Below are 72,089 nucleotides of genomic sequence, written 5' to 3' on the forward strand. Positions count from 1 at the left end.
TATACTTTTTTTATTTTAAAAAAATTGTAATTAAGTGAGCGAGTGAGTCAACCTGTTTACCCACCAACCCGTGATGGGTCGGGTTGGGTTTGAATTTTTCTGACTCGTTAATAAATGAGCTGGATTGGGTTGACTCACTAAGTGATAAACCCATGGTGGACCGGACTGCGTCGAGCCGGGTGACCCGTTTTGACAGCTCTAGGTGAAGGGTTTTTACATGTGAGAATATTTTAATGGTTAGTTTTTGTTTAAAAGAAAATTATTTTGTTTTTGCTGAATTAATTTTCTTTTTTCTTTATTTTAAATTATCAGTTTGGATGAGATTATTTAATTAATTACTACCATATGAAAAGTTTGCTTCTTGGTATATTTAAAAAATAAATTTTAATATTACTTTTTATGAAAATAAATACTGGTTAACTTTTTCTATATTGTCAGGATTATTTTCTTAACTTTCATAACCAATTTCTTATGCTATATTCTAGAGTATTCTTTCTGAAATATATTTTTTTATGAAACATGTATTTATAATCAATTATAGATTACATTTTTCATAAAAGAAAATATAAGAATTAGTTATTTCTATAATTACCTTACAATGGGAGGTGTGAGAAGAAAATATGGAGTTAAGAAAAACAGGTGGCTCATGCAACAGTGTTTGGGCCTCAAACCCGACCCATACAAAGCCCAAGAAGAGAGGCCCATGATGGAATTGACATGGGAGCGAAGATGGTTGTTGCAGGCATCAACAACCAATGAACTCCGGGTGAGAGAGAAGGGTTGAAAGGTAATGGATTCAGAAAACTGGAGACCCTCTCTGCTCTACCTCGCCTTCCTCCTCGCAATTCTTCACCTCACGCAAAACTTCCTATCACACTTCTTCCTTGGCAACGAAACGGTGCGCATCAAGAAGAACCCCAATCTTCCCCTCCGGTTCAGTTCTGACGGTACCTTCAAGATCCTCCAGGTTTATTTATCTCTTTCTCTTTGTGCGTATAAAACAGTGTAAAACCAGTGCGTTTAACTGTTCATCATGTTCTCGCGAAGGTGGCTGATATGCACTTCGGCAGTGGAAGCCTAACCCGTTGCAGGGACGTGCTGCCTTCTGAGTTCGAGTTTTGTTCGGATCTTAACACCACTCGGTTTTTAAAGCGAATCATTCAGGCAGAGAATCCGGATTTTATTGCCTTTACTGGTATTTCTATTATTTTATTTCTTTTTATATCCATGGGTAAAAGGGGGTTTTGAGAGCTTGGCATAAAGGGGAAAAGTGTTATTATGGTGAAATTGCACGTGATCGATTTTGGTGGTTTGTAGCGGTAATTTGGTGAGTGTTATATAGAAAATATCGGTATCCATGTTTGGATTTTGGGAGTTTTTAAAACTAGAAAGGAAATTCTGAGTAAGCAGAGGAGATATACTATTGCATTTGAGACACAATCTACGTGAATTTGGTGATTTTTTTATGGTATAGTAATCCTTAGCCCGATATGGTTATAATGCTAATGATTCTTTAAATACTTATTGGTAATGTAAGAGTAATGTACTTTAATACATACTAACTCACAATCCTTTATTTTTTACGTTATCTTACCATCCTTTATTTTCTATTCTAAGATCTCCCTTAATTAGAAAATCCACAACAGACTTTCTACACCCCGAGCTTTACTCTCAATCTTCTAGAATCTTCAAACTCGAAGTTGATTGTAAGGGAAACATATGTAACTTTATATTGTGTCTTCACATGAACTAGTTTCACATTTTTTTTATAGGTTTTTTTCTTACACTTGACTCTAATTGTTTCATCCTTAACGTCGAGTTTCCAGTGCTTGTCCTCCACTCATTTTCTTCCTGTTGTCAGAATCACTCCGCAACACCTTTGTTTGTCTCGCGAGCCTCTTTGTCTCCTTTTCTGACCTCATTTCACCGTTCCAATTTTCTTTGTTGATGGGACAAGTACTTAGATGCAACTTGAGAGTAACTTCTCTCAACTAGACTAACCATAATATGGTCTCACATATGGAAAACACTAGGGCTACAGTAGAAGTAGTTAAAAGATTTCCAGTGGCAGACTCATTAGAGAAACTCAACAAGAAACCTCATAGATAATGTGTGGTCTTTATTTTGAGAAGAAGCCTACATTCAACTTCTGCTTATGTTCGTGATCAGATTCTAGCCGGTGATCACATCTCTTCTATGGATGGTTTAATTACTAGACTCATCTGTGCACCTAACTGGTCAAAGGTGACAGTTAAACTGAAGTTACTGAAGCTTCTGCAATGGCAGTCCCTTATGAAAGAGGAGGAGGAGGAGGAGGAGGAGGAAGTCAGAACATATGAGGAGGACGTGGTGGTGGGAGTGGACATTCTAAATTCTCATACTGTAAGAGAATGAATAATGTTCCAGAAAATAGTCATTTCTTGCTTGACTTTCCAAACAAAGTTGCTCATGTGTCTAAATTTGGAAAATCAGAATCTAAAATCTTTTTATAATAAGTACCAAGAATTTTTGAGGTACAAGTTTGAGAAATCAATTAGTCAAGGTTAATCCTCTTCAATGCTAAGTGTGTCAACTGCATATATTTCTCAATCTTTGTGGAAGGTCATAATACATGGATTCTTGATTCAGGTGCTTCAAACCATATCTTTGTTAACCTTTCTTCATTTTCCTCCATTTCTTATCCAAGACAGTTTCTTACCCAATTTTTTTAATAAAAGATATATATGATCACCTCTGCCTCTTTTTAATCATCTTGTTATTTTTTACTTTTCTCTCATCCTTTTGTCTTTCAAAGAAACTTTTGCAATGGGGACTTTCTCCAAACGGTAGTCATGCTATTTTTGAATCTTTCTTTCGCACATTTGAAGTGAACCTATCAACTAGTCTATGGTCATCAATTCCGAATCCTTTGAATCTTCAATTGCACAAACAACAAAATTAAATTTTGCTGGTAAAGAGGAAATGATCTTCTCTATAACACAATCATCTTCCAGATTTAGTTCACAACCATCATCTTTTATACACACACGAGGATTCAAGCTCTCCCCACATGCACATCTTCACCTTGTCAGCATCCTCAAGAAAGCTCTTCAAAATCTCCTCAGCTTGTTTGGAAGTGGATGCATTACACAACATCTCAAACATGACTTCGTCTAAGCCTTGATAAAAGTTTGTTTATCCTTTGTTAGATGTTAAGATGTGTGTTAATATAGAGCTATGGCATCAGCTACTTGCGAGCTTGTGTGGCTTAAACAATTACTTAGTGAATTGAAATTTGGAGATGTCACTGACATGACACTTATATGTGATAATCAAGCTTCTCTCCATATTAGCTTTAACCCTGTCTTCCATGAGAGAACCAAGCACATTGAAGTTGATTGTCATTTTATTCGAGAAAAAATCATATCCGGAGATATCAAGACTGAGTTCGTTAACTCAAGCAACCAGTTGGCAAACATATTCAGGCCTTACGAGGACCTAGAATTGATTATCTTTGTAACAAGCTTGGAACATATGATTTATATGTTCCAGCTTGAGGGGGAGTGTTAGATGTTAAGATGTGTGTTTCTGTTAATTGGGCTCAACCCACTCTGTATTAAGGGCATTGGCCCATATCTTACATTATAAATAAACTACCCTATGTGTATGCAAAAGACACAAGGGATATTTCTCCCAATCTTCTCTATTTCTCATATCCTTCTTCACCTTGGACTATGTATCCTTCTTAGTTGGTGACAAAGCATCAAATTTTCAGGTTGGGTATTCTTTCTCCACAACCTCCCAAGCATTTTAAGAACCTAGCAAGCCCTGTATATGACAAAACTAATTATCACAATTCCTATTGGTAAGTTAGGGAATTGAAACAAGTGCAAGACATTGATTGCCATCTCTCACTTAGTATTTCTCTTAATTCCCATAACCCATGCTCTCCTACCACTTTGTTAGAAAATTATAGAGGGGACTTTGAGGAAATAGTGGAGAGTAGTTCATTTGCCTCAAACTACATGGATTGGTACTCTATTCATAATAGAATAACACTTTAACCATTACATGGCTTTTCTTTTAACAATCTAAATGGACACAATGTTAATGACCCTTTAAATGCTTATAGTATGTTTGGAGGAAGCTTCTACATAAACACTTCTACAAGTAAAATATAAAATTAGTTTCTTTATAAACTAAAATTAGCTTAGACATGAATTACAACTCATATTTTGGAAAAGCTGAATTTAATCATATATAAGCTATTCTTAATTTATGAAAAAACTGATTTTATTTTTCTTTCTTAATTTTCTTTCCTGTAAAATGTTTAAGAAGCTTCTCCAAACATGCCCTTAATGGTTACATAAGAATAGTACCCCTAATACATATTAGCTTACAATCCTCATTTTCTTCCCGTTCCTTTATTTTTTTTATAAGGGAAGGGGATGTTCTTGACAAACCTTCCTCGTCAACGTGTTTGTTTGTTCTAAGAATTGTCATACTAGTAGTAAATCGTATTTCTTCACTGATATTCATAAAGATGTATCTGGCAGTATTTAAATACTCTGGTTGAAAATAAATCCTTCCAGCTTTTCTCTGCATGAATGAAACATTACCATATCTTTTCTCTGCGTGGTTGAAATAAATTCATGAACTATTAATTATATATTTAAATAACTTATTTGATTAAACTATAGATTATGTTTCATATTTTGTTTTATTTAGTTTTCCACCAATATTGTGATTTAAACTTTATATATATATATATATAGACACACACACACATATATACATGTTTTCGAATTGTGAAACAAATTTTGATTATGATTTCAATAAAACAGAGGATGTCACCATGAAACTTTTGTTGTCAGTTGCCATATGGTACTGAACAGTTTTTCTTTGTTCTTTTAATTTTTCAATATTTCCCATGGGTTTGTTTCCTTTCATGTTCTACTGCCTAATTAACATGAATTCAGTTCTTGCGATTAGGAGATAATATTTTCGGATCAAGTGCACCTGATGCTGCAGAATCTCTGTTTAGAGCCTTTGGTCCTGTTATGGAATCAGGACTTCCTTGGGCAGCAGTTTTGGGAAACCATGACCAAGAATCAACGATGAATCGTGAAGAGTTAATGTCCTTAATTTCCCTTATGGATTATTCAGTTTCACAAATCAACCCATCAGATGATGATCCAACTAAAGGTGGCTTGATGACTAAAATTGACGGATTTGGGAATTATGACCTAAGAGTGTATGGTGCCCCAGGGTCCATGTTGGCAAACAGCACTGTTTTGAATCTTTTCTTTCTTGACAGTGGAGACAGGGCTGTTTATCAGGGAATTCGAACTTATGGATGGATCAAGGAGTCTCAACTTCACTGGCTTCGTCGTGTTTCTCAAGAATTCCAGGTAACAACAAAATCTGAATATTGTCGCCTGTTGCTAATCAAATTAATTTTGGTTATGATATTGAAGAGACTCAATATTACCTGTCTATACTTCAATTTTGACATGCTGCATATGATTGTCTTCGTTGACTTATTTTCTCAGTTATTTTCTGCATAAAAATAAAATGTTCGTAATCTTTTCCTTTTCGTTCCTTGGCAGTGTTTCATACGTTTTCAGTTTCTCTACAACTATATTTTCTATGGGAAGTGTGAAAGAATTTTGTGGATTCTAGATACATGAGCTTTGTTAAGTAATATTTATTTAAATGTAGAGTAGAAAACTGGCTCAAGGGGAATAGAGCAAAGTGAATTTGGGTAAAGTATATTGATGCACTATTAGTTTTACATAAATCACTAGGTGGAAAAAACTTTCTGTCTTCCTTAGGAAAAGAATAGCGCAGGCATGTCAGATAAGGAGTCAATTTCTGCATTGAACACACAAAGGTCATAATTGCACAAAATCTGACTAAAGTGACTACATTTGTTTCTATGGTTGCACTCTTTTAGGAATAAAATGAACAACAGAGTTTTCAATAGCTAGCCATGTTTAACTAGAAATTGTAATAAATATCAGAAGAAATGAAAATATTAGGCAGGGCTGGCAGCAATGATCTCAATAAGATGAATATTTTTCTCTTCAAATATTCAAATTATTTAAATTACTGACAGTAATGAAAGTAATACATGTAATCGACCTCTTCAAATTAATCAACATGTAAGCTTGGGTTGAATGTTATGAGAAAACAATTTAGTTCTCTTGGCAGAACATTGTTTATTTTTCATGCAATAATGCAATCACGCACTTGTGTTATTCATAGGACACGGCCTTTCTATTCCCTTGAGGGAGGTTTCTCAGATGTAGACCCCATTAACATCTTGCTGGTCACACACTAACAGGGACAAAATGAGGATTCTCTTCATTCTACTGATGGTATTTCCACAATTAAACCCCCCGCACTTGCATTTTTCCACATCCCTATTCCAGAAATTCCGCAACTGTTCAACAAAGAGATTGTAGGCCAATTTCAGGAGGCTGTGGCGTGTTCAAGAGTGAATTCGGGGGTCTTGCAGACCTTTGTCTCCATGGGAGATGTGAAGGCTGTGTTCATAGGCCATGACCACACCAATGACTTTTGTGGAAACTTGGATGGCATATGGTTTTGTTACGGTGGTGGCTTTGGATACCATGGCTATGGGAAAGCAGGGTGGCCCAGAAGAGCCAGGATCATACAGGCTGAACTTGAGAAGGGAAAGAATTCCTGGATGGGCGTGCAGAGAATCTTGACTTGGAAACGCCTTGATGATGAGAAGCTGAGCAAGATTGATGAACAAATCCTATGGCAGGTTAGATGACCATGCTATTATTACTTCGTTGTTCCACGCATACGATGCATATTGTGTCTCATTTTGTTGTTCATGGTATTTTTAGTCGTAAAGCTGTATCTTTATTTCACTTTTTTGTTCATTTGTAATAAAATATTTTAATGTTACATATTACTCTTAAATACCTGGTGATAGATCAGACTATAACATCTCATTTCACTTTAAAATCCTCATCGTCATCTCAAAATGCTTGTACTTGAAAAAAACTGTAATTTTTTTTTATCGGAAGAGAATCCTTTTATTTTAAGAGCAAGTTTCGCATATACGAATTTATTAATATGAGGATGGAATCATATGTGTACCTATTCATATGTACTTGGACTTATAAATTAATTATTATAGACAAACCAGTTAGTAATTACTTATAACCTAATATTTTAACTATTATATAGAATAAATCTACATTAAGGAGACACTTTAATTCACTCAAGAGTTTTTCCCACTATTTTCTTGTTCATCTATTAACTTGTGTATCTGTTATATACTTATCCATCTAAGTCGAGTCCCAAAAACATCTAAATACAGTACATTTTACCATGGGGTTTTAACATCTCACCAGTCTTATCATTTTGAGTTTCATCAGAAACCCATTAATTTTATTTAATAATTTCGAGTTTCATGAAAATCTATTAATTAACATTTATTGTTGCGACACAAATTGTTATTTATAAATGATAACATGTTACTTCACAATTTGAACAAACTGTGTTGTACATCACTAGAGCATAATAAGTAACGCGACACCAAATAATATCTTAATCTCTTCCAAAGATTTTCAAATATTTTTCATCTCCATCAAAACTATTGATTTAAACCAATTATTCACCTACACAATGTTCTCTATTCAAATTTTGGGTTTAAGAAACTTATGTAATTATTTATATTTAAAATATAATTTGAATATCTTATAAATCAATTATTACTAACAATTTAGTATTCTATTACAAGAACATCATAGTACCTAATATGACCATATAATTATCCAAAAAAGAAAGACTATGAACGTTTATACAAAAACATCTTCATAGTAAGAAGACTCACTTTAACTCACATTTTCAATAGTTATAATTATTTTTTCGTTTATTAATCATTTTTTCACTTAGTAATGTAAATGTCAAAGTATTATTTACAGGTGAACCTTCATTTCTTATTTGCTCGTCCCTTATAAGTTCTCATTTCTCATTTCTCATTATTATCTATAGCTCGATTTACAGAATTGTGAGATTTCACCTCAATAATTACTCAATAAAAGATGTTCATTTTTTGGTAAGATTTTTTTCTTATCACGGTCATTACTATAATTTAGATAAATTAAAAATTTAATAATTTGAAATCTTATAACCAAACTTTGTTTATATTTTAAAACTATATATAAAGATATAGAACAGAGTAAAATTAATAAAGCTTACTCAGAATTTGTTCAATCAATGTGATAATAATTCATTAAGATTTATTTATAATTATTATTTTCCAGGAGCATCTAAATTTCAAGTGGTGTCTCATATAGCATTGAAGTTTTTATTAAGCAGACATAGGGTTTTACTCCCTACACCACCCCACTTTACTTCCTGCACCACCACATTTTTTTAAAATGCCAAAACTATCCTTTATATTTTAAAATATCCCACACCCCACCCCTTTTCTTCAACGGATATCAACATCCGTTGAAAAAAAAATTCTTCCACGGACATGCTACATCCGTTAACGGATCTGGCGACATCCGTTGCCTTTTTTTGTTTTTTAGTTTTTAGTTCTTTTATTTTTTTTGTTTTAAATTAATATATAAATATTATTTAATTATTTTAAGATTATTACTTAATTATTTATAAATTAATTTTATTTTATTTAATAAAATAATAATTATTAATTTTAATTTATGTATTATTATTTAAATAATAATTAAAAAATTTATTATAAATATATTAAAACGGATGTGCCACATCCGTTAACGGATGTGGCGACATCCGTTACGTTTTTTGTTTTCTAGTTTAGTTTTTTTATTTTTTTTGTTTTAAATTAATATATAAATATAATTTAATTATTTTAAAATTATTACTTAATTATTTATAAATTAATTTTATTTTATTTAATAAAATAATTATTATTACTTTTAATTTATGTATTATTATTTAAATAATAATTAAAAAATTTGTTATAAATATATTAAAACGGATGTGGCGACATCCGTTTCCTTTTTTTGTTTTTTAATTTTTAGTTTTTTAATTTTTTATATTTTAAATTAATATATAAATATTATTTAATTTTTTAAAAATTATTATTTAATTATTTATAAATTAATTTTATTTTATTTAATAAAATAATAATAATTATTTTAATTTATATATTATTATTTAAATAATAAATTAAAAACTTTTTAAAAATCTATTAAACGGATGTGGCACATCCGTTAACGGATGTGGCCACATCCGTTGAAGTTTTTTTCTTTTAAATAAAAATAATAAACTAAAATATGAAATATGTAAATGGATGTTACGGATGTCAACATCCGTTGAAGGTGAAACGGATGTTGACATCCGTTTTATAGAAGGGCAAATAAGGTATGGGGAGGTGCAGGGAGCGGTTGGTGGTGGTGGAGGGAGCAACTCTCGCAGACATATGATGAGCATGAAAATTGGGCCAAGGCAGGCTTCTGAGATCTGGCCCAAAACCAATCTCACTCGTTCAAAGTTAGAAAATAGATAATTTGAATTTGTTGAGGGAACAACAAACAAGAACAAAAATGGCGGCAACCAGCGATGAAGAAATGGAGTCACTTCTCTCTGCGTTCGATCAGATCTACGAGGTTTTAGTAAAATCTGATATCATTATCGATTTCAGCATCAACGATTAGTCCCGAAACATTTTATTTTTTGTTCGTTTTTCAATTTTGCGTTAATTTGTTCAGGATGCTAAGAGCGGCATTTCGGAGATGCAGTTGTTGCAATCCAACTACAACGCAGAGTTGAAGATGCGTGAATCACTCCAAGTCGCTTCCAATGCCCTCAAAAGCGGTTCGTAACTATAATACACATATTAAAAATTTTCACGTTTAGTAATTTTTGTGCTGAATTTGTTTTGTAGTGTTGCAGAAAAGGACAGGTTGGCAAAACTGTACTCGGAGTCCTTGAAGAATCTAGCGGATCAGGTACTTCGATTACAGAATTTTTTCATGACCTAAGTTGTGATTGCAATTTATATTTGGAATCATTTTCTGAAAACGTTTATTTAAAATCGAGTATGTCGTGACGCTATAGCTTGATTACCGTACAAATTGCCTGATTTTGAAAGAAGAATTGGAGAGAGCGAAAACTGAAGTTTCGCTTAAAGAAGACGTGAGTTGCTTCCCAGTTTTTTGTTTTTTCCTGCTGTGTGATTTGATTGTGAAAGAGAATGTTACCAACGCGGTTGTATGATATGTCATGGTTTTGAGAATTAGATCGGATTTTGTGATTTTGTGTTTGGAGCAGGGATATAGGAAGGATACAGGATTGCTTAAACGAGAATACGAACAACAAATTTCGTGTTTGGAAGCTCAAGTTAAGTGAGTATATATTGAAGATTAATAAAATTTGAGTGGTTAGCCATATTCAAGGATATATTTATCCTTGAAGGATGAAAAATTACATATATGGAATCTATATTTACTTGTTGAAACGTGATTTGATATACTCATGATATAAATAAATCACAATCATTAAATTAAATAAAGTATATGAAGTTTCAATTTTTATTTGTTTTACTTATCCTTGTTCAATAGGTATTAATATTTTAAGATACCCCACCAACACACATAATGAATCAAAACATATAAACACTAATAGTTTTATTTATTTGCCTTGTTCAAATGTAGATGATACCTCATTAACATGTGTTGATAAAATATTGAAACTTAAAATCATTTATATGAATAAAAAAAACTACAAGAACCACATAAGTAATTGATATAGAAATATATAAAAATTGTTTATTCATAAACTAAAGGGTAAAATTGTTTTTCATGAATTATTTTTAAAAAGTAACGAAATTGACTGTGTTATTCTTATGTGCAAATAATAAAAAGTAATGTATGCCAAATAATTTATGCTTTCTTACGTGGAAAAAATCTAATAAATACGATTTTGATTTAGATTTGCAATTATATATTTTATAACCTTTATGTATTTTATATATTTTTGGAAAGAATTATGATATTTTAACAATTTTTTTTAATAATTTTTTGACAATAGACTATGAGTCACTGTTTTATTGGTTCATATATTTAAAATCGACCAATTAAAAGTTACCACTTAAATTATTGTAAAAAAATTGTTAAAAAAAGTTGTTAAAAGGATATTTTTCATTTTTGGAAATCATATATTATGTAGGCTTATCATATCCGTGCATAAATAAGTCAAACTACGTGTTACATCTAATTCATCCAAATAAAATATGAATTACTTGATCTCCATCCAATTATTCTAATTTGCTGACGATATAAATGACTGAAAATTTTGACTTCAAATTGAGAAGTTGCAATTGGGAGTTGTAATAGACGAACGAACATGGTTAATTGTTGAACCCAAATTATTCAGAGATTCACATGATTGATATGGGGATTAATTTAACTGAATAAATCAACATTTGGGGTCCTTCGTTATAATTTTCACTGTTCAGGGACCATATGAACCATCAAGCACTAATTTATTTATTCGAAAAAATGTGTCAATCACTGAACTGAAAGGTTTTTGTTCTGTTGATGTTCATTGGGGTGACCTTATATCAGGGAATCTCTACATGAAAAAGCAACATATGAAGCAACCATTAGCCAACTCCATGGAGATTTAGCTGCACATAAAAGTCATATGCAGGTTATAGCAATGAGATTGGACCAACTGCATGTTGAAGTGGAATCAAAATGTGAGGCACTTTGTTTACCAGTAAATGCATGGAGTTTCTTTGCCTCAAAGTTGAGATATATCTATATGTGTGTCATGAGGGCTGAGATTTGTTTGTTCTGTTCATCATTAATCATCTGACAGATAACTCTGAGATTCAGGACTTGAAGGAATGTCTTGCCGTTGAGCAGGAAGAAAAAAATGAATTAAATAGAAAAATCCAAAATCTGGAAAAGGAATGTAAGGCTGATTTTATTCCCATGTCTCTATTCTGTTCAATAGCAGTTTATTGTTATATATTGAGCATATTTTCGTCTTATATTGCCTAAAAATAAGTGGGAAGCTTTTCTGAACCCTGCAGTACTGATTTGTAAAGCAAAGCTGGTGGACCAGCAGCAGGAAATGACCGCAAATTGGCATGTGGAAACGCTTAAACAGAAAATCATGAAACTGAGAAAGGAAAACGAGGTCCTGAAAAGAAAGTTATCCCATTCAGAGGAGGGTAAGTAATGCAGGGAAACTGAAGCTTACCAGCAACTTTGAGTTCACAAGGACAAGGTATCTGATACTAATTGGGTACTGTACTTTCTAAGTCACAAAGGTTTCATAATATATAGGAAAAACCACAGAATTATTTTTTTGCTTTCTGATTTCAACTCAACCAGGTTAGTCTAGAGGTCAATACCATTTAAAATCGTACTTGTCAAGTTTCAACATAGTTAACCTAAAATTTGATTAATTTTAACTAATTACACTGTGAAAACTTAAAACTACTGATTAAGTTAAGACAGTTTCTAACTGATTAATTTACATATTCAGTAGTCATTAACAAAAATTTGTTTAAAAAAAGTTAAATTATATTTTAGAGAAACTTACAAAATAAATAAATTGGAATTGATTATTGAATTTGACAAGAAAAATGGAAAAAAATTATTGTGTTACAACCAATATGATTTACCACATTTTCAGTTATTGAAAATTCTTATCAAACGAAGTGCAAAGTTTAAAATTTTGCAAGAGTACAGTGTAATTTGAAGTTAAATATCGAATAAGAATTAATAAATTAAATAATATACAAAAGAGGACTCACAAATTAAATATTTTTAAACTTTAAATTGAAAGTACTGTTATCTTATAATAAACAGTTAAACAATTGTTGGCATAACAAAATGTTTTATCTTTTATTTTAATTAATTAATAATTATAAAATAGTTTTTCTTACTTTTTACATATAGGAAAAATAGTATCATGAAAAATAATAAAATAAAACTATAATTATTAATAGAGGAAATATGAGAAGATAACAATTTTCATATTAATACTTTTTTCCGTAATTCACGATAGAATGTTATTACATGTATATACTTGATTATATCTTTAACTGTCATTTATTTTTTTCATTTACAGCAAATTTATGTGCAAGTTGTTGTTTTTTTAATAAAAAAACATTGATTTGACAGAAAAAATATAATATTTCGTACGTTATTTTGTGAATAATATAATTCATAAAGTTGAAGTATATATATACCTTAATTTCTACGGTAACTTTTCGACATTGCTGGGAGCAAGCATAGTCCATATATCACATCAAGAAATTAACCCTATGATCGATGTTTGACAATTGACACGATGGATGATGTGAGGTCTGTGAAGAGAACTCAGAAAAACATTTTCGGAATATGATGGTCGACGTTCAGTGTGTGTCACGACCCAAAGCAGCATATGCATAAAAGTGTCATCTTAATGGGTGTCAAAAGCTGAGGCCCAAAGCAGAAGTTTGATCACAGCACCAAACTGAAGCCCAGAAAAGTTCATAACTTCTTCTCATGTACCCTAACTGCTATTGCTAACATTTCTAATTAATTAGGTGGGTTGGAACTTTTGGTATTCAGATTAAATCATGCTTTCTGGTAGTAAATTTGAAAGAAAACAATGATGGAGAAGAAAAAGGAAAGAAGAATTTGAAAGGAAAACAATGATGAGGTTATATTATTTTTTTTCTTTCCCATCGTTTCTTATGGATACAAAGTTTAGTATATGTATGGATTGAATTGCAGTACTGAAAGTTGATATAAGCTTTAGAAGTTGGTTTTCATGAGTATTACAGTTTATTTTCTGCTATATGTAAAATATCAACAATATAGAAAACACACCCTTGCCTACTTGGAATATCCTTTCGTATGAGAGGCCATATTCAAAAGAAGGAGACACAAATTTTTTATGACATAAAATCTTACTATAATTAGTTAAATTTTTAACAAATTATTACAATAAAAAATAAAATCGAATGTTTATTTTTGTAACATGACTGCATATCTATCCTCCATTATTATTGAACTGTGAAAAAGAGAATCTACATCCCCACCGTGCCCGTCCATTCGAATAGACGACGACAACTATAACAGTTGTCACGGTTACTGTTGTGTCGATTATTAACGCTGCAAAACGTACGTTTGAAGACAGACACAGCAGATTTACGAGCAATCACTAAAAACATGATTGCTGTTCACTCATCTTTTCAGCCTTAATTATTCACTGTTAATGTGGCTTGAGATTAGTGCACGTGCCCTTGTAATTAGTCACTTAAACATGCTGTTGATTATGCATTAATTAACATCCTTTTAAATTTGTCACTGTTCTCACAGTCAGAGTGTGAGAAAGAAAGAAAGAAAGAAGGAACGAATGAATAAAGAAAGAGAAATATAGAAGACGAAGCAAAGGAATTCCTTCATTCCTACCAAAAAAGAATAAACAAAGTCTATATGAAAGGGTGTTAAAGCAAGCCATGCATGCCCACCAACTCAGCTGCAATGATGACACCAAGAGTGGAAGTGGAGTCTTTTAAAAGGGAAAAAGCTTCTATCATTAATTCAATACCATCTGCTTTCTTAAATTTTCCATGCAAATCAGAAACCAGATACCATTTTTCATATATTATATTTCCCTCTTCACCAACAACCCTAGTTGGTTGCTTTAAATCCCAGATTTTTTTTCTTCTTTTTTATTTTTACAGTAAAATAAAACTTTAGTTCGATACCCAAAACGGATTAAGTGTCAAAAATAACTTTTATTTGTCCAAAGAATATTCTAATCATTGTTCTAAGAATTCAACATGAGCATATATAGAATGTTTTGATGACAATAAAGAAATTACAGAACGGAAGGAGCAATTTGAAAGATGGAGCAAAAGAAGGTGGTTTGTTGTAAAGGAGAAAGATGTGAGTTAAACGAAGTTTATAAAGAGAAGATAAAGGTAATATATATTATATTGGTAGTTGTAATTGAGGTAGTGATGAATTAATGGCAGTGTAAGTGGTGAATACGAGGATGTTAAGGGAAAGAAAAAGAAATGGTGTTTGGTGAGGTTTGAAAGAAGAGATGACGAAAGGAGGAAAAAGTGTGAAAGTAGAATCTAGTCCTATCTCTTGAGAGAAGTGATGGGTTTGGCACTGCAAAGAGAATCCATGTTGGAGAGAACTTGAAAAGGCGAGCCACAAGGAGGGGTTGGTGTCGGGCACGCCTTCTTCAAACTTCAAAGGAAAACTTGTTTCTTTCTTTCTTTCTTTCTTCTCTCTTTCTTCTCTCTTTCTTCATGCATCAGACATAGCCAAATTCTTAGTGGGCGGTCACCATTGGCTTCATTCCCTTTGGCGTTTTCCCATGTTCCCTGAAGTCAGACCTTATTCTCTTCTTCTCTCTCTCTCTCTCTCTCTCTCTCTCTCTCTCTCTCTCTCTCTCTCTCCAAAATATGTTTCAGTGTGCATGCAGTGATCTTTCGGGTATTAACACTCAATTCTATGACATCTACACCAAATCCTTCCCTTCCTACAACCCCTTTTGCCCATTCTTCCATTTTATGTGTGCATGCGCATCTATGATATGTAAAGAAGGATCACAGACCTGAAAGATTGAGTTTTGTTACATATATGAATATACATATACTATATACTATATACTATAGGGTATTATTAAAGACATCAAAATGTGAAGATACGAAAGGCTTTTTCCTGATTTGATCCTCGAACCAATGATTTAATAGCATTTGTTATTACTGAATAAAGCGGGTTCAAAAAAAGGTGTAAAAGGGAAATGAAGCTTTTTGACCATAATAGTGGGTGCGTACACCATCAACTTTATGTTGTTAATCTCACATGATATATTGTGGCTGCTAAGCTTTTGCCTCCAAGTTATTATATTGCGTACATAAAAGTGGTGTTTGTTCATCAGGTCCATAACGACTCGAATCCATCCTTTTTTCTTTTCAAGGCTAAGACTACACTGCACTTTTTGTGGACCACTTTTTTAAGCATTTTAATTTCTACTCACCACTTTCAGACTTCAAAATCACAGTAACTAAACTCCGAGGCACATTGAACTGTTCTTTTCAAACTCCATGTTTTCCCCTTAAAGGGAGTTTCATACCTCTGCCACTGAGCCACCCAGTTACTACTATCCATTACACATTTGCATAAACCAGTTGCATCTTATCAAAACTTGAGCTTCCCCATTTTCGCATCAAATAAAGAAAAGATGCATATTAGCATGAGGAAAAAGCAAAAGGGGTTTTATGAATTTGTGCCACCACTTCTTTTTTTCTTCTTCTATTTTATACTTCATTCAAACCTTTCAAACACAATTCGATTATGTCTTTCAAATTAGAACTATGTTACCATTTAGAACAAGATTTAAGTTTCTGATGAAACTTTGTTTGCTACACAGATAACTTTTATTTATTATATACAGTGGTTTGATTATTCTTTTGAAAAAATAACTAAAAAGTTTATATATGTATATATGTAATTCAGTATTTAGTTCTTGATAGTGGCTGTTGAATAGCTCCTGAGAGATCACTTTTCATTCTCATGATGAAAAATATTTGGGCAGTTCTTAACAATGACTTTTGTTGCACCAATTATGATGCCTATGATGTATCCACCAGCTGCACATGTCTAAAGGAGCATAATTTCGAAACTATATATGAAAAATATGACTTAAGATATATAATTGTTAAATAATTGTTAAATAATTGTTAAATAATTGTTAAATAATTTAATTTCTGTTAAATGGTTTTAAATTAATCATTGTTGAAACTATGTACAGTTTTTGTTCTAAAATAATATTGAAGTACATTTAGAAGAAGATAAAAGTAATTTAGTATATAGTTTAGACTTACGTGGCTCTCGATCAGTCCACAATAAGTAGAGGAAATGGGTCTAAACAAGGTTGAAACAGAAGAAATTTGTAAATTCTTCAAATTATTTTTTATATATAAGCATCACTGAGGTATCTCGCATATTTTAATTTTTACAAAATACAAAAAAAAAAACAAAAGCATACATAATCAATTTAAATATATAAGTATTTTACATTTAGAGAGCAAATTTCATATTTTAAAACATCGAGAAGAAAAATTTTGATAGCAAAAGCGGTGGAGATTCGAGATAAAAGTAAAATTTTTTAGAGGTGATTTAATTTTCTTAAAAGAATAAAAAGACACAGTTAACAATGGTGAAGCTACGTAATTGGAGCAAAAAGAAAGAAGCAAAAACAGAATATATGTTCTCTGATGTAAAAGCAAAAATTCAAATTTACAACAAAAAGTTTCGAATTCTGGAAAATTTCCAAACACAGGTATCAAAATGAACGAAGAGGAGTAGTTTTAAAAATCCAGTTTATATCTGTTGTAGGTTTGAAAATGTTAATGAAGGAGTGTTACGTAAAGTTAAGGCTATGCATGATTTAGATGGTTGGAAAAATGATATAAAAAGTGTAAGCAGGAATGGATGATTGAGTAAGAATGGAGAAAAGTGAGAGACAAATTGAAACTTACATCAAGTCTCAAATGTTGTCTATGTCACTCTAAACAGTCCCAGATGTATGGGACAGGTTTCAGCAATAGTTTCAGACATTCATTTGTACCATTGCTTACATATTCTTATTCTCTCTGTCCTATTCCTATATTGAATTCAAGTGAATAATATATATGGAATCTTTCAGAGATTTCATTCTCATCCTCTCTACACTTTTTCTCTTCTATTATATATTCTTCTCATGCCCCACTTTCCTTTCACAGTTTTTGATTCAGATCAAACACACTCCCAATGCTTCTATCATATGTCTTCTAAATAACTCTACGAAACAAAGGGAGACCTAAATTAAGAATTCTGAAGGGACAAGGAGAAGTTCATAAAGCAAAACTGGTTAAGGTAGTGTTGATGATGAAGCTTGAATATTAGTGAGTTATCGACAACGAGTCTAGTGTGTAAGACGGTGAAGCTGATGATGAGAAGTATTCTTACTATGATTAATGCAAATTATCGTTGGCAAGAACAGTTCAATAAGATTTGTAGACAGTACTTTAGATGAAAAGATTATGTTGAAGAAAATTATTATAAAAATAAATAATTAATTTAAAAGTTATCACCACAATTCAAAATCTCTTGAATATACGAGAGACTTGAATAATATGTCATAGGAGGAGTTGTAACTTTGTTCAACAAAATTATATCAGAATATTTGCAATTTTTGTCAAAACAAAATTCAAAAGAAGATCTGTACTTTTTTTTTCCAAAAGAATTTTACGAAAAGTTTAGAAAAATTCTACGAACGTTTGCAATTTATGCTAGAAAAATTAAATGTTAAATAATAATAATAATACTTTGAGTATTTAAATGTAAAGTTTAAGGTATCCAACCATGTTGAGTTTATGTAATGATTTTTACTAGAAGATATTTTTCTCCATGATTCCCAAACAAAAATTAACATCATCGCTTACGTATACTATGATCAGACAAAACAATAGAAAAAGAGTATTAATACTTTTTTTTATATTATTATATTTAATTAATTTTTAAGTTTTGTAATGAAAATTCATATCTTTTTTACATATTATCCCATTTTATATCACATTTTTTAAATTGTCTAATTAATTCTTTTTATCAAAATACTTAATTTCCCAATTTTAGAATATATAATTTTTATTTTTATTTTGGAATTGTTCTAATGACAAAAAGAATTAGCAATATAGTTGTACCGTATAACCATCCGGTCACTCGCAGACCAAATGATCATATATTAGTCAAACACCTCCAAAATTATTCTTGTGACCAGATGACCATGGATGTGGATTGAACGGTAAAGTGACAGGGAGATGCTGAACAAATTAAGATAAAATGTGATTATCATCAATTGCAATTGGACCATAATTAAACCATTTTTAATTAAGGATCCACTTCGAAATCTACAAATATATGATTGCATTACTGTGGTACTAATATTTGAATTGTCAAACATTAAACTCATTTTGGCATCAAAGTAATTCTACAAGTGTTTTTTGAACGAGTATTAGACGAATGACTTCAACAAACTTGGAATGAAAGACAACATTTGGATCCTTTCGACTATCACCTAGACTTTGAACTATGACATCAATCCTACACCCTGGAACAATAGTTAATTTAATATCAATGGTAGGCAGCTTGTAAAAGTTTCTTGGTTAGCCAACATAAGTAATATAATTGCTGTGACAGACGAAAATGATCCAGAAAGTATAATGAACATATGGACAGAAAATCCTCGTGGTGTCTGTAACCATGTTGATGTGTATAATATGTTGCGTAATCTATAGCGAAGGAGAGAATGTTGTTGTTTGTGGTTGGAATTCCTATGCCTCTTCTATTCTATAAGAGATGATGTTATCGCGGCATTGATAGTAAGGGTGTCTTCAGTTGTAAAGATAAATTTTGCAATGTCAGTAGAGGGTAGAGCAATGTTGGTAATGACAAAACTTGTCCAAATTTGCAAAAAACATATTCAAATGTAGTCTTTGAATATTCAATGGTATAACATTCTCGTATCCTTTATATTAAAATTCACATGAATGAAACTCTTCATCCTCTCTCATTGCCATTTTGTGGTATATGTTACCATAGAAATCTTAGACTATGCTTTTATTAAAAGATGTGTCGAGATTTGAAAGTTTAAGTCCATCTTTTGTTACTCATTTTTTTTGTCAGTAAAATTTATTCATAAATATTGTGACTTGGTTTTCTTTTTCTTAAAATTATAAGAAAGGATAAAGAAAAGGGAAAAAAATGTGAAGAGAAAAATTGAGTAATGTTATACGCGATGTATTTTTTTTATCGGCATGTTGTGATGAGCAATGTTAGAAAACTAAAATAGAGATAAAAAAAGAGATGGAAAAGAAGAATATGTATTTTCATATTAAGTACACGTGTTCTAATCTGATCAAAAGAAGAATATGAGTTTAATCCTTATTTTAAACAAAATTTTATTTTAGAAATAGTTAATCGAAGATTAATATAATTAATGATATAAGTTTAATTAAAATGAGAGGAATGGATTTGCCACTAAAAGTACTCAACTATAGAGATGGACATTATTTTTAAAAAAAATAAATTTGGTAACAATATTTATTGGTAAGATTTAATGGTTAATCAGTCCCTCCACTCCATAGCTCCTTCTCACACAATTAAAACATCTCACATATACATAAATAACACGAATATGTGACTGTATATATTATAATTATAATTTAAAAATATAGTATTGATTAATTATAAGCCCTTTTCCTCTCAGAATGAAGTTTGACCATTTGTGTTGTCCACCTATTATTGTTTGTCTGTATATGCTAAGTTATTGATCTTTATTCCTGTCACAAAAAATTAATCAATCATTCTCATTGTCCTTGTTCAACGTTTTAGTATTTCTAGATGAGAGTGTTTCCTGTCAAATAACACAACCCCCGTTGGACCTATCTTAATATTATTGTATGATGATCTTATTACTAAAATTATTTTTAATTCGTTTTAAGAGTTTTTAATTAATGGTTTTGCATTGATTTTACACTTGAGTTAAGTACACATAACAAGTATTTTAGTATTAACAAGTGTATATCCTGATCTTCAAAGACTAACACACGTACTAGGGTGGATTCTCATCATATACCTTAAAGTTCAAATTTGTGTCGATTGATTCTTTTATGTTAACTAAGAAATAGAACATGTCGGGTGCAATCTCTGGAATAAAAACCTAAAATGTTTGACATATATAACCTATGAGGAAGTCAAAAAGTGGTTCCCAGATGTAATGGAAAGGGAAAATGGGTAAAAGAGAAGAAAAAGAAAAAAAGAGAGAAAAAACTAGGCATGAGCAGATAATGATAATAGATGCATGCAGAAGAAAAAACCAGGTGAATTGATGGGTCTATTCGAAAACCAGCATTGAGTGAAAAGAAATGCATTATTTGTGAAGAGTTTGAATGAGATAATTATTTAATCAGAGTTATTGAAAGGTCTATTTTGGTGGCAGAAAAGGAAGAAGCAGAGTTTGTTTGTTGTGAGTAGTGTCTGACATATTTTTGGTAGGTAATAGAGAGGTAGATGTGTTAGTGTTATATCCCAATGCAATGTGTCTATCAATCATGTTATGTTATGTTATGTTATGTTATGTTATGCACAACAACTGAGAATGCTTTTTGTACATCAATTATCATCACTCTGCATATGTGGACACATGCTTGTTTGTGACACCATCTTTGTGTTACAATTTTCTTTATGCATCTGTCAGACCAAAAGCTTCCACCACTCTTAACCCTAAACACACTCCTTTCACTGTAATCAAATCTCAACTTTTTTTTTAATCTAATACTTCAAAACAATAAGACAAGATTTATAATTCATTATTAAAACCATTTTTTAAAAAACTAATTTTATAAATTAATGAGTTAATCATTCAAAATTTCATATTAATCAAAGATAAGTAATTTTGTTAATTAAATTAAATTTAAATATATTTCTTAATATTAAAATGACAAATTTTTTATTGAAGTTGTATTTTATTTATTTATTAAACCATTAGAAGAAGCTATATATGTCTTGCATGGATAGACATGTAATGTCCTACAGTTACATTGCTGAATTCAAACCCTTGTTCGGTTGAGAGTAAACAGTGATAATCCTAGAGCCCAATGTTGTTGAGAACATGATTGTTCATGATGTTGATTCTGCCTCATTCACCACAAATTAAATATTCATTTATGTTTCTGATTCTTTGGGGTATGAGCCCTGGTAATACCTTCCAATCAAATATTCACACAAATCATTCATAACTACATTTTGATGGTTTGATTTTTTTTATATGAAAAGACAATAGGAAAAGTGGAATTGTATTTTTGGAAGCCTCCATTGTTTGTATTGATATTTTTGGAGAACTTTATTTATTAATTATGTATGTATATTTATTTATAGGAAAAGGGTGTGTATAAAAGATAAAGGAAGAGTTTTTATAGGGATTAGTGAGCAAAGAGAGTGGCAGCAATGATTTGGTTTTGCATGTAATATAGAAAGATTTTCATAACTTTCCCTTTTCTTCACTTTCTTTACTTTACTGTCACTACTTTAATCACTCTCTTAGAATTCAGTAACAAAAGCTTCTTCCTCTTTTTCCCTTTACCCCCACCTTTTACTCTTCATTCATCTCTCTCTTTCTACTGCATTCTTCATGTCTATATTTAAATTACTTTTTTATTTTCTATTTCTTATTAACTACTTCTATTTCTATTTTATTAGCCCTGATAAAAAATCACATATATATTATATAAAGATATATGTTATGAATATAATAAATTATTATACATATATCTTTAAATTTAAACATTATGATCATAATAAAATGTTTATCATTGATATTTATTTCAAGTAATAATTTAAATCATCACATTATGTTCACATTATTTCATAATCATAATATAATACACAAGACTTTTAGAAGATTCAACATATTGATTAAATTCTATGATCATGTACATACTATACTTACTCTCATTTTTTATCAACCTCGTCACAGCACATACACATTTCTTCAAATAATTCAATCAATCCCGGATTTATTATCATTCAGTGCAACAAAATATTAATCAATGTCATTCTAAAACCTAATAGGCACGAAATTAATCTTTAACAATAAAAGACAACTTTCTTAATATTCTAGGTTCTCTACCTCTCTTCAAAACTCGTATAAGTTATGTATACAAAATAGCATTAGATGAATGATTTAAACCTAACCTAAGATTATTACAAACACACAAAGAATCAAATTGACAAAGATTGAGCAACATGCAACTCTATCGTATAGGCAAAGAACAAAAACTATATTGCATTTAGAAAATATAAAAGAATAACTTACTCTGATTGTGACTCTGGTGTACGATTGTCTATCATGAATTCATAGACGATCTCTGATAAAAAAATAAATAAAGGACAAGTAAGATTACATAGAAAAAAGAAAAATAATTAAGAGAAAGAGTTTTTTAAAAGTAATAAAATTTATATAACTGAACTGAACAATCAAAAAATTAATTTATAATTTAACCCTTTTAGCTATAAAATATTCAAAAATCCTTTTATAAAACCTTACATCTCTTTAACTTTCTTAATTTTCCTTTTTCTAGATGTTAACATGTACCTTACAAATACAAATATTTTTGCTAGTGTAAATCAAAAGAATAATTCACAATATTTCATACATTTTTATGAAAAAAAAGAAAGCTTAGTGAAAAACCTAACTAAAAAAAATTCTTTGATATGTTGGTCGTAAATTGATTTTTAAAATATCAAACATTATAGTTTAAAATTCTCAACCTACTATTCTCAAAATTAGTGCACCTCTCGTATAAACTTCTTAATTAAGATAATTATGTTTATTTGAGAAAAAAAAATGAACTCATTTTTACTAATATCGTTAATAGTTACAATATTTTTTTTAAGATTTTGATGGTATTTTTCAACTTCAAGATTTGATCTAATTTTTCAAGAATAAAAAATCAGTGTATTTTTATTTAATTAAAAAATATAATATAATTGAAACAATTTAATATAATGGAGAAAGATATTTGCCCTTTCATTTGATCGTGCCTTGAAAGTAATGCTATAATTTTGTTAATAAATTTAATTTTACATAAAAATTCAACAGTTAAAATTTGTCATCCACAAAGAACTAATTTAATCTTCTAAAATTTATTGAAATCAATGTTATCATTCTAAATTTAAAATAAGTACTACATACTAATCATATCATATGAAACATTTCCGTCGTAAAGTGTTCCCAATAAAAGTATTTTAACATGTTTTCAACCATAAAATATAGGTTTAATTAACTTTTAAATCATTTGAAAATTATTTTTATTTAAATCTTTATTATAAAATTTTAGTTAAGCATTTAAAAAAATTATATTTTTTAATTAAATATTTAAGATGAAGTGACTATTTGATTTTGCATTATCCAATAGAACAACATGATGTTATGAAATTTTAATTATCTTTATAAAAAAACTACTTGTGACATCCCAAATATATAATAACCACAATCATATAATATAGGCGTCAACATTCAAATAAAGAGAACAGTTAGAGTATGATTTGCAATTAAGTACGAAATTACAGTCATCCAAATATGAAGACAGAATTTTAAACTTAAACAGTTTAGAGTATTTCAAAATAACACCAACTCAAATTTAGAAATCCTAAAAATACTATACTGCATCATCAACATCCTCCAACTCTTGCTCCAAGGGAACCTCCTCAACAACATCTGCTCTCATCGAAGTGAATGATCATCGCAAAGGAAAACATACACAAACAACACACAACAAAGAAAGCAAGGGTGAGCTAGATAACCAAGCAGTAATCATATAATTCAATCAATAAATATCATCGTGCTTAGCTACATATAAAGAACAATCAAGGCATACCACTTTAGACCATGACTCAAACACTCACACGACTCATCCGGATTGGTATAACTGTCGAACTATTGATCGTCTTTGCACTTGCGTAGTTCAGCTGGCACTCCCCAACACTATGCAAGGTAAATCCCCCATCTATCTATGTCTAAACTCTAAGACTATAGACGAGGACCTCCCTCTACTCTCACCACTTACACTGTTCTCCTCTATTTGAGCATGAACAGTGCTTCGAGTGTAGGGATAGACATACCAGTTTGAAGCTCCATACAGTTATACAGAACAACAACAACACCCCACACATCACTTTCAATCATCTCACCCTGAGATGTCCAGTTCACACTTAATTTGCAGTCACATTATTTCAAGCCACACAATTCAAATATATGGACATACATACATCTTGGCAGTCAAACAACATCAAACAACTCAAATAAATGTGGAAAAATATGAAACTCACTGAACCAGGTCTCACAATGCACCAAGATGCAAGGCAAGACAGCAAAAATTCGCACAGCGCACCACCCTTAATGCGCTGGGCGAATTTTCCTGACAAGAGGACAACTAAAATTCGCATAGTGCACCAAGTTTGTGCGCTATGCTAAACTAAAATTCTAATACACATTATCAGTCCCTAAACCCTCGCATAGTGTCCCTAATTCGCTATTCGAATTAATTTGGCTAATTTTTCAGGCTAGCAACAGTCGCAAAGCGACTACATTCGCTACGCAACTTATCAAACAGAGAGCAACCCTCTGTTATAATTCGCATCGCGCACATAGTCGCTGTGTGAATGCCCTGGCAGAGAGCACCTCGCCAGGGTGACTTGCTGAGCGAATTGCTTCGCTCTGCGAATCTGCAAAATCTGCAGAATGAAATTCTGTAGATTTGCACAACTCTACCACTCCAAACTCATTCTAACCATTTTGGTGAACTTCTAACACCCCCAACTCGAAGTATATATTGAATTAAACATGTCTAACTTATTCTAACCCTTCCTAACATCTTTTTAAAGTGTTTATGCGTTGATTTATACTTGAAAGCTGAAAATCTCTCAACCTAGGGGCCCAAATATAATTCTACGACCTTGAGTCTGATTTTGACCATTTTAGGGGTCCAATTAGGTCTCAATTGACTTGTCTAAGCCACCTAAACTGACCAGAATGATCTGTAATGCCCCATTCTCAATTTGACCACCTCAGTTCCTCTAATAAGACCTTAAACACCCTAATTCACTTAAGTGTTGTTCTAATAACCTATTTAGCAGACTTCACTTCATCCAGCCATTCAATATCAGTCTCAAACCTTATCCATACCAATTCATACGTACAATTCCACAGATTCACTATTAGACAGGCATTTGAGCAATCGGGTTCACATACAACATTTTCAATTCCAGTACAAACAACACCCATACATAATAATTCATACATACGTTATTTCCCCACATCAAACAACAATTTATCTCATGCACACCCTAATCTACAGAACAGAAAGCAAGATCCAGCTCCCCTTACCTTAGAGTTGTATTACCAAGCTCACAAGGACGCCCCTTTTTGGTATCTCACACACGCGAACTCAATCCAAACCCTACAAACCACCAAAGTGGTGACAGCAACAGCTCTGAGAGCTTGATTTGGCAGAAACAGGAAAACGAAACCCCCTAGTAACATACAACCAGTAATGTTGCATGCTCTAGGTTCGAAGATCGTGAAAGAGAAGGGAAAAACGACTTATCGGTCCAAACGAAAATACGATCGGTTCAAAAGGAAGCCTTCGGTGTGGTGAACGTCTGAGCACCTTCCAACCCAAGATTGAACGGTTCAGAGAGCTGGAAATTTAGAGAAAGGCAGAGAAGAGTTTAGGGCAAAGAGTCTTAGAGAGAGAAGAGCTTAGAAAATGAAAAATTCTTAGGAGCCCTTCCTAAGGTTAGGTTGGCCTTAGTCTGATGGGCCTGGCTGCCCTACATAGGACTCAGTTGCCTTAAACTTTTTCAGACTCTTACAACTACTTGTTTCATATATTCTCTTTTCTACTGTTCAAGTTTATATTTTTATATTTGAGATTGTAAACTTAAATAATAATATCACCTAATTATTGATAGAAACTCAATTAAAAAATGTACAAATTTTGAACACCAAATAAAATAATTGATATTGATTATTAAAAGTATTTAAAACCTAATTACGCTCTTATTTTATTTTCTATGTGGTAACATATAATCAACGAATATTCTAGGCAAATAAATAAATAAATCAAATGATAAAAACTCAATTAGAAAATATAAAAATATTTAGTATATATTTAATAAAAATTCAGCTAAAAATACTTAAATTTATGAGATTTATAATTTAATAAAAATTTTAATATATAAATTTAATAGTTATATAATTTATGTTTTAGAAAAATCTATATAAATTGTATGCTTTATCATATTAATATTTGATTTCTGGTAAATTAGAGCGCTGCTTTAGAAAAAAATAATTAAAAAGAACCTATAAAATAAAAATATTGATACACCTACTTTATAAGATTTTATATTGAATATAGTATTGTGATTTCTTAATTAACCATTGAAATGAAATCTTCGGTATATCTCTTCTCAAATTAAGAAAAAAAAGCCTCTACCAGATGTTATGATTATTGGATTCAAATATAATATTAATGAAATTGGAATAGATGAATTTGGAAAATGATTTAACATAATTAATGAATTTTTAGTTATAATATCCAGCAATTAAATAAAGTAGAAGTAGTAATTCAAATTAAATTAGAAATTTTAGATACTGTAGTCCACTCCTATTTTGGGCCACACACTGTGCATCCCCATTCAAACTCCAACTTCGTGTCACTTTCTACCAAAACTTTCTTCTTTTAATTGCCACCCCTGTATGTATATATATATATATATCTATATATATATATATATATATATATATATATATAAGTTTATTTTTTTTTAATTTTAGTATATTTGATATATATAATATTCTGAAAAAAAAACTACATTAAAAAAAATTTAACACCTCGATCCCAAAATATTTTGAGAATTCATACATTTATTATCTGTGATATATTTCTTTAAAAAATATTTATAAATTTTAATTAAATTAAATTTAATAAAATACAAAATAAATTTTAATTTTAATCTTTTTATGAATAATAGATATTTGTGTGTTCTGATAATATGATATAATGATCATATGATAGATACACACCAATAAGTAAGTTATTTATAAGTGAATGTTAAATTATTTATTATTTGTTTGAAATATTTATTTATTATCCATAATAGATTTTATTTACAAATATTTCAACATGAATATTTTTGTTATCTAAATTCACATTTTTGTTATCCAAATTCACAGTGTCTTCATTGCAATAAATTAATAAGTTATAAGCTTTTGAACATCTTAGTTTATAAGCTTCCAACTTGTAATTACTAATTTCAAACTTAAAGTTTTCAAATAGCTTAGTTAGTTTTACAACATACATCTTAAATTTAAACACTCCATTTAAATAATGTAGTTCTTTAGATTTTAAGACATTTAGTTATAAGACTTTTTTCTAAGCAAAAATAAAATAAAGTTTAATGGTTATCCACTGAGTATAAAAACTTTTACATGATTAATAATAAAAAGTTACTGTGAATATATCTTTTAAATTATTATTATCATAAGAATTAATATACTTACTGCCACTTGTGCTAAATGTCAATCTAAATCTGTTTTGTATGCTGAATATGCATATTATAATTTTCTAACAATATTTGTTTTGTTTTTCAAGCAATAATTTGTACCATCTTTAATGTTCAGTTTGTTTCTATATATTCACATTCTGTTTTGGCTTGTTTCATAAAAACTGAGTAAGTTGGACCATACGACACTAGAAAAATGTGTTGAAAATCTGAACCCATCCTGCCAAATAATAATAGTTGTATCATTTAAGTAATTGTGCTTTAGATATTTACTTGGTCAATCCATACACTTTAAAAAGTATTTTATATTTGATTTAATTAAGTTTTAATTCTCTAATAATTTTTTTTTTATTTTTAATTGAGTTTTTACTTCTTTTTTATTGAGTGTTCAAAGTTTTTATATTTTTTAATTGAGTCTTTATTATTTAATTTATTTGTTAACAAAGTGATATGAATATTATATTGTTTCCTTATCTTACTTATTTATCTCCACTTATTTGTTAGGAAATATGATGTTTTGCAATAAACATAAAAATAATAATATTAATAGAAATAATACATCTCACCTAATTCACCAAATTGACAAACTAAAGACAACTCAGCCCGCCCTAGACTTGTTAACCGATTTTATTTTTTATTTTTATTTTAAAATTTAAATAAAAATAATTACAAAATTAAATTTTCTATATTATATTTTTGCAAAAATGTAAAAATTTAATATTTTTATAATTAATACTTACAAATTAAATTTTAATTATTAGTATAATAGAGTAATTAACATATAAATGTAATAATTATTTTAATTTATCTATCTAAAAATATTAATTAATTAATTAAAAATTTAGAAATTTTTTATATAATTAGATATGCTTTAAATATTTGTTTATAAATATATATAAACAAATTTTAAAAATAAAAAATAAAAAAGAATTAAAACCAGTTCTTGCTGGTTCACAACTCCTCCTATGACGAATTAATTAAAATTTGTGGTTATGTTTTTAATCCGACTAAAATGGACTGAACTAACCTGTTTTATCATCTATATTTTTACCACTCATTAAAAAAATTATCGTATTTCTTATTAACTTCTTTAGATCATCACGTACACATCCTAAGGAAATGATCCTCTCACTATCATTGACAGTACTGTTTTTATTATTTTTTATTGACATATTTAAAAAAGAATTAACTGTGGAACACTGTTGGTTTTAGGAGATAATGATTGGGTCCAAAAGAGTCCAAAATTAATTTTGATTCTTAATCTTGTAAAAGTCCAATTTATACTAACCTTTTACACGATAAGCTTAGAGTAAGTAATTTCTTAAACTTTTTGAAAGATTTTTTGGGTAATAAAACTAAACAAGACTGATTTCTAAACGAGTATTTAACATTTGTATAGCTGCTCATATACTTTGTCAAAAAACATCACTACACGCATCTATGTTACTCTTGTTCATTTCCTTCCTACATGCTATATTCCCTTTAGTTTATAAATTATATTGAATAAAAATAAAAAATTGAATAACATATAAAATGTTTTAAAAACGCTAACCGGACTTAAATTTTGGAAAAAATGCAAAGCTAATTTATATTGGGATACTTTGTACCTTTATGTCACCATTTCGAAAAATGAATAAAGATATAAGAACGAAGGACAATTTAACATGTTATTAAGTAACCTATTTATTATTTTCTTTTTCGTTAATCAACTAACCAGAAAAAGAAAATGACCACAAACATATTTTTTTTGTGTGTGGTAGGATCATACCCCCTTTTTTGGGTATGATCGCTTCTCTTTTTGGAACATAGAAATTGAATACCACTTTTATAAATTATCGTCATTCTTTGACCGTTGTTATACATCTTCTGTGCTTCCAATATTCATAAACTTTGATCACTATTTACTAGAAATTCTAAAGCAGCTAACAAGCATTATGAAAAGGAAGAATGTATTTGGGGCACGAGGAAATTTGAAGCACAGAAGCATCCAATCCAATAGCAAATTTATTAATCAGCATGTCGTATCCATGGCTTAAAAGAATAAAACATCGATTATCATATAAAACATTATTTTTGTAAAGTTAATTATTAAAGCATGACTTTACTCTTAATGGTTTACGAAATCAAGCAATATATCGAAAAGGGATTTTAGAAAATATATTTAATGAATAAATAGGTGTAGCTAGGTTTAGGAAGCACATTCCCCAAGGAGAAGAATGATATGTAAGTGAGAGTGGAGAAGTAGGAAAAGCAAAAGGGAATAGTGTGTGTTTCTGGGGACATTTATTGTATAAAGTAGCATGCTAGCTCTTCTTTTCACCTCCCCAAAAATCTTTCGTTCTAACTTTTTGAGTGAGGTGTGACTGGGAAATTGGTCAAAATGGGAAATTGCAAAAATCAAACACTCTCTTTGCAAACTTGTGGGTTCCATTCCCACTCAGAAAGCTCGATCATGTTCATATTATGAATCCAAATTTTTATCCAATGTATGCCAACCTTTTTGCTACATCATCACTCATCATAGAATCCCCCATTCAAATCATCCATTTCTAATCATATTTTCAATACATTTATATCTCATCAAACTTTTCCAACTCACCTCAATTGCCAAAGGAATCAAATGGAATGAGTGTTCTTAGTTAACTACCACTTTCAGAAAGATAGGATTTCAATAGCCTGTTGTTATATATCTTTTTTTTATTATTAATATAAATAAAAATATACTTGAAATGTTCTAACTCTTTACATATCAAAATTTGATAAAAAAAAAAAAAACTCGAAATTTGTATGTAATCTCTTTGACCAAATAATAAGAAACATTGATAAAAACATAACACTAAGATATACGTAAAGATCTAAAAAAAAAAAAACAACATAAGTATCATTACATGTTAAATCCTCAGTCCCTCCCAATTATTTGAGTGATCAACAAATGTCATATTCATCATACTACATTAATTAGTATCCACTTTTCTTGTCTTTTATAAACACATACATTAATCTCATTTCTAATGCTTTAATTAAAAAGTATTGTTATTTCACACTCTAATCACAAAACGAACAATTCAATATAAATATTTTAAATTGGAAGTAAAGTAAATTGTGTACAGCACATCATAGATGTCCAAATCTTAAAAGAAATAAAATAAGTATATCCCAATTCAACACAAACAAGAAACGAATAAGCAAATTTGTAAATTATTTGGTGTGAGCTAACTAGGATAAGTAAGAGAAATAAAATATTAACCTTTAAATAGCTATATATGTAGTAATTTATAAATTTAATCTACAGAATGTTGGGATAAGGATTGGGTATTGTATAGAAGAAACTAAATTTTATTCTTAAACGTTTCATTTCTTTTGTGAATTAATATGATATTTTATTTAATCACATGAGTCAATATCAAGGTGTTGTAAGAGTTTTTTTTATGTACATGTTGTTTAAAGATTTTTCTTTTTTCAATAGTTGGATCTCACATGGTTAAAAGCATAATGAAATAAAAGAAAATGTTTAAAGTCTATTAATCTTTGTTAAGATAATTAAACAGATTTCTTAATTAGTGACATTTGTTCATACATATTCTTGTGGATATGAATTCTCTACAACCATATATGTATATATTATGTTAATGAAGGAAGATTCGTTTGATCTCATAACCCACACATAGGGTGCCATTGCGGCTATCTGATACCTTCTGTCATTCAAAAGATGAAATGAAAAAGAAACTTCATTTAATTAAGGTGTCTCATCACCAATATTCTCCCTTTTGAGTTAAATTAATTACCATAATAAGAGTACTAATCTCATTCTCATGTATATTCATACTTTATTTGATGTCCAATAATTGACACTATAATATTTTGAAGAAGAAAAAAAAAATCTGACACTGAACCATTTTTAAACCATTGTCATAGACTCATAGATACCAACTAACTTTCCAACGAATATATATTGTTCAAAATTCATTCTTTATTAAAGGGTATTTTCTTCACAACCATATACTCACTCTTTAAATAAGGGATCATATTAATCTAAGAAAATCAAATCATACTTATGATATTTGAACTTCTTGATCATTCTTTTTTATCAGGTTTTTCTTTTGACCAATGCATCCTCAAGGTTATCGTGGATGTGCTAATCTAATAATAAAGAATGAAGTAATATATATATATATATATATATATATATATATATATATATATATATATATATATATATATATATATATATATATATATAATTAAATAAATATGCTTTTAGTTTTGATGGTAATCAGAATCTCTCAAAGTTTTAATTTTGAAGTTTCTGATTCATTTAGATTATTTCTTATAACATGAATCTTTCACTTTAAAGAGTAAAGTAGTGGATGGTTCATTAATGTCAAGATGAAGTGCTGTGAAAACAGGTTCATAATTTACCATATATGTGCATGCATTTAATCATAGTTTTAATAGTTAATTTTGTAATTATGAGTCATAACTTTCCACTTTACTTTTAGAGAGAATTTGACAATCGTGTTGACAGAAATAGATTTTTATTTAAGCATGTCTTTTAATTTTGTTGTTTTGTTTGTTGTTTGTAATCATACTTTAAGATAAGTGTTCCCACCAGCTGTAAGTAAGTGCTGGGGTATACAAAACCCTTGGTGGAGCCGTTTATGCTAAATGTCTTCCTATGCTACTTTTTTTCCTTTTTTTTTCCCTCTGTGGTCCCCTTTTTTTCACACAATGCTGAACTTGTTAACCTGTGAGTTGGGAATTTTTTTGTTTTAATCCAAGTTTGTGATTGAATTGAAGCACTTCAAATTTGTCTTTAGCATATCTGTCGAAGTAAAACATGTTTTGGTACGTAAGTGTGGGCCTGTTCTGTCTGAGTTAATGAAGGCTCAGAATTTTCACTTTCCTTCTTTGTTGAAAATTTGTTAGGGAATATGCTAACCAAATCATTTGAACCAGTCGATGGATGTAGCAGGATTCATGAGATCAAAATGAAAAAAAAAAAAAAAAAACTGCACATTTTCACAAACAATGAATGCATGCATAAATGGATCCTTTTCTTCTAAGTAGAGAAATGCTATTGTCTTCACCACTTTTCAAACTTTGAAATATAATGTTCCAATGATTTGGGTACTCCCTTCCAATCAAAAACCACATCCTTTTTAAAGGGTTGATGACCCCAAAATGAGCCAGCCTCTGATTATATATCTACTTAGGGTGCTTCATTTTGAATTATAGAAAAAGGATAAAAAGAGTGCTCAAAGAACAAACATGCATGCCCCCACCTCATCACATCTTATGATATATCTCATTTGTTTTATCTTTTCATCTTTTCACTTTAAGCTATCTGATCATACATATATATGCACCATTCAATCATGAGAGAAGTGTAAAAACGACAACAGACATTAAACTCAAAAGGGCGTGTTAATTAGGTGATAAATAAGCTTTTTAGAAAGTAATATACATATTCTCTTTCGATGAATTTCACTGCAAAAGAAGGCTTAGTTAATCATCTCAAAAGTTTAAACGTCACTGGTAACTGCTGAGTGCATGTATTTCTTCTGATATATAATACCTTTTTAGAATTAATATTCTCTGTTCAATCATCCCTATGGTACTTCTTTTGTTTCATAGCTTTAGTATAGTTTGAGTGTTCTTTCCACACCCTTTCAACCGAAGCGCTTCCTTTGTTACATAAGGCATTAATTAAGTAGCAGATTCTTTTTTGGCTCTTTTAATGTACTGGGGTATAAGAAAGTTGCATAATGAGAATATATGATTATTCTATATTTTTTTTCTCTCCTTTAGTTACTTTTAATCCTCCAAATATACCTTAAACAGATCCTAACCTTGGAAACCACGCTATATATATACTTCCAAAATCAACCTCTCTCCACATGAGTTCATTTTTATCTTCCCATTTTCTCTTAAAAAAGTGTTAAGTTTAAAAGTAAAGTTGTATAATGATCAAATTCTGATCATGCTTCGAATCTTGCAAGGTCAGATTAATGTGACTACGTGAGGACCCATATATGCTTTCCTTATAATTCAGCTGGTCAAAGAACTGTCTAATCGTTCTTATACTAATTACTATTTTTCGTGGTAAAACTTCACATTAAGTGTATATGAGTACAGATAAAACAAGTTTTTACTGCCATTCAGGAAGAAATATGTGTCATTGGTTTCACTTTCTTCCTGTTTTAGTCATTGGAGTAAGCTAATTACATATATACATTCTAATAAAACAAGAGTTATCTGCATAGATAAAATTAGAACTTAATTATAAGGCTAATGAAACTTAATTAAGTACAATTATACACATGGTTTGTGGTATCTGAAGATCTCAAGAGATCCTGGTTACCTTTCATGCATCTCGACGAGAATCTGTTATAAGGAGGATATAAAAATATTCTTTCTCACACCCCAAAAAAGAGAGTGAAGAAAAGCAAGAGATGAGGATAATATATGGTTAAAGAAAATAGTAAATGATGCATAATGTTGAAGCAATGTTAAAGGGTAAAAACATGTTATGAAAGTAGTCAAAAAAGTTACATATATGGCTGAAAGTTGATAATAAAACTCTTACAGAAATGTTTTCTGGCTTCCAAGAAAAAACAAATGAGGCCTCAGTGTTTGTATAAACGAAATGGGAACACAAATGAGTATGCATTATAACAGTATATTTCAGTTCTGCTTCCTTTTTTTGGTAACACAAAAGGTTTTTTTTAAGTGGGTTGTTGGAAATTAGATGAGATTAATAGAAAAAGGTGATTGCAGTCTGCAAGAGGAGAGAGAGGAGAGAGAGGAGAGAGACTGAAAAAGATCCAATAATGCTGTGAAGGATAGCAGACAGAGAGTTGCTTTTCGGGTACTTGGGGAATAAAATGCTGTCTCTCTACGAGGATTGGCGTGAAGAGAGAGAGAGAGAGTGCTTCTTTTATTTTACTACTATCTCTATTCACAATATGCTCAATCAAATTCTAACTTTACATATTCATATATAAATGACAGAAAAAAGGTTTATATAATGAAATATGCTACAGATTTGTGTAACAACACTTCATATATTATATCAGAAAACAAAATGGTTAATATGATAGAAAGAAGTGGTAGTTTTTTTAGTAACAGTATATGAAATATGAATTATAAATATGTTCTATAACTTTTTTTGTTCAGTTTTCATCTCTTTTCACCTTCCTAACTTTCTCCTTTAGTACTTTTTTTGAATTTCTGCTGGGGTTGTCTGGCTATTCAAAGGATGATGTGGAAGGAGGAAAAGCTTTGTGACTCCAAGTAAGAATTTTGAATTGTGGGTCCCTGTTGTTGTGTTGTACTCTCTAGTTTCTTACGCAACCTCATTTGCACAAAAACTACACATTTCACAAGAAAGAACATGTTAGTTTTTTCTTTTTCTTTTTTTTAAGTATGCTATCATCTAATTAATCAATGGAATCAAATAGTTTCTCTACCCCTTTGTAATATGATCAACATGCATGCAAATTGCTGTTGCAGCTATAGCAGATGACTGCACTCTACAGCTTTTCACCCTTTTATATGTGACTGATACAGCTCAAATTCAGCAACACTATATGTGCATTGGGCCAATGGTAATTTTATGTGGGTACTGTTACGAATCCGACATTCCAATTAAGAACAAGAGAGATGCTGAAAAAACCAGAAAACAGCTCATTAATTACATCAATAAGACATTTAGATTATGGATGGACTGCACTTATAACTGTAAACAGGAGAGAGAAAGAGGAATGAAGTGGAAATAAAAAGCTAAGAAAAAGCTGCTGCTTTAAGCTAAAACCGAAAGAGAATTAAGCAAAAGAAAAAGGAAAATAGAAAATATAATATAATAAATAATGAGAGAGAAGAAGTATACTGGTACTATAAAGAAGCAGTGAGGCCTAGTATGGTGTTTCTAAAGCTTAACTAGTTGGTCTCTCTCTTTCTCTCATTCTCTCATTCACTCATTCACTGTCATAGTTTGGTTCTACGTTTGTTTGTGATATTTGAGAAGTAGGTTTGAGTTGGTCGGAGGTAGTAGGTTTTTTGTTAGGCAAAAAAAGAAAGGTGGGGGTGTTGGTGGTGGAGTTTGGAGAGAAAGAGAAAGAGAAGAGAAAGGGAAGCAGTGTGGTTGTGAAGAAAAGGTATTGACAAAAAGGGGGTGGTGTGGGGGGTGGGGTTTTATTCAAGTGATGCGCTCAGGAGCTTGTACATTGCAACAGACCCTCACAGCGGAGGCTGCTTCAGTGTTGAAGCACTCTCTTGGGTTGGCACGCAGAAGGGGCCATGCACAGGTCACCCCTCTGCATGTGGCTGCTACTTTGCTGAGCCTAAGAGCCAGTTCCTTGAGAAGGGCTTGTCTCAAATCTCAGCCACACCAAACATCTCACCCTCTTCAGTGCAGAGCCCTTGAGCTTTGCTTCAATGTCGCCCTCAACAGGCTCCCTACAACACCTGGCCCTTTGCTCCACACACAGCCTTCTCTCTCCAATGCTCTCATTGCTGCACTCAAGAGAGCTCAGGCTCACCAGAGAAGAGGCTGCATTGAGCAGCAGCAGCAGCAGCCACTTCTCACCATCAAGGTCGAGCTTGAACAGCTCATTATATCTATCCTTGATGACCCTAGTGTTAGCAGGGTTATGAGAGAGGCTGGTTTCTCTAGCACTGCTGTTAAGAGCAACATAGAGGACACTTCTTCCACTCCTTCTGTTTTCCAGTGTTACAACACTTCTGGCGGTGTTTTCTCTTCTCCTTGCTCTCCTTCTCCCAGTGAGAACAACACAACCAGTGCCTTCAGGCAGAACCATTTCTTGGCTGCCTACACTTCTTCTGAGTTCAGTTCTCCATTTCCGTTCTCTTCACAGAAGAAGGCCTCCGTGTTTCCCATCACCGAGTCACCACCACCACCACCACCCTCTTCCAAGGAGGATATAAAGGTTGTTCTTGATGTCCTCTTGAGGAAGAAGAAGAGGAACACTGTGATAGTTGGTGACTCGGTGGCACTCACTGAAGGCCTTGTGGGAGAGCTGATGGGGAAGTTGGAAAGAGGAGATGTCCCTGATGAGTTGAAGTCAACACATTTCATCAAGTTTCAGCTTGCACCGGTTTCTCTGAGGTTCATGAAAAGGGAAGAAGTGGAGATGAGTCTCTCAGCACTGAAGAGAAAGGTGGATTCTGTTGCATCAGGAGGAGGAGCCATTTTCTATGTTGGAGACCTCAAGTGGACTGTAGAAGCAACAACTTCTAGTGAAAAGGATGAAGGAGAAGTCTGTGGCTATAACCCAGTTTGTCATCTACTTGCTGAAATAGGGAAGTTGTTTTGTGATTCCAACACAAAGGTGTGGCTTGTGGCCACAGCTAGTTATCAAACATACATGAGGTGCCAAATGAGGCAACCCCCTCTTGAGACTCAGTGGTCTCTTCAAGCTGTTCCTGTTCCATCAGGTGGACTTGGCTTGAGTCTCCATGCTTCCAGGTAATTATCTCTTGCTTAATCACTTTCATGAATTTAATACCAAAAACTAATTACTATTTTCTTAACAACCTACAACCTAGCCCATAAGAAAGTTAAGGAAAAAAGAGAGGAAAATTGAGTATGCAATTTAAAAGTTATTCAGTGATGATCATTCCTTAATTTGAGAGTTTAAGTGGTTTTGCATTTGGTTGCTAAGTACGTACGGTCTCTGGACTATGCCAGAAGCCACTGTCAAAAGCATGGTTGGTTGGTAAGGTAGACGTGAAGCAGTGCCTTTCTGCTTCACTTTGTTTTGTCAGTATACATAGAACCTCTTAGACATTACGGATTCACATGATGTTGTGTAGAAGGAACCATACATACTTTACCAAAAGGAAAAGAAAGAAGAAAGAGATGGTTTCATATTATATATATATATATTCCTTATTGCAAACATTTCAGTTTCTCAAACATGATTTACAGTAACCTTTTGGAAGGTAGCAAGAACGTGATAAAAAAAATGTTACAAGAATATTAGAAAGTACACAAGCTAGCTTCTGATGCAGAATATATTCAAATCCCAAAAGTGTCTTTTTTGGTTACTATTGTTGAATGTTCATTGAACCTTCTGTACTGATTTCAGTGTTCACGATTCAAAGATGACAATCTCCCAGAATCCATCTCATATGCTGGAAACAAAGCTCTTCAGTAACAGCAAGGAGGAGCAGGATAAACTCAACTGCTGTGAAGAATGTGCCTCCAATTATGAAAAGGAAGCTCAGTTGTTCAAACCAGGCCAGAAGAAACTGTTACCTTCATGGCTTCAGTCTCACACCACTGAAGCCCATCAAAAGGTAGCAAAAGGCTTAAGATTTAAAAAGAAAAAAATGTTCTCTTCTTCAAAATTTCGAATCTTGTGTTTTAATCTTAATCATTTATAACAAATCTATTAATTCATACTTTTTCAATTAATCTATTAGTTGCAAAATATGATAACAAATTACAGATTTTTCGGAAGTATTCTAACAAATTCACGTTATGAATTTATCAATAAAGTATTTATAAAGAAGTAGAAGTATGTTACAGAATTGAATGGCATCTAAGTTTTATCTTAAACATCAGAAATCATCATTCAGACTCTTGTATGTGAGATCGTGATTCAGTGAAATCATGCTATTTATTGTCGTTTCAGTTGGTTGAGAAAGTGGCTTATGAAGAAATTGAATGTTTTCAGGATGAGTTGCATCAGTTGAAAAGAAAATGGAACAGACTATGCCACTGTCTGCACCAGAGCAAACAGTCTGATAACCATTGGAGCAACACTTTACACGGCAATCAGAGTTCAAATGGGAAGATCTACCCTTACAATTCATCGTATCCCTGGTGGCCAAACCAGGGCAGTGTGTTCACAGATTCAAGTTCAATATCTTTCGCCGATTCACCTGCCAAACCGGCGTATAGCTCCAACATTGTCCCTCGGTTTCGGCGCCAACAATCATGCACCATTGAGTTCAATTTCAGTGATGTGACTCAGAGAAAGCCATCCACAGCCTTGGATTCTCTCAAGGGCATGGAAGGTAATAGTAACGAAGTAAAGATTACTCTTGCTCTTGGAAATTCAACATTCGGTGGTTCGGGGCAAACGGTGGAAAATATCATAACTACTGATAGAACACTGCGACGAGCTCATATTTGTAAACTGTTGCAGGAGAATGTGCCATGGCAATCTGAGACAGTTCCTTCCATAGCCGAGGCATTGGTTGATTCCAAATCTGCAAAGCAGAGTGCCACTACTTGGTTGTTGTTGCAAGGAACTGACTCTGTTGGGAAAACAAGGTTGGCACGAGCGATTGCAGAATCGGTGTTTGGCTCAGTTGATGTGCTCCTTCACTTGGACATGCTGAAAAATTCAGCAACCCCATTTGCCGAAAGGGTGGCTGGAGCCTTGAAAAGCCAGGAGAAGCTTGTGATTCTGATAGAAAATTTGGATTTTGCCGATGCCCAGTTCAGGAAGTTTCTTGCAGATGGGTTTGAAACTGGAAACTTCGGAAGTTTAAGTAGGACTGAGGAGAGTTCAGGCCGTGCAATATTCATACTGACAAACGGTGACACAAGGGGCAACGAAGAGCAGAACAATAAGGAGTCGGTGATGAAGTTGGTGCTGAAGATACGTGAAACGAAGGCTGGTTTGGAGTCTTCATCACCTTGTTCGGGTGAGAAGAGAAGGGCTGAAGTGCTGGATTTGTTTTCCAAGGTCAAGAATCGAAGGGTGGAGGGTAGGAAAGTGTTTTGTCGGCATTCAAGCTTCAACAATCTAGACCTGAACATGAAAGCTGATGAAGAGGATGATGATGGGGAAGAGAAAACAGGTGGAAGCAGTCCAATTTCAAGTGACTTGACAAGGGAAACTGTGGCAGATCCATTGAGCTGGAATGGGGTTCTTGAGTCAATAGAGAACAGGTTTGAGTTGAATGAAAGTGCAGAGAGTGAGAGGGAGGTGGGAGAGATGTTGGTGTCAAAGATGAAAGAATGGTTTGAGGAGGTTTATGCAAAGAAAGAAAGTGTGGTGAAATTTACTGTAGAGGAGAGGGTGATAGAAGAAATTGGTGTGGGGTGTGGAAATTTTACTAACAGCATGTTTGAGAAATGGCTGAAAGACATTTTTCAAAGCAGTTTACAGACAGTTAACTTTGGTGGGGTGGAGGGGGGTATAGGTTTTACACTTTGTTGGGGTGGTAAAGGTGATAGCAAATGGGATAATGGATTCATGGGTTCATGTTTGCCCAAGAATCTCCAAGTTAACTACTTCATGGATTAACTGACTTTGGATAGTTGGGGGGGTTTGTAAAATGCAACTCATAGCCTTTGTGTAACCGCTAATTTTCATTATAGAATGTGTTTGTTTTTTCTTCTGTTTTCAAACACCTTTCTCACCCACTTCCTTTTCATGTTTATGCAGTATTAATAACAGACAAAAAACCATCATGAAAACTACTTTTAAGACAATTATAAATACCCTTTTAGGAGTAGGAAAGCTTTTTAGTGCATACACACTGTTTTTTTCATCTTGAATCCGAGAATCCGAGAATCCTATGGTCTTGTACTTTTATTCATCCAACTGGGTGGAGTATCATTATGTCTAGCAGTTTCATCCATGAATTGCAGACTTTGAGTATCAATGAATCTTTGGTTTGAGGGTTGGTGTGGTCAAAATGAGCAATAGATTATAAACTATAGATGTGATTAAATAAGATAATATAAGGTTGTGTTATAGTTTGAATTATAGATGAATCCACTAGTAGAAGAAGACGTTGACAGTTTGTGGTTGTTCAACATTTTGTATGATTGCTTTGACCTTAAAGGTTGGATGATTGAACGGCGTAAGTGGGTCCTGTCTTCCCATCTTACAACACCATCATTCCTTTCATTTTCTGCATAAATTTTATATTTTCCTCTTTCAATTATTCAAACTTCCTCTATGATACCTTAATCATACCTATCTCTTCAATATTAATAAATCCACCACCACATTTTCTACACCAAACTTTCAAACTTAATTACTACTACACCAAATTTAATACACATCCAATTATAATTTCACTTCTACCAAAAATATCAGGCTTCACACATGTTAATTAAGAACTATGCATGCATATATATGTCTTCAATCTCTACCGTTTAAAAAACTTGTACACTAATTACTTTCATGTCACTAAAGTCAGTGCAAGCTGTGTATCATATAAAAGTATATCACACGTAATTTTCTTCACATTAATAAAGGTAATTTTCTTATGTAAGTTTACTGATAGTTCATTAATATTGAATCTGTTCACTCGATCACTCATTGAAATACTTAACACTGATAAATATTTTCTACATTTCTTTTTTAGTACGTATAACTACATTATTTTTTGCACAAAATATTTTAAAAATAAAAAGTTTAACAAAAGAATAAATATATTACACTTAGAATTAATCTAAAACTTTAGTAATAGATATTATTAAACATATTACATTAAGATTTAATTAGTATTATAGTCACTATATTTTATGTTTTTTCATTTTTATATATATTTTTGACTTAGTTGAGTTGAATTTTTACTTTGGTAGAAAAAGATTTAATTTGACATTTTGTGTTAAATCGGTGTTAATATCATTTATAAGTGTAACGTGTCAAAATTTATATTTGTTACGTGACAAAATCTAAATTATAATATCACGCGTCAAAGTTAAAGGAATTTTAATGTAAAAATTTCTTCAAATTTTAAGATATGACACTTCTAAATAATATTAACGTAAATTTAAAAGAAATTTATCACATTAAACCTTTTTTACAAAATTAAAAACTTAATTAAGTTTTTTTAAAACCTAAAGACTGAATTAAGTTAAAAAAAAAAAAAGAATCAACAGAAATCAAATAAATAAATATAAAAACTGAATTACTAAAAATAAACCTTAAATTAATCAAGCTCAAATAGATAGTGGAATTTGATCTTCATATATACAAAATCTCATAGAACTATAAATGATTTGACATCAGATATCAAGTATCAAGGTAAGAGTTTAATTATGATACCAAGTGTATACTTGTTTATAATGTTTATAATGTCAATCCAATAAATAATCATTACAACATAAACAGTCCTAATTAGATAGTAATGTAAAGGTAAAACAAATGTAACTTTACATCTGTAAATTAAAGTATATATATTATTGATGTGAATGAGGATGGAATAGATAGGTTTATAATTTAATTTATTTGCAATGTGTCGGTTGTCACTTTGGTCTTTAAACTAAGAGGAAATAGTAAAACATGTGATAGGGTAGAGTTTTTCCAAAAGGTCTTACTAAGATTTAATAATGAGAAACTCTATTGTGGTATCTTTTTTGTGATGTTATAGGAGGGAAGGTACCTTCACTGTTTTGGGTCCCTTTCTGATTGAATCAATAGTGCTAAAAGAGCTATCATATAATTCTTAATTTTATCCAATCATCACTGTTGACAATGCAATTAATCAAAAACCTTTTTAAAAGAATACAATAAGACTGAAATCATTAGGGTTTGTAGTGTTCCTATACTTTATTTTAAGTGATCTTTATATTACTTTTCTATTAGCACAAGATTTAGGGATAATGATTGAGTTTTTGTTTTTCTTAAAGGTTAAACCTAAATCGTTCAATTGTAGAAAAACTGGGTTGGATTCTCCTTAAGTAATCAAAATCTTGGATTTAAAAGAACAAAATAATTTCCCACTGAAATAACTACTTTCCTATAAATAATTTCCAATCAAAACATCACAAAAGAAAAAACATGACCAGGGACGACGATGTCTTTGAAGAACCCAAGCCTCCCAAGCTCTACAGTCTTAATGAAAATACACAGTGGTGTATAGTACTACCACCAAGAATCCAAATTGGGTACTGAGAAATGGTAGTCATACATTTTTTTTCTTTCTTAATTTTAACAAGAACTCTGAAATTAACTGGGTTTTCATATTTTAATTAAGATTAACATTTCTTGTATTTTTATTTGTGCAAGCAAAATTATATTATTTTAATCTTATATCTCTGATTCATATAAGATTTAAGAAGGTTGCTGATAGCATCATATAAAGTATAAATTTGAATTTAACTCGTTAAAAACCTAAGGATTTTTCTTAATTGTATACTTTAATTACTATGTTTAGTCATTGTGAAACTTAAATTTGTTGTAACGAACTGTTTGTGTGAGAAGCATATTGAAAAATATATAAAATTTTGATGAGTTTTATGAAGAAAGAAAATCACTTCAACAACATATAAGTTCAACATATACATACAAAATTAATATCGTCTTCCATTCAAAATATTTAACTCATGAGATTTAAACTCACATTTAAATTTTTAAAAAATTTCTGAAGCTATTTACATTAACATTTTCTTCTTGAACTACTACTGATGAATTTAAAAAAAAAAAAAGTCATCGAAAAGATACAAGGTCAACAAGACATATGCCAAATCCATACATAAGAAAATAACATCATCTTTAACTAAAAACGTTAAAATAATAAGTTTAATAGAATCTTTATTCTTATACGATATTGAACTTTAATGTTATATTTAGACTTACATTTAAATTCTGAACAAATTTTAATTTAGGTGTTAATACGTGCCATGAAAAAAAAAAGAAAAAAGGAGTCCATAAATCATAGATTCATAGTGACAGTCGTTACCAGCACCATCTTCATTCCCAAGTTCACTGACGCCAAGGGACAGGGTAAAGGTGGGGAGTACGAGCTACTCCTAATATTCCCTATTTGATAGATTTTTTATTTCTTTTAGCAGAAAAATATTTATCAAGTCGAGAAAACAACAATCATACAAAAGGAGAAAAAAGTGGGTTTTGCTATTTAAAGAAAAAGATTGTGTACTATGAGAGAATTTCTCTATCTGATGATACAGACACACGGTGTCGGCGTAATGAGTGCACAAAACTGTGTTGAATGTGAGAGAGATGCATGATTGGAGTGCCCAGAACTTATTCTGCCTTTCAACATTAAAAAAATAATGATGCTCTTGCAATATTTTTACTTTCCTATATACATGGTACTTCATATGATACACTATTTTTCGTTTAGTCTTGCGTGCTTAAACATCCAGAAGCTTTCCTCAAGTTACCAATAAACCACAGAAAGATTTTTAACACAATGTAATTTGATCGTTGTTTTGATTAATTATGCAAAGAAATTATTAGATAAACAAAAATAAAACAGAGATAAAAGCTTCTGTGATGCAACTTGAGAACAAGCTAAATATAAAAGAAAATATATTTTTAACAATTATTTTTTAAAACTTTATTACAACGTCTTTGTGGTAATTCGTGATTGGTTCGTTTAAATTATACAAACTAATAAAATAGTGACACATAATCTATTATAAAAAAAATTATCATATTATAGTCTATATAAAAATAAACTTCTTTATAGATGGGAGACATATACTTCTTAATATATAATATATTTTATCTAACGTTAATTGTCATTATTATTTTTTCCTTCTTAATTTCATTTACAATAACAGGCTCTTAGAACAAGGCAATAAGTCCCGTCAGAATTGTAATAAATTATATTAAAATGTCCCGTCCACTAAATAAAGAGCATTAGAATTAACATTGATAGGGTGGTGGTGAAATCCTTTGCTCACTGATTTCACGTGACTTTATTAGACTCACGAACTTCCACTGCTTAGGCAATTTGTAATTTCAGAATAAATGATATTGATTGATAGCGGGGATTGGTATTGGCTTCATAACAAGGAAAGAGTGATTCTTTTACACTTCACCAAGTTTATCATGCACCTTTTAATTTTGTTTTAATTCCAACTATACTCCAACCCCTAACTCTATTATTGTGTCAGTGAGCATTTATTTTCTAAAAATATTAACTCATCCACTCATAAAAGCCGCATCTCACTTTAAACCCTACACCCTTGCTTCTTTCTCCTCTCTGTCGCATCTCATGTGAAACCCTACCCTTGAGTCTTTCTTCTTTCTCCTTTCTAGCCCTCATCTCTCCTTTTTCACAATTTTTTGATCATGAGTGCTCTTCCTTTCCCTTTGTTCAGTTTTTTGCTCACTGTTTTTCGTGTTGGTGTCTTAGCTCTCGTCCCTCGTTTCTTCAATCGTTGGTGTCGTGGTTGTAAGGTGTCTTCTTCTCGTACATCAACGTCCAAGTTAGTTTGCAGGCCAAATCGCACATGGAACTGCAATTAATGGTCGCCGCACTTAAAAGTGCGGATATGGTTGCACCACAGTTGGATCTGCATGAGACAATAACCGCAGGTAGATTTGCGGTTAGTTTTTGGAGGTGCATGGCCGTCGACGCACTTGGAAGTGCGGATCTGGGTTTTCCTCAGTTCGAACTAAGGCTAAGGCCAACCATAGTTCGATTCGCGGCTATATTTTTCGATTTAGAGTCTCTACGGGATCCTAGACTTTGTTATTTTGTTATTAAGTTAGTATATTTTATTTTGAGAATTTTTTGTTTTGTTTTGTTTATAAAATTTGATTTTTTTTTGTTAGATTTTAGTGTTAAATGAAGAACTAAAGAAAATAATATAATAGTACATTCACTGAAGACTTGAAGGAATAAAAAATGAAAGTCAGAAAAATAACAGAGTGCATGTATAATAACACTGATATTTAGAATTTATACCATTTAGGGTTGTTGAATGTTAGAAAGATTGGTGGTGATTGAGAAATGATTAAGTAAATGAGGACAAAAGTGTAAAATGGAAGATGTAGGGAGAAGGAGGTGAGGTACAAGAAGAACTGCTCATGAGGAAATCATCCTCTTTCCAACTCACTGAACTTGAACTTTTCATTATACCAAAAGACGGGCTATTTTGTCAACATTTATTTCGTGCTCCACCTTAAAACGTAATTAATTCTTAATGGTCAAAATGAATACAACATTAGCATAATCAATTAAGACTCTTTCAATTCAATTATATTCTTGATTTCTTTTCATTTAACAGTTCAATTTGCCAACTTTCCTATTTTTTTATGAGAAGAGGTGAAAGAGAAGATTAAGAATTCACTGAGATGTATGATTAGTTCTGGCAAAATAGAATTACGTAAATTCATCCATGTATGACATCAGTGATTGCTCATATGAATTGAAATGAATCGTTGGCTAGCCAAACCTATCATTATTCCATAATTCATACAATCAGCAATAACTCGTTAAAGAAAAAGGGTAAATAGACACTTATCTGGACAAGGAATAAAACTTTCTTTACCGGGTTCCCTCAGATTTACATTTGTTACATAGCTTAGCAATAATGCAGTAAAAAAATATGGGGCCTAGGTTAGAGCTCCTAAAGAATGAAAGAGGATATAAACTTACAACTCAGGAATGGCTAGTATACAAAAAGAATGGCACTAAATCAATCTACAAATTTGGTATGTATTTTAGGAGGATATACAAAAAGGGTGACCGACTTAAATGATTTCCCACCCACGACTATAAAAAGCAGCCTGTTATTGTAAATAAAGTCAAACACCTTACACCGAATTTCGAGGTGTTGTATTTGAAGAGGAATCCTCGTCTGCAAGACCTGATAAATTCAATGAGGTTTCAAGGTTGAGCAATGGTTTTAGTCTTCTGTGAACCTCTTCACACAGAAAATTAATTTCCTCAACAATCATGCATAAAGCAGACTTGCAAGACTCCTCATCCCTGAAAGCCAACGTCCATCTTCCATCCACAAAAGCTTTTGACTTTAATTTGCCGTGGGTATTGAACTTGGCAGGATCCAGAACAGGTAGAGAAGATGGTCTAATCCGCAGATGTAACCATCGTGAGTGTTTATCATCAATCTTGGGCTAAAAATATGAGCACAGAAAATTATTATACACCTAGTAATCGAAGTAAAAGTAATTTGCAAAATTCCATTTTTCAAATTACATTCACTGTTCCAATGTGTCAAACTAAACCAATAACATAAATTTGCACCATAGTTATCAGTTATCCAAACTACTTGATTCGAGATAAAAATGCAAAGGTAGCAGACAAATATACATACATTGCACCCAGCCAAAGGTGCAGCAACCCGAACAACGCCAAAGGGCTTCTTTAATGGCAACTCTTCTGCTAGTACAAGCCACCCGGACGTTCCTACAGAGATTGCTAGAAAGGAAAAATGGCGCTCTTTGCCCCTTTCGAAAGCAATTCTACAAGGCACAGCATTAACTGCACATGGAATATAAGAGCAATTTTACCGAAAACTAGTTGATTGTCAACCTACAATACGTATGTATATGTAACTCTTCTAACAAGATAAAGAATTACAACTTTAGGTAAGGAACATTTTCACAGACAACAAAAAAAGAAATAGAACACCACCAACTTAGTCTGCTAAAGCTACAAAAATCATCAAATTGATCATATAAACATAATAATTGTCTCCTAACCCTTACATCATACAATGCTCAAAGGACACCTTAATTACAGTCACCCTAGTCTACTTTAGACTCACATCAACCAAAAATATGATCAAAGTATATTATACAAGTGAAAAACAACCCTACCCTTACAATCTGATTTTGAGGAATTGAGTTAGAGCCAAATCTCAAATTCCAAGACAGTTTTATAACATCTCTTAGAACCATTGTCAGACCACCTACATTTTCCAAACTACATGCTACAAGTATTGGACATGAGAGTACAAGAAAGTCATCATAATTGTAGTTACCCTTGTAATCTCCTTTAGAGTTGCTTTAATTACAACCTCTAATGGTCGTTTAGTCCCAGATCAACTGATTATATAGCCAAAGTAGAGCATAAAAGTAGAGCACAATCCTCATCTTACAAGTTGATTTTCTAAGGTTGATTAGACCCAAATCCCAAATTCTAAGATGGTATAAGAATTTAACATAGAACCATCATTTGCAACACTCCAGATAAGTCCAGGGTCTGAGGGAGAGCGTTTGGAAAATAACCTAGAGTGCAGCCACCCTTTGCCCTGCATTTGTTGCAGCCTCTTAGAGAGTTGCCTTAATACCAATACCAATCTCAAGAATGGTGGTTTAATTTTCTATATCATGTAAAGATTTGGCCAAAGTATATTACATAAGTGGGAAACAACTTTCTCTTTACACATCAATTTTGTGGTATTGAATTAGGTCCAAATTTTAAATTTTATGATATTAGAGTCTGTTCTAGATTCGTTGTCCAGACACCCACATTTCCCACACTACAAAGAAGTCACCTTAATTGTGGGTCAACCCCAGCTTCCCTAGTTGCAGCCTCTTTGGAGGTTGCCTTAATTGTAACCTCAGAGGTAGTAGCTTAGTTTCAGCATTAATTAGTGATATATAGAGAATAAAAATAGGGTGCAAACCACACAATAGAAGTTAGGTTTATAAGTTGAATCAGGCCAAAATTCTAAGATAGTATTAGGATATAAGGAGAAGTTAGTTAATATAGTCAGGGTATTAATAAGTTAGTTAGTTAGAGGGGTTATTTAGATATAAACAGGGAAAATTCTTTCTGAAGGTGAAACCATTGCAGGAGATACTGCTCTCCCATTTGTTGGTCTTTTCGTTCTATTCGGTAAAAGTTCTCTCTTTCTCATTTCAATTCTTGGTTCCTAATAAATTGATCTAACTTGCTAGATCTTCAAGGAAGGTCAAGTGTTAGAGATGAAAGAAGCACAAATTTGGGCCAAGGGGCAGTTGCCAACATTATGAGGGCAAATCCAATTGCGTGGATTGCTAAGGCTGAAAATTCTGAGGTACAAGAAATTAATTTATTCCATAAGTTGCAATATGCATTCATGAGCATGGAGGGTGCGGCAATGTTTTGGTTCTATTATTGGTGCCAAGTGAACCCCATTTCGGTTGGGAATCATTTGATCAAAAGATTTGGAGGTAGCTATGGTAGCCACGTCTTTGAAAGATTGACTACGTGAAACATACATGTGTGTGTGTAATATAAAAATAGAAATATTGTCTCTTCATAAACCAAAGATGGGAGTTGATCTCTTTATGAATTCTCTTTAAAAACTAATTAGTTTGGTAATGTTATTACGATATGAAATAATAGAGAGTAATTTATGATGACTATGATTTATAATTTTTAAGGTCAAGAATATCTAAGAGATGCTTTTAATTTGGACTTTTCACAATTGCAATAATATATTTATAATGTTTTATGAACTTTTATACATTTTTAAATCTGTATCTTGCATGTATGATATCCTTTCACAATAATCATATCGTCGCATTGGATACACATATCATACCCGTGCATCACATGATATGAAAATTAGGATTTTTAAAATATAAAATATTTTTATGATTTGGAATATTCAAAATGGGTACCTAACAGTACTAGGTGCTTTAATGATAGCCCACATCATAAATATCTATCTGAAATTAGGAGCAGTTGGTTATCACATCATGTGTTTATCACTATATTGATATTAACATCAGGACAGAATTATTCTGCAACCACGCCCCCCTCCCAAAACACCAAAACCACAGGTTCTTCTCTTCTTTCTGCCTTTTGCCATTCTATCTCTTTTATGTTGAAGTATAACCCCTTTGTATGTAAAATCAGATAAGAGAGAAAACAGAAAACTCCAGTTAGGAACATTTACCAAGGTTGACTTCAGTTCCTGGTTTAGGGCCTGACAAATCAAGTCCAGATGTCTGAGCACGAGAATTCGCTGGGAGATCACCAGGAGGATAAATAAGAGGTTTCTCAGGCAAAGGTTTACCTAGAGTGAATATTTGAAGTTGGTGCAGAACTACAAATACCTAAGACAGAGAGTGGGCACCCGATTAAAAAAGTTAAATTGAGAAAACTCCAACAGTGTATGAAATTAGTTCCACCGTAAGAAAATGACAAGACAGAATAATTGGAGACCTTTGCCAATTCATGCAGTCTTTCTCCAGCAGTAAATGATGAGCTGTCAGGTATATCGTCTGTATAAAACAGACATAAATTAAAGGCCTTCTTACAATGCTCCTCAAAGCACCAGCCAAAGGAAAAAAAAGGAATGTTGAAACGGCTATATGGAACAAGCTTACCTTCTGAAGATAATATTGGAGAAGGAAAAAGTACGCATTTTGGTTCTTTTGGAGGGTAAGATGACTCCATCGCTACAGGTAAACAATTACTTGGTTGAAGCACAATAGTAAAAAATGCTTGAACGTGGACATCCATTAAGCACAAGAACATACAGAAGTACCTCTTTTGCATTTTTTCCATTCATTGCAAAGAACAGTAATAAGAAGATCGGGCCAGAAGCCTCTAACCTCCTTTACAAGAGCAGTAGCAGAATTCTTGTATGAAACCTGTATTTGGGAGGAAAATAGATGCAACAGCTATTAGGGATAGCAGATATGAGGTTCATGCATTGAATGCAACCAAATGAAAATACGGTAAGATCATGTCCATACCAATATATTTGATTAATTATTTTGTATGTCATTGACATATGCGTCAATGCAAGCAATCCACCAATAGAGTCACTATTGACTACAGGTTAGCTAAAGGAACTTCATCAACAACTTTAAAAACGTGATCCTTTTGGAATTTAGAAATAACCCCCATACAACTATATGAGGTCAACTATATAGATAACGCATGACCATTGGACTCCAATATATTTCTTCTATTATGCACTTTAGGAGGGTATAATAACGCTACTCATTTCACCATTTCTAGAAACACATTTTTCATTGCAGTAAAAGATCTTTTTCCCTCATTTCATGTACGCACAAATAATCAAGTCTTCGCAAGTTACATTTCTGGGCGGACAATTAATTGACAATGAACCAAGATGTTCCACGTGTGCAAATCAGCCCCACTCAAAAACTCACCTCGATATACTAAGCAGAGGTGGACATCCTATATATACAAACAAAACAAAATTATAGGCACATGCATTAATTCTTTGTGGTTGTTACTGGTAAAACCTCGTATGTTCTTACTTGCAGCAATTCCAGGTGTTGACTATTGAATTCTGCTTCACTGTAAGGAAGTAACTGGCGTAAAAGCCAACCACCATCCCACAATGTCTCTGCAGAAATATTTGAACGACAAAAGAGGCTAACTAATGCATCGAGCACCTGATAAAAGCACAAAGATCCTTATATGTTAAATTACTAAACATAATGTGATAGAACTTGGTATTGCAGAAAAGGTAAATATGGAGACCAACTTTGAAATTCAGATCCAGACTTGTAGAACAGCAAGAAAAGGACAAACAGAAAATTATTCCAAACAGTACTCGTTACAACTAATCATTATATTTTTAAGTAAAGCATTCATCTATGCTGTCCAAACTAGACCAGACAATAGATAATCACATTTAACCCTAAAAACTGGCCTTTGAAAAAACAGTATAAAACTGGTTATTGTGTAAACTGGCATAACCAGTGAGTAAGCTGGAAAAAAGATTTTTTTTTTCAAACTAAAACCCAATATTATGATGATTAATACAATTCTTTTCTAATATTATGACAATTGATAATTATTTTTATTTAATTCCTAACTCCAATATCTAATAAATATAGCATTTACTATTGAACTTAAATGCTAACATTTGATTTGATTACATACTAGATTTTGCATATTATAGGCTTTGATCTATGACATTTGTAAGTGTTGTTTAATTTTTAATATTACCAAGTTATCAATATATTATACATTTCTAGTATCAAGAAACACATCCTTGAGTTTTTATTTCCCTTAAACTTGCTACAGCCTCCAAGGTAGGATTTATTTATGGTATCTCGTAAGTTTTTGGTCAATGGATGTTTCAAGTTGCTATTTTTAATTGCAGAGACCGGACTGTCTGTCTTGGCTGCATATATCAGTAAACGATCTTTAAGCCAAGTTGCTATCTTTAACTTCAGAGAGACAGGGCTGTCTTTCTTTCTGCATACCTCACCAAGCGCTAAGCCTTAAAGCTTAGCTCACCTAAACTTATCATTCATCTAAAAAAAAATTACTGAATTTCTCCCGTGCTCTTTGTTGTATTTAATTTATTGTGTTTTAGAGAATATATTATCCTTACCCAGTGTACTTTACCTCCTTTCTCCTCTTCAATTTTAATTTTATCTTTTAAAAAAATGATGACATCATTAAGTGAAAAGTTCACAGAAATATGACCTATAATAAGGAGCCAATTAGCCATAATGTTAGTGCTACAGTTCCAATATCTTAAAAGAAAAGATTTGCCAAGTGCCAACAAATAAGGAGTCAAGTACTTTTTACATTTTAAAGATGAAACAATTACAACAAAGAACATAAACAAGATATAAACATCCACCTGAAATCTAGGCACGCGAGGGCTTGTGACAAGATCAGAGCAGAGAAAAGATAACCCATAAAGCTCCTGTAAACATTGGTAAACAAAAACTAAGAAAGCCAAATCAAAGTAGCTTGTAAATATTAGTAAGAAAAACACAACACATAGGTTGCTCCACAAATACATCATAAAATTAAGGAAATCAAATATTAATCCAATTTAGATATAATCAATTAGAAATTATCAAAAAAAGATTCAATGTTTCAAATATACATTTAGTAAACTTTTGTATTCAACCTATGATACATAGATACTCCAAATGTGAGCGCATCATACCAAAATCAATAATCATAATGCACCTGCATTTCTGGTTTTCGTGTATCCTTTATTTTTTTATATCCACCATCCTTGAAGTACTTGCCAACCTCAATTATAATATACGGATTTGGCAGAAGGAAAACTCGAGGTGAGGTCTTAGACAGGACAATCACGTGGAGATGTTTTTGTTACATATATGAATATAAATATTTTGCTAATAACTAACATATATCCTTCTCCCAGTACTTAAAAAATGTCAGTAATTAAGTATTGTATCATATCAGATGCTTCATTCCATACCCATGCAACAATATATCCCACGAGATATTTCAGTGTCCCAAAGTAAGTTATGTTTTTGGTTCACTCTAACATATTATCAGGTGATTGATTCTGTACCCAAATCAGGGTACTTTAGTTCTTCCCTACCTTACCAAGTGTCCCGCATATTTTTCAAATTCATACTTTAAAAAATTATGTAGTAGTAAAAGATTTAAACTTAATGAAAAGCATTTACATGCGTGCAAATGTTTTAGTTTAAATATATGAATATAAATATTTTATTAATATTTAATGTATATTCTTCTCCCAGTATGTTAAAAAAGTCAGTATTTAAGTATTGTATCATATCAGATGCTTGATTCCATAACCTGTGCAACATAATATCCCACATACCTATGAAATCATTTATACACTAAATATGTAATGGTTATTCATGATACTCAATATCAATATTGCATCCAAATAACTACATATAATTGTGGGAGACAGAGGGTTTACTTGGCATTAAAAGTGGATGGGAGGGAGGGATAGGGTCATGGGTTTGAATGTTCCCACTAATAAAAAACTAACATATTAACAATTAACATTTGACAAAAAAAAAAGTAAATAAGTATATATGTGTTGCTAATTATTAGAACCAGCTTCTTTTCTCTTACCTCTTCAGCATTTTTATTTTTCTCTTACCTATTGTGAAAAATAATTAAACTTAAATTGTATGTTTCGTAGAAATAAGCATTTTCATCACAGAAACAAAAACCTATTAATTTATAAATCATAGAAGTATATATTTTCATTACATTATTAATTAATTAATAATATCTAAAATTCTGATAACAAAATATACATCACAAAGAATTTAAATGAAAATAGTTTAACTTAAATAATATGAATAAACATCATACAAGAATGAAAACTTTACATGAAACCATATTAATATACAAACTAAATGAGTCAATATTTGCACCGTATGAGAATAAAAAGCTTACATAAAACATCGTAAATGGAAAGTTCACAGGTAAGCATATAAATATCGAATAAACATACATCACATTTAAACTTCAATAAAAATTAACTATCTAAACTATCATGATACATAATCACATTACTTATCATATCTCAATTACAACAATATTACATATATGTTGCTTATGTATTGGTTATAATTAATATTTTGTTTTTTATTTCTAATTATTTAAAATTGTGTTTTATGCATATCCAGCCTAGTACAATAAACTTACCTTTCTATTTTGAGCAGACAGATAACAAACACTCGTAATAAACTCTTTTTAACAAAGTTAAAATTTATTGAAATCCACAGTCAAAAGAGAGACTCATTTAATAAGAAATGAGACCCACCAAACATCGGGTTTTCAGAAAGGCGTGTTAAAAGTATGTTGCTAGCATTATTTTCCTGTAGCTTTGGCACATCCCACTTTTCCTGTGGATACCCACCACACCCTCGAAGCAGTGTATTATTTAATAAAATTAAAATACATGTAGATTCAAGTTCTATTATCTACAATCACCTCCTTCCAAACATCTTATTACTGCAACCACTCCCTTTTCAAAATTTTTGCACAGAACATCAGATTTTATTCTATTTTTCCTCATCAAACAAGCTACCATGATGACATTAATTATATTTGTTTCAGATCATATCAGATTCTCTACCCCATAACCATGATACATACACATTGTATAAAACTAGGAATATATTTAAGCATATTACATTATGAAAGAAATATATACCATACATTAAAAAATTATCCTAAAAAAACACATTTGCTTTAGTGATGGAAGCATGGAGCATGGCAACCCATATTATTCCTCCAAAGGATTGGGGTGCTTCCATTTTTTCAATTTCACAAACCAATTCACGAGGTTTGTCCAGTTTGTGATTGGTTCATGAGAATTCAGTTCATAAGCCACATCAGAACGGCTGGAGGACTGGTTCAAGGTTAACCAACTCCAGTTAACCAACCCAACTTTCAAAATATGGCACGCAGAAATATCCCAAAACATTTTTAATTAACTTAAAACATGGAACATAGGTATCCTTAAGGTAGAAGGGAGCAAATAAGTCATGCTTCTTTTGTACATGTTGAAGATCCCACATCAACTACAAAAATAACAAAATTATAATGTATATAAGTGAATACAAGTTTCACCTTAAAAACAAGTTTTGTGAAATTGAGTTAAGTTTAAAGTTCAATTTTTCAATATGATATCATAGCCTATTAAAATGAGATTTGTTTGGTCTACCATGTCATCCACAATTGGATTACCCATAATTTATTATTCCCACACTTATAAAAGGGTTGTGTTAAAGATCTCACATTCACTAGAAATGTGATCAAATTATAGTATATCAGTGGGCTTAAACCTCACCTTCTAGGCTGTTTTTGTAAGGTTAAATTAAACTTAAAGTTCACTTCCTAAACATATAAAATACTTGAGGTCATTGATCAAACATCCCCTATTCTCTTGAGGTGATAACAAAATTAATTATGGTCCATGAGAAAAAAATAATAATGAAAAAAGTGTCAATACAACTACATGCATAACAGAAAAGAGAAATAATTTTACCAATCGCTCAATTTATTAACTAAAACCAGAAAGTAAACTTAGTATAGAAAAATTCCAGCATTCAGTCTGTATTCAGACAGATTTGTTAATTATCCATGTCCTATGGACATTTCTGCCTCAAGAGACTAGACATGCAAATGTCCTCAATTAGGTTAACTAGGAAAAAAGTAAGAGTAGAAACCAGATACAATCAGATATTAAATGTAATGACAGAGTCAACTACTAAAATCAATGAAGTAGAAAAGTGTAGAACCAAGGTTGCTTCAAGGAGTCAAATAGAGAAAAGCCAATAACTCTTAAAAATAGGAAACTGCAAACCTTAATCTTTTCAAGATAGGTATTGAGCTCGCAGCCAATGCTATCCCTCATCCAGCTATTTTCAGAGGAAAAAAGTTGCTCTTCACCTGAAGCCTCACCAACCAAAGCTTGCTGCAGAAATATACAACACCAATTATGTAACATACAACAATAGACCAAATTCATCAAGAGTGGAAAGAAGCACCACTCCACTACATAACAGCTCAGCCATCTCCCCATCCAACCAAAACGAGCTCTATTTTAAAATGAATGAGAAAAAAAAATAACAACCATCTGGAAATAATCTCCTAGGTATACTAGTCAACTGCACTATATTTATAAATGTTTCTTCCAGTAACCAAAGAGAATAGAATACTTTCCTATCATAACTATTGAAGACATTACAAGGATCACATTTTCACACATCATAACTTTATTCCCTCAAAACAAAAAATTCCTTGGAAAAATTAATTCCTATAAATTCTAACCACAAGTGAACAGTATATTTCTAGAAATATTTCAAATTTGCAATTACTCCCATGAAAAAAAATTTCAGTTTTTTTTTGTTCTAACCACAACAATTTTCTATTCTTCCTTCGCATCCTAAACCTTGAACAAGGCATTCTCCAGCACCTTTAACTTCATTAATAGATTATCAAATCCACAAATAGTAGGTATGTTACTATGTGCCAAGAAGATTCCAAACAGAAATTCTTGACATATTATTTTTGCAAACAATGTAATCCAAGTTGAATAGTCAAGAATGTAAACAAATGAGAAGATAAATGAAGAAGCAAGCTTTGGAAGCATATAGCTGGTTTTTAAATTAGAAGTAAAATGTAAGTTTAGATAGAGGTGCACTAATCCTAAATTTGACATGAAAACTGGTGATCATATCATAAATTGACTCACATGGTTTAAGTATTTTGGGTACATCATAGATCATACAAAAGAAGGAACAAATACATGGAGATGTAAATTCAAACAAGGTGAAAAAACCAAGTGTTTTGAGTGTTATGACAGAAAAATACCACTCTAACTGAAGCAGGAGATTTTGAAGACAGCTATTGGACCTACGATGTTGTATGGCACAGAATAGTGGGCAGTGAAAAGTCAACAGATTAAAGTCAACACAGCAAGGATAAAACATTGCATTAGATGAGTTACTGTAGTAGAAGAGATAAGATTATGAATTTCATATCCAAGAGGAAGTGCACTTTACCCTGGCTGATTCAGGAATGTGTGGAGAGTGCATGTTAGCATGGTTGTTAAACTCAAGTTTTTAACTCATTCGAGTTTACAAGTTTAGGAACCCAAAACAAACTACCTCATGTAAATTTGCATTATCGTAAACTCAAGTGATATCAGTGAACTCAGACTCAAACTTGGTAAGCTTGCAAGTTCATAACCAACTTTTGGAAGTTCAGATACATTTCATAATGTGTGCTGTCCGCTACCCAAAAACGATGACATTTTCATTCCATTTAATTAAGGCTCCTCTTTCAAAAACTTGATTATAACCCTAAGCTTCACAAATAAATTCAAAAACTTTATCCTCCCAAACCCTACGAAGCTGAAGCTGCTGTTGTTGATTCTCAGTTACCTCAGTTCAGTGGCTGTTGTTTGTGAACAGAAAACCCTTATCGAGTCTTGAGTAAACAATTATTTGTGTAAATGTGAACTCTCAGTTACTGTAGTTCATCAACAGTGTGAACTTTCTCACATTACGAAGTTAGGTTTTGACTCAAGTTTACCCAAACTTGAGTTTAACACCTTGCTTGTAGGAGCCATAATTAGGGAAGTAGATCATACAAAGGGTAGCCTAATTGTTAGAGGTAGGGACACACAAAGAATCTAGGGGGAAAGGGCTAGGATAGTGCCGGGGTTTTCTTAATTTTTTTTAATAATGTCACTAGAATGTAAATTAAACGCTCAGCGGTAATCATAAAGGAATGATACAAAGGAAAATGCTAAGTATTTGGCATAAAATGCCACATTTAATTAAGCCAGAAAAATTTTAAAATGCAGAAGGCATGACATCATCTACACCAATATAACCTTGTGGCAAAATCTATAATAAAAATTTAAAATGTGCACAACAATAATAAAAATCCTACCTGAAGCACCATATTGACAAATGGAGGTAAAAGTCAACAGTCAAATGCTTATATATGTAAAATGGTAAAAATGGATGCAACATACCAATAACTGCTTCTTGTGCTGTTTGCGTTGTGGAAGAATTCCAAGCTTGTCTAGCATAGATTCATCAAGTTCTACAGAGCAATATATATTAAGAAAAATAGAATAGAGGTTACAATGGTAAAGCAAACACATATTTACTGGCAAGACCTTTAGTTTGCAGTAAAGTAGAAAGCACACTCAGAGAACCCAAAACTTGTACATCATCCCCTTTGGTAACATATGCAAGCAAAACCTCCCTACAACAGTTGCGGTTCATGAGGACAAAAAGAAGTAATCAGAACTGTGTTAGCAAAGTCCAAGATCTAAGATATTACATTTTATTTGATAGAATAGAAATTGCATATTGTCACTTCAATTACTCCGCAAAAAGTAAATGAATGATAGTTTAAGCAGCCATGACAAGAATAAAATACTTCAATCTGACATATCAACAAAATCAAGTTTAAATTCAGGTGAAAAGAGTGGCCCTTACCTCAATGTCAAATTTGAACTGCCACGATTATTTTCTGACATAACACTTTCAGGGTATAAGTCTGAAGAGCTAGTAGAGTTTGGCACTTCCACTGTCAAGTATTCTGCTTTGCACTTTGCACTATTATCATCTGGTTCTTGGCTTACGGATGTAAAACCACTATCAGATGTATAGCCATTGACTTTTCCCCCAGAAAATTTTGTAAAGGTCTCAAAGGGATAAAAAAGAGCAGCGACTATGGTATTTGCCAAATCTTTGATCTTGACTATCCTTAAGATGCAACAAAGTAAGTAGAGAGAAGTGACAACACCACTTTGCATGTCCTGGATTAATGTGCTACTAAGCATTAATATGGACACATTTATAATGTTCAATCAAAATACATATAATCAAAATCTTTTAGAGATCCTTGAACAGATGCAAATCTTGATTAACGTAAACATAGAAAGCAATAAAGTGAAGTCTCATACATTAGAGTCCAGTGTTCTCAGGGAAGGAAGAAGTAATGGAAAAACCAGAAGCATCAAAATGCTGTCTGTTATTAACCTCCCAACATCGGGAATCCCAGCAGAGATAACATCACTAAAGTAATACAGGTTATCCTCAATTTCATCTACAGCAGCAACTATTGCAGAGGTTGAATCTGAGCTTTGATTTCTGTTTCAGTAACAATAATTTCTCAATTAAGGAAGTAAAGAAATCTGTAGTATGCCAAAGTGAAAGAACCTATGATGTCTTACTTGAGTGCCTCAGACACCAGTCTATTTAAATCCATACACTGATTCCTAAAAAACGAAACCAGGTTTGAGAAGTATTCTGTGTGAGGTGCACTTGTTATATATCTATTAACACATTCATCCCCAACTGAAAATTGTACAGACAATTGTCAGAAAATATATGTACACATATACTTTTGCATCATAACATAACTGAGTTTAGAAAAATAAAAATTGTGGGGGCAGAGGGAGGCCACATAAGACAGTAAATCTTACCATGATAAACATTAAGGGTCACAGTACGTACAGCAGTGCGAACCATGTTCTCCTCGTGAAAGGCAAAGCGAATTGCCTCAACATACAATGGAAATGAAACTACTTCCTCCTAAATATATAGAAAAGTTGAGTACAATCATGTGGACACGGAACATACAGTGGAAATGACATTACTTCATCCTAAATGTATAGAAAAGTAGAGTAAAATCATGAGGACACAGAAAACAAAGGCATAAAAGAAAAGTCTTATATCTCAATGGTTAAATTACTTAGTTGGATCCTGAATTATTTGGAAATTTTCAAGTTCCTAAACTAAATTTTTGAAATTAGGTCCTTGATCATGTGATTTTTTTTAATTAAGTCCCTATGGTTTTTATAACAGACAAATCGTTAGTGGTTTTAAGCTTCCATAAACTAGTCCCAAGGACATACATTTTTTAGTGAGACCTAATTAAAATTGTCCAAGGACTTAATTGAAGCTTCCAAATAATTGAGGGACCAACTGAGTAATTTAGCAAAAAAACAATAAACTAAGCTTGAAAGACTGGATAAAACAGATGGTCAAAAATGGATGTTAATAATCAAACAAGATTGACTGTTACAGCTTACAGGAATAACAAATGGCAACAGGCTTCGAGTAAACCTATTTCACTATTAATATCAGCCCCAACTGAAGAAAATATCAAACAAAGTTTTGCTGCATCTAAAAGAGATACTTTTTTTTTATCTTTCCTTTGGTTTCTTCTATATTATAACAAAAAACTTTAAACACGGAGAATATGCCAGTACAATTAAGCCTGTACTATCAACTTTTCATAGCCAACAGCTAGGAAGAGAAATCAAAACTTAGTCTCGCCTCCTTTTCCATTTTAAAGCCATAAATATGAGATCAACTGTCCAGTAGTTATTCTAAGAACATCTTACAAATTTCACTTAATCTAATATTATTAATCACTAACAAAATAAGTAGACCCAGAAAGCAGAATACTTACATCGTGAGTCTTCACAAGCAGAGAAATTGTACTCTTGTTCAATTTTCCACTTATTGCTCTTCAATGACCAGAAGACATTTAACCAAAGAACTAGTTAGCAAAATATATCATGGGATCAACAAAACTGATACAACCCCGGAAAACAAATTTCATGCAGTTTAGTCCTAAATTTCCATTCATCAATAGGATGCATCAAAACAAACCTTAAAAAGGATATGTAGTATGACAGTAGCTCTTCGTTCCGAAAATCAAATGAATATGTAATTAGGTAATTCATATGTTCATTACTAAACATATAATCTGCAAAAGTCGGGATAAAGATGACAATTAAGCCCATCAACATTGTTAACTCTAGCTGAGAAACAAATGTAACTGCAAAACAGGACATTTCGTTTGACAATCAACTTACATATAGCATGTTCACTTCTTAGGTTCTGGATCATAATACTCACTGTTTGTAGTAACTGAAGTGGAATACTAATACTTTTGCTGAGTTTAAGTATCCGTACAAACTCTCCCACAACTTGCTTTTCCATGAAGAAACTGCCACAAACTATAATATTAAATTGCCAGAACAAAACAAATTTTATCTAGTAACATAAGCACAAGTGAATCTCACTCAAAAAAACTTGGGTCATGTTGGTCGCCATATGTGATCAACTCTGCAATAGATCTCAGTGCCTCGATAACAAAATCCTTCCACAATACACATTTTAGAAGTAAGGGAAACCATGGAAAACGAGCTAAAGAATGCTCTAAGCTTACGATGAAGTTATTATTACCTTATTAACGTCGTTAACTATTTGAACTTTTGTCAGTTGATCAGTTAAGTACCTGAGCACCATAAGGCAGCAGGACAACACTTAATGAATGAACAAAATAAACAATCAGTAAAGTTTACCCCCTTTTTTGCTACATTATCATTAAGAATATATATTAACAAAATGTACTTCAAATCAGTATTATAAATCACAACTGCGGAGTAACACGACTCTTATCCTTTATAACATCTCACCTGATAAAAAGGCAGTGTGCACATTTTACCAGGGAAGAAGTTGACTGACAACTGGCAACATGGATACAAGGATAAGGGATTTCATTTTGCAACAAAGAAACTAAGGCTTTAAATGATACCTATAGAACGCACAGTTTGATTTTGATAAGTGAAAATAAGAAAAGTGTTAGAACACATTCTCTACCGCACTATTAAATGAACCCATCACTGTTAGCTAAAAATTATAATGAATCAAAAAAATTGCATATGTAATAACTGAAAGCGGCCCTCACTGGTTGGTGTCTTTGTAATTTCCAACAAAGTTTAATCAATCTCTATCACTCATGTGCAAACAAAACCAACAAAGTATCTGGTTACCACAGACAATGGAACTTTTTTGTTCTTCCTCGTCCCTCCCTTTCTCTTTCTCAGTCTCTGTGGTTTTATGCACTAAATCAGATTCTATGGTGCGAGTATTATAATCCAGATTGACAAGCCAAACAGTCCGGTAAGTTAGGAAGAGCAGAAGCTTCAAAAGCCGAACTCCTCACTTCAATTCAACCACAAACAGAATAAAAAACAAACAAAATTCCCAAACTACAGGTATCAGGCACAGAAAGAGAGGCATAACGGGATCATCGGACGCCCGAAAGATAAATGCAGATTTTATTATTTTAATTTAATTTGCGTTCAACAATTAAACGCATTTCAAGAATTTGAGAACACGCAATTCGCCAGCTACGTAATGCAAACCTGAGATGATCCAAGGTAAAACGATCTCTGGATCTCCAGAAGGAAAACCACATGGTTGTGCGAATCACAGCACCGAATTGAGCTCACTGAAATTCATGCTGAATCCAATTCGAAACTGCTCGATCCTTCCGAGCAGCTTCTTGATATAGAGGGAGAGAGGGAGTAGGGTTTTCGAAAGATCGCGATGACAGAGACTATTACAGAACGAAGCAGGAACACTTGGCCTTAGATTAACGAACCAGGTAGAAGAATTTCAAGGAAAATTGAAAAGTGACGCAATTTCTCGTAATTAAAAACGAAAAGGAACTCGCCAATACCGAACCGGAATCTGGATTCGACCCGATTCATCGCATTATGTGGAGGACTTAACTTTCAGTAAGACAATGGTTTGCTTTTACTTCAAAATGGGCCTATTATCAAAATGGCCAGTTTCAGTTTTCAGGCTTTTTCTTCTTGCACCTCCATTATTAGTAACCGCACTTCTCACTACCATAAAATGATTAAAATACTCTCTCATTGCACTACAACATTCTTTTTGCGGCTTTTGTCATCTTTGTCTCTGTAGAGGAAGAAGAAGAGAGAACATGATGTAAAAATAATCTCATTCTAAAAAACTCATTTTGAAATACATTTCATGTTTTAAAGAAAACTTGTACTAAAAAGTTTTTGAAAAAACTTGTTTCATAACATGTTTCAAAAGTCTTATTTTGGAAATTTTATTCTCAAATATGTTTCATGTGTTTTAAAATGTTTATTCTATAAATTTTGTTTCAAAAATATTATTCCAAATTCTACAGTGGAAATCATGTCCTGGAATTTTCGTAAGTCTTATTTCAAAAGATTTTCAAAATGGGTAATTTGAAAATCAGTTTTACAAAGTGGTCATTTTAAAATTTATGGAGTGCAGGATACGGAGGTGCAAAAAGAAACACTCATTTCAAACCAAAAGATGTAAATTGTGCAAACTGATATTATTACATTATCACTGTTCCAAGTGCTATATTAATTAGATATAAGATCAATTTATAGTATATAAAATCTAAATTTTACCTTACAAGCTCGTATTGTAGAATTGAATTAGACTTAAAATTCATTTCTTAACAATGATCAAATAATAAGTAATAAGTTTTTAATTATGTTGATGTTTCATCTTATATATTTAGTATTGACATACGGTCACCCAGGTATTCAAATATTATGTTATACATTTATGGTATTTTGTTATTGATAATTTTTGCTAGTAATTTATCATTAAATAAAATGGGTTCAAAGTATGGGAGATAATCTTTCTAAATTTGGAAATCAAAGTATATATATATATATATATATATATATATATATATATATATATATATATATATATATATATATATATATATATATATATATATATATATATATATATATATATATATATAAGAAAGTTGAGTAAATATAAAAAAAATTCATAAATATATTATTTTGAGGTCTTTGATTTGAAGTCATTTCAAATTTTTCTATGAAAGTTTGACTCATGTATTATTACTATTGTTAATTTTTATATATGAATTTTTTTTTGAAAGACTTGTTTTTTTAATCAGAACCTAATACTTATTTTATTATTGATTCAAACTAATTTATTATAATTTTCGTATTGAAAATCTTATTAGGACGTGAACGGTGATACAAGTAAAAATATAGTTCAAAAAAAATATATCACCATAAAAATAAGTCACATTTTAAATAAAAACTATTTAATAAAAATTAAATAATATATAATTAAGAAGACTTATAAACTGGGTTATTTTAAGATTTTAAATTAAAAGTAAAATATTTTCTTATGTCACTTAGACACAATTGTACTTTTCATTACCACACTTAGAATTAAAATGTTATATAACTCCTTGCATGTTCAAATATGAATATTTAATTTATGAAAACAATGTTATAAGTTGAGATAATGGACAATGAAATAGTGATAATATATCTTTCAGTGACTTAATTAGGGAGAAAATATTAAGCAACATATATTATAAAGATCATATTGTTAACTCAAATAAAAAAAAGATAACAAATGGTCACATGTTCAACATTTGATTTAATAGACTTTAAAGCTATACCATTACATTTTAAAGTCATGGGACAAAAATAGACTTACAACTAAATAAGTTCATTTTGGTCTAACATTGACTTACTACTTTCACATGTAGTTTACTAATAGCAAATAGATATCAAAATTCTTTTAGTGTAATATAAGTTGTTTAATTCATCAGTTTTAAATTTTTTTTCCTATGGCTTGAATCAACTCTATATTCTCGGGAATTTTCATTGTAGCTGATGTATTTTATATTTAGGTTTAACTCACCTTAGCATTATCAGAAGGTTCCGGATACAGTAATATAACATTCTCACCACACTAATTCAAACAGTTAATAAAATTATAAATCAAATATAATTTAAGATTAATTGAAGTACCGAGAAGATTATTGACTATGATTTAAGTAGTTCTGTAACATTCTAAAAATACAGTCATAAACCATATAATTGAATAAATTACATTTAATAATATAGCATATCAGTTTTAAACTATACAAGAACGTACGGTCTCGGCCGAACAGCCTTGCCAAAAGAGTTACTATATATATATATATAAACAATACATAAGTACGAGTCTGACCGAACGGTTTACAAAAGCCAAAATACCGAACGTCAAAGGAGGTGAAAGACCCCCCATTACAAAAACTACTCTACTGACCGAACGTCCTACGGTTCGGTCTTAACTTCAACTTCTACCAATTTTTCTTCTTCCAGCGTATCTTCCAGCAGCGCGTCTCCTTCTGCTCACATCCACACGGATGATCATTGCAACGACAAGACGGACGTACAAAACAAGACACAACAGAGAATACAGGGTAAGCTTATGTAATTTAATTCATGCATAACATACCTTTCACAAAATCAAACAACCAAGATAATTCATAGTTCGTTCATACAAAGCCTACAATACTAGACTGACTGTCTGGACTGTATGAAATCTGTGTAGCTACAGGCGTTCGTGCACCCGGGTGATGTAGTAACTGAGATGCCCTCAACAGCTGCCACCCGAGGTTAGCCCTATTTGTCCAAAGTACCCCTAAGGACTAGGACCTCCTGTCGTTCCCACACATGACCTACTCTCTTCTACGTGAAGACGAGTACTCACGGAACTTTAGGATGAACAGCCAGCTTAGCATGCCCACAGTCATACTTTACAAATTTCAATATTCAAGCATGAGTCGTTCCTTCCCGGAACGCTCGTCCAAAAACCACAACCTTTCCATATCTCATTTTCTTCATCTTTCTTTAATAATCATCTCACTTAACCATTTCACACAAAGACCCGTTCGGAGACAATTTACCGAACGTTCAACCCTGACTCAGAACGAGCCTAAACAATTTGGAGCGAGACCGAGAGGCCTCCAATTCCAGAATGAATTTAGACCAAGAGATTTACTATCGGTTTGAGAAAGAAACGAAGTAAAATCTAATATCACTACCAATGAATAGAACGAACGTAACTTGCAAAATGAGTCAATTAGATGAATTGACTCTCAAGAGCTTTAACCGAACATCTAAAAAGAAAATCATGCTCAGCACTAAAGCTCCAGGCCGAAGCCAATAGACACAGAAACTCCAAGAGATTCAAAGAATAATACGTAGAGGAATTCCTATGAATAAACCGAGCGTTTATGAGGACTTAGATTATTTAGATTTAGTCTTAAGAAATACGGATGTCAGTTAAAGACTGAACACTATAGGGAGTGAGCCTTAGTGGTTTGAACAAACGCTAGTATTAGAAATTTTTTTTTAAGGAGATAGAACGAGTGCCTGATGTAAGACCAAACACTTTATTAGGACAAACACTTGGTATAAGACCAGGTGTTACTAAATTATAGAAAAGAGGTTTGATAATTACGCTAAGATAATATTGAGGTTGTATTTAAGAATAACTAAAATATACAATTTCATATATATATATATATATATATATATATATATATATATATATATATATATATATATATATATATATATATATATACTTAAATTTATACCAGGATATCAAGACAGAACTATGCTTGGCCGAACGCTCAAGCACAGTATTTCGAAGTGTAGACGCTCGTCCTCAACTAGTATTCTTCCCAAATGAAAGAATCCACTACAAATCCAAATTCACTAGAAAATCGATCGGTCAAGGACCGTTCAGTAACGTACGTACACTTTCTTAGGGGAATTTCTTACCAGAATCATTATTATTCAAATTCAGTTCTTAACATATAGTTTCCCAACTTTATACATTCATAAAATAATAAATTTTTCATATCTCATACCATCCAAACATAGAAATTTCATACATTTCATGCATCATAACATAGCACAATAATTTTTCATATCCAATCAAATCAACGAACGTTCATGCAACACATAATCATATAAATTAAATTAATAAGCTTCCCTTACCTCTAGCGTGAACGAGCGTACAAGATATAGGATGCGGTTTGTCTGACTAGAATTCTTCTACCCTCAACGTTCAATCAACCCTTCAAACCAAAACAAACGACAGACAAACTGGTTCAAAAGGATACTATGAACTCATGCAAACAGGAGTTGGATTGCATGTGCCAGGGAACGAACGACTAAAGGAGAAAAGACTTACCAGATCAGAACTCGAAACTGTTCGGTTCAGAATGAAGCTTAGGACGCCGGGAGTGCTCCTACGGTTCCTGAACGGTGATCGGAAAAGGGAAATGATGAGTTTTGGTAGAGAGAAGGGAGAACTTTTAGAGAGAACGAGGAGAAATGAAAGATCAGAGTTTTGGAGAAGATGAGTGCATGCAGAGAGTGTGACGCGGTTTTTCAGAAAATCAATTTTGTTTAAAACGAACGTCCGCTCGTCTGCTGACACCTGCATTCCACTATCTGATTTTCGAATCCTCGTTGTTTGACACCTGGCGTCCGTTCAGAGGGTTTTGGGTGTGTTTTAATGATTCTAACAGGAGGGGTCTTGGTGAAAGGTATGACAAGTTCAAACAACAACATAAAATAAATTTTGAAACATATGATTTAATTGAATATAAATTTAAAGTTGTTTCCTAACAATCTAACATTTTTCAATTTAAAGAGGCTAAAAAAATCAAATATATAACTAAATATAAAAGTAACTTGCCTTAGTTGATCTGAAAATATATTGCTAATATCACAATATTACTAATATTTTTTTTCTGCACCGAGTTTAGATTATGTTTGATGACATGATGATTTATTCAATAGTGATTGGAAGATTGGTTAGGAAAAAAGAAATATTAATATTTGTTAAAGATGATTTTCAAACTCAAAATATCAAAGTATGGTAGAAATTATGAATTAGATGCATATTAACTGAAAAGGCAGGATGCAAAAGAATATACAGCCATCAAAGTCATATTGAAATATTGAAATAGTAAAATAGTGATATGTTATAAAAATTTAATATGATGTGATATGGTTGAGTTTATAGTCAAAAATAAATTTGAATTAAACATAAAAAATTATATATATGATTCCCGAATGGCTTTTACTCTTAATTTTATACGTGTATAAATGTCAATGTTTCAAATATGATACTCCTATGGTAATTGTGGTTTCGATCTCAAAAAATATTATTAAAATCGATTTAAAACTTACAATAGTTATGGTTATTTTTCATAAACTCTTTATACCAAATATACTGCATTTCGACTATTTAAGTTATGAAGTTGTTTTAATGACTAAAATTATTCAATATATATATATATATATATATATATATATATATATATATATATATATATATATATATATATTTAAGTTGTATAATCTAAAATTTCATATCAAAATATATTGTTATTTTTACATATTTTTCATTATTTGACCAGAAAAAAGTTGTATGTTGTGATGTGTATTTTAAAACTAATTAAAACTATTATATTTAAAAAAAATAAGATAATATCTAAAATGAATGTTCTCGTATATTTTAAACTCAATAGTGATACTTAATTATGAAATTCAATTCATATTTTCTACACTTATTATTTTAAGTTTGTAAAATTACGGCATGAGAACAATAAAGGGAGACACACAATTGTAAAGGATATAAGAGAGAGTAAAAACTAAAATATTGTAACTGTAACTTCATCTCCATAATGTAAAGATGAAAATATATTATAAATAATTTAAAATATGCAAAAATATAAATGTATAAATAAACTAAGAAGACTACCATATTAGTATTTCAAATATTACGTTAAACGTAACATTATTGTTTCTTTCCCATTTAGTTATATGTAATAAAATTATAAATACTCATGGTTTGATATATATATATATATATATATATATATATATATATATATATATATATATATATATATATATATATATATATAAAGTGAAATTATAAAAAAATATAATCTATTTTAAATTGGTCAGTATTTACATTTTAAAATTATTAATAAGTAAGTATTATACCATGAAAATTATAAACTTTATTTGAAAGATAAGATTTTTTATTATTTAGCCTTAGCTTGTTACAATGTATAAAATGACTCTGTCGGCAATCACTATATAACCAAATACGACTTTTTTTTTCTGAAAAATGTTAGTGTTAGTGGTTAATGTATCTAGACACAAAATTTATCTCATGATTTCTTAATGTATCTGCACTTGAAGTTGTTTAAGGAAATCAACGATGATGGATTTGCTCTCTTGAAACTTCATTTTATGATTACACGTAGGATTATTAAAGTTATTAATATGTTAAACAATCTACTAATGAAAGTGTATGTTTTAATTTGATGTTTATAATTTCAACGCATTGGAATTTGTGTGAAGTAAAATATAATATATTTAACATAAAAAATGTAGATGAAATGTTTTTATTATATTTAATAATCACACTTCGTTTAAAAGATAAAATTAAACATAGTTTAAAAACTAAATTATGAAAAAATTACAGTTTTTAAAACAAATCATACATTAAATATATTAAATATATGATAATTAATCTTAGCAATATGATTTGATAAACTTAAATTAGAAAGTAAAAAAAAATATAAGTATTTAAACTGAGTTAAAAAAATAATATAAAAAAAAGTTGTCGGGCATTGGTTTGATATGAAAGCAGCAAGTTGAAATTTAAACGCGCGGAGAGTGTTTTGAATTCGCCTTTGTGCCATACTAACATGACTAAAGGAAAGAACGAAGCAACTAGTTATGTCCAGTTTCACTTATAGATAGAAAAACGTGATAAACATGATGCATTTACACATGCATAGATTTGGGATATTTCTAGGTATGTATCCTAATACTTTATGTCATTGCATTGACACACTTCATTGTATTTAAAACCAGTTAAGATGTCATAATGATTAAAAATTAAATAAATTTATAATACATAAATGTTGTAAACTTTATTTTATGAATTAATTTTTAAGATTAAATTAGACTTATTTTAGATGTTATAATTATTTTATTTTTTCTTAATACTGTTTGATCGAGCTATTTATTAATATTTGTATCTTGGTATTTAGAATTTTGAATAAAAAGTAGTATTATAATTTCTTGACTTATAATTTTTTTCATCTTGGATTTTTTATTACATTGAAAGCCAATAAAAAAAAAAGGCTCTGTCTTTATTAGATAATAGTGACATGAGAGTAAAATAAAAATAAGAGATAAAGAAGGTGACAGAGGTGATGAATAATTGAACAGTGAAAAGATAATGTGAAAGAGATCAAAAGTCACACATACGACAGTAACCACGCCGCATACGACATTAACCACGCGGATCCCACTGTATCACAGAAGTCTCCAATTGGTATTTTTCTTACCTTTTTTTCCTCATTATTTTGATAAATTTGTATTGTTTTTTATAATAAAAATACATATTTTTTTCTATAAAATTATAATTATTTGCTCTTCTATTATCACACTAATTTTTCTCTTTGTTTTAATCACATTTATTTAGAAATATTCTTTCTCTCTTGCCTTTGTAATTCCTACTATTTGTTTGCCTAGCTGGAACCATCTTCATTGCTGGTCTCACCCGACAAAACAATACAGCACAATTTTTTTTCTTTGAAAACAGTCAATTTTGGTTTTCTGAAAGTGTAAAGCATGTTGAAACCAATCCCTGTTGTTTTAATGATAAGTGGATTTTTAATAATAATAGTTTCAATATTTTCATGGTTTTAACTTTTACTTATTCTTAAAGGAATATTTCTGAAATGATATAGATATTGAACTTTAAGTAAATTATTAGCTATACATATTGAAAACACATTTTATCATTTTTTTTAAACTTCGTATCAAATGAAAAAATTTACATTTTAGGTAATAAACAAATATTTTACGATAAATGTTTCCCATAGAAAGTAATAACAAATATAAAATGTTAAAAAATTAAAGAAAAAAAGGAATCTTAACTAAGAAAGAAGGAATAGAAAATCCATAAAATACATTACAAGATAAGTTATTATAATGATAACTTTGATGATGGGAGCACGTTTTTTTTTTTCATAAATGGTGTTTTACAAATATTTTTACTTTATAAAATGTCTATGATGTCTTATTTATAAAACAGATCGAGATGGACATTGATATACTTCTCCAATATTTCATCCGCAAATAGTAATAATAGATTTTTAAAATAAAATCTAAATAAAATTACAAAAAGATATAAAATAGAATGTAATTAAGTTTTATTTTTAATTTAATTTAACATAATAAAATATATATTAAATTTTAATTTCAATTAAATTTATCTTAATAAAATATACATTAAATTTTTTTTTAATTAAATTTAATCTAATAATATAAATTTGTATTTTTTATTTTTTTTATAAATAATGAATACTCATAAGTACAAATAGTATAATAATTATAACTGAGTCATTTATAAACGGATATCAAATTAATCTTTACCTATTACTCACAATACTCGTTTGAGGTATCTACTTACTGTATGTATAGCGAATTTTATTTACAAATACCTGCATACATGGGTAATTTTATCATCCTTAGAAGTAACAAATCAAAGGTTAGTTTTTTCTAAAATCTATCAGTAGTGTCCAACTACAAAGACAGTACATCTGAGACTATCCATGCAACCAGTTTTCTTTAAATTTTCATATTTTTATTGTTACAACTATTAATGACCAAATATCTCACTCATTTATGTGTCTAAAATTTTCATGCACACAAATCACACCTATTTTCATAACCTTTTATGATTTAAAATTTCACAACTCAAATGAATTATTAAAAACATCACAGACCACGTTTACACAAGGCTCATTAGTTCTCATTCTCATTATTTATTTCCAAAGTTTGCATAATAACCTCTTTTTTTCCTTTCAAATTTTACTCATAAAATCATAACAAATTCACAAAATTACATCAAAATACTCAACTTTCCACATTTGTTATCTCATTAATCAAATCACTCATACCCACGTCAGAACCCTCCTTACAACACAAAACTATACAGATTTAATTTTAGCAACAAAATATTCAACCGTATTATAACTTTTGCAATTCACTCAAATAAAAAAAAAATCAAGAATTTTTTTTAAATAATTATCTCCCCTTAAAGAGTTTACCAAAATTATCTCTGAACACCGCTAACACCACCCTACTTTTAACCTATACACACAACAAAGTCCCTAATGATGATGAGTTTACAATTCCATGACCACCATGGAAAATGGAGCATTTAGAAAAAAAAAAAAAAAAGGCATATACCCGAAAAGTTTGCATGC

The 72,089-nt window shown here is 31.2% G+C and overlaps 4 protein-coding genes across 7 annotated transcripts; 3 read left to right on the top strand and 1 right to left on the bottom strand.

Moving 5' to 3' along the window:
* The first annotated feature begins 736 nt into the window (after window positions 1–736).
* PAP28 (purple acid phosphatase 28) lies at window positions 737–6,984 on the top strand. The gene is made up of 4 exons (XM_047291567.2): window positions 737–967; window positions 1,048–1,195; window positions 4,972–5,390; window positions 6,326–6,984. The coding sequence occupies exons 1-4, from the start codon at window positions 791–793 to the stop codon at window positions 6,779–6,781; spliced, it is 1,200 nt and encodes a 399-aa protein (XP_047147523.1). The 5' UTR covers window positions 737–790; the 3' UTR covers window positions 6,782–6,984.
* A 2,506-nt stretch (window positions 6,985–9,490) lies between these two features.
* On the top strand, window positions 9,491–12,377 carry LOC124819952 (4/1 protein short form protein). The gene is made up of 8 exons (XM_047291563.2): window positions 9,491–9,614; window positions 9,717–9,822; window positions 9,901–9,956; window positions 10,066–10,143; window positions 10,279–10,352; window positions 11,574–11,707; window positions 11,830–11,925; window positions 12,047–12,377. Exons 1-8 carry the CDS (start codon window positions 9,552–9,554, stop codon window positions 12,193–12,195), a joined length of 756 nt encoding a protein of 251 aa, XP_047147519.1. The 5' UTR covers window positions 9,491–9,551; the 3' UTR covers window positions 12,196–12,377.
* Window positions 12,378–35,938: 23,561 nt separating this feature from the next.
* LOC148203244 (protein SMAX1-LIKE 4-like) lies at window positions 35,939–40,516 on the top strand. The gene is made up of 3 exons (XM_088105834.1): window positions 35,939–37,629; window positions 38,252–38,462; window positions 38,843–40,516. Exons 1-3 carry the CDS (start codon window positions 36,347–36,349, stop codon window positions 40,424–40,426), a joined length of 3,078 nt encoding a protein of 1,025 aa, XP_087961960.1. The 5' UTR covers window positions 35,939–36,346; the 3' UTR covers window positions 40,427–40,516.
* A 5,839-nt stretch (window positions 40,517–46,355) lies between these two features.
* On the bottom strand, window positions 46,356–62,623 carry LOC124820312 (protein TRANSPARENT TESTA 9-like). Of its 4 annotated transcripts, none has more exons than XM_088105835.1 (21): window positions 62,296–62,608; window positions 61,331–61,382; window positions 61,168–61,244; window positions 60,958–61,091; window positions 60,752–60,848; window positions 60,549–60,606; window positions 59,557–59,665; window positions 59,305–59,428; window positions 59,035–59,221; window positions 58,565–58,887; window positions 58,240–58,328; window positions 58,093–58,163; window positions 55,912–56,022; window positions 52,432–52,497; window positions 51,089–51,226; window positions 50,344–50,449; window positions 50,183–50,254; window positions 50,019–50,077; window positions 49,750–49,909; window positions 47,173–47,339; window positions 46,356–46,972 (listed from the first exon to the last, which is right to left on the bottom strand). In XM_088105835.1, the coding sequence occupies exons 1-21, from the start codon at window positions 62,346–62,348 to the stop codon at window positions 46,652–46,654; spliced, it is 2,574 nt and encodes an 857-aa protein (XP_087961961.1). In that variant the 5' UTR covers window positions 62,349–62,608; the 3' UTR covers window positions 46,356–46,651. The 4 variants fall into 4 exon arrangements, with proteins under 4 accessions (XP_087961961.1, XP_087961962.1, XP_047147932.2 ...); XM_088105836.1 differs by having other exon boundaries at window positions 61,331–61,410; window positions 62,296–62,600; XM_047291976.2 differs by lacking the exons at window positions 46,356–46,972; window positions 47,173–47,339 and adding an exon at window positions 47,512–48,111 and having other exon boundaries at window positions 49,750–49,818; window positions 62,296–62,623.
* Between the last annotated feature and the right edge of the window lie 9,466 nt (window positions 62,624–72,089).

This window comes from Vigna umbellata, chromosome 2 (assembly GCF_029865625.1).
Source record: "Vigna umbellata cultivar VRB3 chromosome 2, Vumbellata_1.0, whole genome shotgun sequence".
Taxonomy (NCBI): domain Eukaryota; kingdom Viridiplantae; phylum Streptophyta; class Magnoliopsida; order Fabales; family Fabaceae; genus Vigna; species Vigna umbellata.

Coding starts and splice junctions, on each gene's coding strand:
- PAP28 (XM_047291567.2), top strand. CDS start 791: ATGGATTCAGAAAACTGGAGACCCTCTCTGCTCTACCTCGCCTTCCTC. Junction 1,196..4,971: donor GGATTTTATTGCCTTTACTG/GTATTTCTATTA, acceptor TCTTGCGATTAG/GAGATAATATTTTCGGATCA. Junction 5,391..6,325: donor GTGTTTCTCAAGAATTCCAG/GTAACAACAAAA, acceptor ACACACTAACAG/GGACAAAATGAGGATTCTCT.
- LOC124819952 (XM_047291563.2), top strand. CDS start 9,552: ATGGCGGCAACCAGCGATGAAGAAATGGAGTCACTTCTCTCTGCGTTC. Junction 9,615..9,716: donor CGTTCGATCAGATCTACGAG/GTTTTAGTAAAA, acceptor TAATTTGTTCAG/GATGCTAAGAGCGGCATTTC. Junction 10,353..11,573: donor TGTTTGGAAGCTCAAGTTAA/GTGAGTATATAT, acceptor ACCTTATATCAG/GGAATCTCTACATGAAAAAG.
- LOC148203244 (XM_088105834.1), top strand. CDS start 36,347: ATGCGCTCAGGAGCTTGTACATTGCAACAGACCCTCACAGCGGAGGCT. Junction 37,630..38,251: donor TTGAGTCTCCATGCTTCCAG/GTAATTATCTCT, acceptor TACTGATTTCAG/TGTTCACGATTCAAAGATGA. Junction 38,463..38,842: donor CCACTGAAGCCCATCAAAAG/GTAGCAAAAGGC, acceptor GAATGTTTTCAG/GATGAGTTGCATCAGTTGAA.
- LOC124820312 (XM_088105835.1), bottom strand. CDS start 62,348: ATGTGGTTTTCCTTCTGGAGATCCAGAGATCGTTTTACCTTGGATCAT. Junction 61,092..61,167: donor CATGACCCAAGTTTTTTTGA/GTGAGATTCACT, acceptor AGTTTGTGGCAG/TTTCTTCATGGAAAAGCAAG. Junction 51,227..52,431: donor CTCGCGTGCCTAGATTTCAG/GTGGATGTTTAT, acceptor TGCTTTTATCAG/GTGCTCGATGCATTAGTTAG.